The 72089-nt window shown below is 40.4% G+C and overlaps 1 long non-coding RNA gene across 1 annotated transcript; it reads left to right on the plus strand.

The window, feature by feature from the left end:
* Positions 1-18628: 18628 nt before the first annotated feature.
* LOC103349545 (uncharacterized) lies at positions 18629-34164 on the plus strand. The gene is made up of 3 exons (XR_517712.4): positions 18629-18737; positions 25726-25779; positions 32838-34164. It is a non-coding gene; the product is annotated as an uncharacterized lncRNA (long non-coding RNA).
* The last annotated feature ends 37925 nt before the right edge of the window (positions 34165-72089 follow it).

Here is a 72089-nt window from a genome sequence, read left to right on the forward strand (position 1 = left end):
AGACCATGTGAAAGCAGACTTTTGTATAAAAATGACTTTTCAGTTGAACTTTGAAAATTACCATTTATGTTTTGAGAGTAATTGGTTATGTTTGAAGTTTTTATAACCCAGAAAAGTGCCACCACCATCCTCCCTACAATTTATATATATATGTAGATTCACCGCTTCGTACATGCTTACTGAACTCCTACTCAGTGCTATACCCAGCAGGCAAGATTTATAGTTCTTACGAAGACATGATCTTCGGAGGAGTATCATGGCAAGCTGTGGTAAAAGGTCTCATGATTGGAAGACAGGAAAACAGCAGGGCTAATCATCATATTATTCTACTTGGCAAAATAAGATGCGACAAATACTTGATAGAGTGCAGTATCGACAGCAACTCTCACATGACTAGGTCCTTAAGTATGTATTAAGTAGGGGAGTGAATGAATAACTATTGGAATTTTCATGTTCTAGAACCATGACATTGGCAAGTCTACAACTGAAATCTCTCTGGATGCTATTACTTGACTGACAGGAGAAACAATGAGGAATTGGGAGGGAAAGGTTGTAACTGGGAAAATTACATTAAGAAAATAAGAGATCCACAAGTGGAAAGAAAATTAGCATTTTTTCTCCTCTCTCCTTGAAACTATTTATTATTTCTACTTTATCTTTTAAACATCGTATCAAAAGGTGAGAAGCTTAACACTATTTAATGTAGAAGTATCTTAACTCCTTTTGTTCTTTTGATTAGTATCAAGAAAACAAATGTGAAGTCCTATTTTTGAAGTAGTTTATAGTGTGTCAGCCATTACTAACCTCTCAAGATTTCTTTCAAACTGAATAACCAAATAAATATAAGACATCTATTGCTAACTTTTTCATGTCTTTAAGTACTTGGTTTCGATACTTTCTAATTTTTGGATCATGAATGGTTTTATTTCATTTAGTTATGACCAGCAACCTGGAAACATTCACATTTAAATACAATTAAAATACAGTGAATATACTATGTTAATTATTAAAGTCCTTCTTACTGTGAAATAATGTAACATAGTATTTACTAATCATTTTTCTTTAAAAGGGGCCAGCAGAGAGCAAGAGCTCTCCCATCTGCTGGTTCACTCCCCAAATGGCTGCCTGCAACAGCCAGGCTCTGTGAACTCAGTCTCTCCCACATGGCTGTTAGGGACTGAGTACTTGAGCTTTCATGAGTGGCCTGCCAGGGTGCCCATCAGCAGGAAGCTGGAATTTAGAGTGGAGCTGGGACTTGAACACAGCACTCCTATATAGGATGTGGAAGTCCCACTTGCCCACTGCACCAGACACTGACCACTTAACCATTCTTAAGTGTAAAATTCTATAAAATTAAAGTATACCCACAGTGTTACGCAACTATCCCCAGCATCCATCTCCAGAAATTTAACTTCAACTGGAATTTTGTACTTCTAAGATTTTATTTATTTGAAAGGCAGATATAGAGATTAGATTTGTCTGATTTTTTTATCACTAATAGACTAGAGTTGAAAGCTTTCTAAAGAGATTTATGGAAGTGAGGGGCCCTTCTCATTATATCATATTTGATTCTATGATAGCCAGATGACATCTCCAATGATGTCAATCTTCATTGATTATTCAATGTTTGCTTGGTGTCTTCACTGCAAAGGTAGGATTTTTCCCACTCTACAGTCTGTCAGAAATGAGTCATTGACTCCATCCCATACTCAAGAGGAGAAAGTGGCCTCATTTATTGGAGGCAAGAACTTAAATACATTATTTGGAATTCTTCTTGAAGGATTTGTTACTGTGTCCTATTTTTGCGATCTCCTATTTCCATCAATATGGGCACATGGGTATATTATATTTTGTACTTTGGGTTGTGATCCAATTCTCCTTTATTTCTTGCTTCGTTTGTTCTACCTTTGGCCTTTGGGAGTTTTAATATTGACTCCTGTGACCCTTTGGCACACCTTATAATCCTTTAGTTTTCATTCTAGTATTGAAAGATGCTCCCAGTATATGTTGTGCTTTGTCTACCTAAGCTGTGCGGTCAACCATTTCTCCAAGGACACCTGGTTCTTTAAATGGGTGTGTGTGTATTTAAAAGCCAATCTGACACAAATTAATTTTTAATGCTATCAATTGCTTTTTATTTCAACGCTTGTCAATTTCTATTTTTGATAGGGTTAATGCTTTGTTAGACATAATTTAGCAATGTGTTTGTTGTTAAGGCTTATTTATATCCTTTTCCATACCCAAAACTGATACTACCAGTGTGGGATTCACATGGAATGTGCCTCACAGGACTTCTCCAGTAGTAGTGATGAATTGTTAGTGATTCATCCAAATTCTTTGGCTGAAGAAATTGAAGTGGAAACATTGAATTCATCCCACTGGTTTCTCCCCAAGCAGTATGATCCACATACATGTCATGTGGTTTTGTTCAACAAAAAGTTTACCTTTAAGATTTATACCCATCACAGAAGCTATCCTAAGTTGTTTACGGTTCTTGGGAAAATCACTGTTTAAGGAATCCCAAGTTTTCCAGAAAAGTTTACTCTGAGGACAGATTCATGGAGAATTGTTGACTGGAGACTGTTTTACAAACTCTTTGATTGGAAGGCTTTCAGTCAGGTAACTCTATATTTGCAGAAGTTGGAAGTATATTTTTAAAAATTCCTTTCCATGGGGTATGTTTAAAAAGTCTTTGAAATGCAGAAAGCAGTTAAGTGTTTGTTCATGTCCTTGAACTTTAAGAAAATTAAACAATCATCATTATCCAATTTAACTCAAGTTATTCAGGGATTACAATGATTTTCTTTTAATGAAAGTGGTAATATACTGTTTAACAGATTTATCAGTCTGTATTAATAGAGAAAGGATTAAGATGCACATGAATCTTTAATCAAAAATATTGCGCCCTTTTTTTTGTTGGTACATGAGATCCATTCTAGGAATTTATGAAACTTAGCATTAAAAATTTTTAGAACAAAAAAAACCCAATGGGGTTACTGAAAATAATGCTGAACTAGGTGAACATCTGTGGGTCTTCCTGCATCCTGTATAAGACCCAATCTCCTGCCTCCTCCAGATGGTGAATGAATGCAGACTTATACCTTGTCTTCTCCAACTTTCAGTGGTTTAAAGACACCAAATATTTATACAACCCATTGGACATTTTTTCTACTTGATTCTGCAAACTGAGAATTCTAGCCAACTGATTTTGACTAATTGAGACTGTCTGAAAATAAAAATCTGCCCTGGTTATCATGAGTTGATCATTTCTCTTGTGGGCCACATTCAGTTTTATTCTGTGCAGACAATTTTCATTATTGTTGCCCAATCTTCTGTTTTTGCATTCAATTTAAAAAAAAAAAACAGTGGCTCTGATTATTGTGATTGTTACAGGTCTATGTGTGTTTTTGTAGTATAGGAGTGTCCTTTAGGATTGGATTCCATGTAAGTAAAAGCCGCACCACAGGCCGGCGCCGTGGCTCAATAGGCTAATCCTCCACCTGTGGCACCGGCACACCGGGTTTTAGTCCCAGTTGGGGCGCCGGTTCTGTCCCGGTTGCTCCTCTTCCAGTCCAGCTCTCTGCTGTGGTCTGAGAGTGCAGTGGAGGATGGCCCAAGTGCTTGGGCCCCGCACCCGCATGGGAGACCAGGAGAAGCACCGGCTCCTGGCTTTGAATCAGCGTGCCAGCCGCAGTGGCCATTGGGGGGTGAACCAATGGAAAAGAAAGACCTTTCTCTGTCTCTCACTGTCCACTCTGCCTGTCCAAAAAAAAAAAAAAAAAAAAAAAAAAACACACACCAACAAGTCTTGTTCTTCCCAGACTCTTGTTGATTCACTATTTCTATAAATTCTGTCCTATAGGTACCTTGAATTTTTATTAAAGATATAAATGTACTTAAATGCTTATGAAAAATGGAGTAAAAAGATGTTTATTGTGGTACAAAACATTTTGAAATCCATGCATCCATTTTTCATAATACACATTGTCCTTAAACTTTTAGAAGCCCCTTCCTAGTTTAGCAACATCCCCCTCTCATTCAGTTCTAGGCTCCAATATGCATATAAATTTTGTCTTAAACCCAACCAAATCAAACCCAAGCTAAACCTTCATTTAAGATTTTGAAAAATGCAATCAAAATGTATCTCACCAAGCCAGTCCCTGTACTTCTAAGTGCCTTTTGATATCAGGAACAGTGGATGACCTCATTGACTATATTATAAATTGAGTTCAGTTGCAATATAATTTTAGAGCAACTTTAAGCTTTATTTCTTTTCCTTTAGATAACCACCTGAAATACTTCACCTGATGCACACAGTCAAGTGTAAGCTGTAAAAATGAATTGAGATCATATTTGTGTTAAACTCCCCTGTGAGCTCTTCATTTTATTACTCTGTGTAGTTTTTAGCTTCGGTGTTCTTTTGAAATGTAGTTGTGGTCAAAAAGATTGGCCAGCAAGCTCTGAACAACTTGGACAAACCACTCAGGTAATTTTCCAATTAAGAAGAATCTGATCCCCAAATCCCATTTTAATTGAGAAACTGCCAGGGTAAGTAAAATCTTCCCTGTCCCATGAAAAACCCAGGGTAAATGGGCAAAATATTAATGAGGTGTTAGTTTTGTTTTTATACAACTATCCCCCACACTAAGTCAAAGAGATAAATATAGAAATGTACGGTCAATAGTATGTTGTACTCAATCTCAACCAGCATTGTAACGACTTGGTGTAATCACCAAGGCAATCGGCTCTACAGAGAGGGTATGGGGTCCATCAGTTTCAGATAAAGCCGATGGAGAAAGGTTCTTCAGGTTTGCTATTAATCCATGCGGTCGATAGTACTATGAAATGGCAGATGAAGAGCTCTTCAACTTTCCTCCTGTTCACCTGTGGTGGATATTAGTATCCAAGGGAACTTTATTTGCACTAAAAAGTAACAATCACAGTTTCAGTGCTGGTCTTCACATGATCATATTGTAATCAGCGGGGTTTTAGAAATGGTCTCAAAGGTTAATCTTATGCTCTTCACAGCGCACTCACTCTTATTCTTATCGGTTATATTTAGTGGCAGATTGCAAGCTTTCCTTATTATCTTGTTAAATCAAGAGGTGAAAGCCTTTCAAGGCTTCTCTTTTTAAACATCTTTTATTAATGCTAATATGCCAGATGGGAGAAATTAAAATGGTTCTGTTCTTCATGCTGCTGCTACCCACAATTTTACCACATCATTTGCTGGTTAAGGAAGCATATGAAAATGATAGGTACAGCACACAGTTGTAAAAGTTCAGAAATGATGGAATTCCTTGTCTAAGAAAAACCTTTATTTGGGCGAAAATGCAATCACTCCCCAAACACATGGAGGAAACATCGAAGATGGCATCAGTATACTTGGAACTCACGTGCAGCATCATTTTTCCCAGTTACTTACATGTACCTTCATGTTAGATTCCCGCCAATAGCCAGCAGGATGATTACACAAGAATAATCTTGATTCAAACGGCTAATTGTCCAGAGCAACCAAGTTCATTTAAATGTTGCTTCTTTCTCATTGCCTTGTCCTTTGGGAAATCAGTGGTTCTTGTGAATACTTATTTTCTTTTTTAATGGGTCTTGGGAAATATGTACACAGTATTTTGGCCCGTTACAGGTCCCTTTCCTACCCATCTGTCTAGGAGCATCTTAAACTTTTCCTCCCTGAGAGCAACCCTGGTAAACTGAATCCTAAGCATTTTCCACAATCTCTTCAGTTCCTCTAACTGATCTCTTGAGTCTTGAGAGGTAATATTCAGAGGTTTGCAAAGGGTGGTTTTATTCGAAAGATAAGCTTGAACTGACTTTTACCAGAATTAAACCATCTGTTAACTTAAATGTAGAATATTAAATGATCATTGAGTTTAATTAGTTCTACACCTCCTAACTCATGGGGTCTTTCTGGTTGAGGTCCACACTTTTCTTTTCTTTGGAAATTTATATTTATTAAATAAAAGTAAAGTACAGCTTTTGGATTACAGTGGCTCCCCCCCCCCCATAACCTCCCTCCACCCACAACCCTCCCAACTCCCGCTCCCTCTCCCTTTCCCATTCCATTCACATCAAGATTCATTTTCAATTATCTTTGTATACAAAAGATCAATTTAGTATATTAAGATTTCAACAGTTTGCACCCACACACAAAGTGTAAAGCACTGTTTGAGTGCTAGTTATAGCATTAATTCACATAGTACACATTAAGGACAGAGATCCTACATGGGGAGTAAGTGCACAGTGACTCCTGTTGTTGATTTAACAATGGACACTCTTGTTTATGGCGTCAGTAATCACCCAAGGCTCTTGTCATGAGTTGCCAAGGCTATGGAAGCTTTTTCAGTTTGCCATCTCTGATCTTATTTAGACAAGGTCATGGTCAAAGTGGAAGTTCTCTCCTCCCTTCAGAGAAACGTACCTCCTTCTTCAGCCTGTTGTTTCTGCTGGGCTCTCGCTCACAGAGATCTTTCATTTAGGTCTTTTTTTCTTCTTCTTCTTCTTTCTTGACAGAGTGCCTTGGCTTTCCATGCCAAAAATACTCTCATGGGCTCTTCAGCCAGATCCGAATGCTGTAAGGGCTGATTCTGAGGCCAGAGTGCTATTTAGGACATCTGCCATTCTATGAGTCTGCTGTGTATCACACATCCCATGTTGAATCGTTCTCTCCTTTTTAATTCTCTCAGTTAGTATTAGCAGACACTAGTCTTGTTTGTGTGATCCCTTTGACTCTTAGTCCTATCATTATGATCAATTGTGAACAGAAATTGATCACTTGGACTAGTGAGATGGCATTGGCACATGCAATCTTGATGGGATTGTATTGGAATCCCCTGGCACATTTCCAGCTCTACCATTTGGGGCAAGTCCGATTGAGCATTTCCCAAATTGTACATCTCCCTCTCATTCCCACACTTATATTTAGCAGGTGTTTAAATTTAACTGAAAAAAGTGATCCCTAAGAATAATTGTCTGTTAATACTATTGGTTGAACTCTTCAATTATGTAGAATAAAAAAAATACTAAAAGGGATAAAGTATTAAGTTGTTCCTAGACAGTCAGGACAAGAGCTGATCAAGTCACTGTTTCTCATAGTGTCCATTTCACTTCAACAGGTTTCCCCTTTGGTGCTTGGTTAGTTGTCACCAATCAGGGAGAACATATGATATTTGTCCCTTTGGGACTGGCTTATTTCACTCAGCATGATGTTTTCCAAATTCCTCCATTGTGTTGCAAATGACCAGATTTTGTCGTTTTTGACTGCTGTAGAGTATTCTATAGAGTACATGTCCCATAATTTCTTTATCCAGTCCACTGTTGATGGGCATTTAGGTTGATTCCAGGTCTTAGTTATTGTGAATTGAGCTGAAATAAACATTAAGGTGCAGACAGCTCTTTTATTTGCCAATTTAATTCTCTTTGGGTAAATTCCAAGGAGTGGGATGGCTGGGTTGTATGGTAGGGTTATATTCAGGTTTCTGAGGAATCTCCAGACTGACTTCCATAGTGGCTTGACCAGTTTGCATTCCCACCAACAGTGGGTTAGTGTCCCTTTTGCCCCACATCCTCGCCAGCATCTGTTGGTAGATATCTGCCTGTGAGCCATTCTAACTGGGGTGAGGTGAAACCTCGTTGTGGTTTTGATTTGCATTTCCCTGATTGCTAGTGATCTTGAACATTTTTTCATGTGTCTGTTGGCCATTTGGATTTCCTCTTTTGAAAAATGTCTATTGAGGTCCTTGGCCCATCTCTTAAGTGGGTTGTTGGTTTTGTTTTTGTGGAGTTTCTTGATCTCTTTGTAGATTCTGGTTATTAACCCTTTATCGGTTGCATAGTTTGGAAATATTTTTTCCCATTCTGTCGGTTGCCTCTTCACTTTCCTGACTGTTTCTTTTGCAGTACAGAAACTTCTCAATTTGATGCAATCCCAATAGTTAATTTTGGCTTTGACTGCCTGTGCCTCCAGAGTCTTTTCCAAGAAGTCTTTTCCGGTGCCAATATCTTGCAGGGTTTCTCCAATTTGATGGTGTTGGGTCGTAAATTTAATCCATATTGAGTGCATTTTTATGTAAGGTGAAAGGTAGGGGTCTTGATTCATGCTTCTGCACATGGAAATCCAGTTTTCCCAGCACCATTTGTTGAATAGACTGTCCTTGCTCCAGGAATTAGTTTTAGATCCTTGATCAAATATAAATTGGCTGTAGATGTTTGGGTTGATTTCTGTTGTTTCTATTTTGTTCCATTGGTCTATCCATCTGTTTCTGTACCAGTACCATGCTGTTTTGATTACAATTGCCCTGTAGAATGTCCTGAAATCTGGTATTGTGATGCCTCCAGCTTTCTTTTTGTTGTACAAGATTGCTTTAGCTATTCGAGGTCTCCTGTGCCTCCATATGAATTTCAGCATCATTTTTTCCAGATCTGAGAAGAATGTCTTTGGTATTTTGATTGGTGTTGCATTAAACCTGCAAATTGCTTTTGGGAGAATGGACATTTTGATGTTGATTCTTCTAATCCATGAGCACAGAAGATTTTTCCATTTTTTGGTATCCTCCTCTATTTCTTTAAAATTTTGTACTTCTCATCGTAGAGATCTTTAACGTCCTTGGTTAAGTTTATTCCAAGGTATTTGATTGTTTTTGTAGCCATTGTGAATGGGATTGATCTTAGAAGTTCTTCCTCAGCCATGGCATTGCCTGTGTATACAAAGGCTGTTGATTTTTGTGCATTGATTTTATATCCTGCCACTTTGCCAAACTCTGAGTTCCAATAGTCTCTTAGTAGAGTTCTTTGGGTCCCCTAAATAAAGAATCATATCATCTGCAAAGAGGCATAATTTGACTTCTTGCTTCCTAATTTGTATCCCTTTAATTTATTTTCCTTGCCTAATGGCTCTGGCTAAAACTAGTGGGCATCCGTGTCTCAGTGGAAATGCTTCCAACTTTTCCCCATTCAGTAGGATGCTGGCAGTGGGTTTTTCATAAATTCCTTTGATTGTATTAAGGAATGTTCCTTCTATACCCAATTTTCTTAGAGTTTATCATGAAAGGGTGTTGAATTTTATCAAATGCTTTCTCAGCATCTATTGAGATAATCATATGGATTTTCTTCTGCAGTCTGTTAATGTGGTATATCACATTGATTGTTTTGCGAACATTGAGCCATCCCACTTGGTCTGGGTGGATGATTTTTCTGATGTGTTGTTGCATTCTATTGGCCAGAATTTTATTGAGGATTTTTGCATCTATGTTCATCAGGGATATTGGTCTGTAATTTTCTTTCAATGCTGCATCTTTCTCTGGCTTAGGGATTAAGGAGATGCTGGCTTCATAGAAAGAATTTGGGAGGATTCCCTCTTTTTCGATTGTTCTGAATAGTTTGAGAAGAATTGGAGTTAGTTCTTCTTTAAATGTCTGGTAGAGTTTAGCAGTGAATCTATCCTGTCCTGGGCTTTTCTTTGTTGGGAGGGCCTTTATTACTGGTTCAATTTCTGTCTCAGTTATGGGTCTGTTTAGGTTTTCTATGTCTTCCTGGTTCAATTTAGGTAGGTTGCATGTGTCCAGGAATCTATCCATTTCTGATAGATTTCCCTGTTTGCTGGCATAAAGTCCTTGTAGTAATTTCTGATATTTTTTATTTCTGTGGTGTCTGTTGTTATATTTCCTTTTTCATCTGATTTTGATTTGGGTCTTTTTTTTTAGTTAGCTGGGCCAATGCTGTGTCAATTTTGTTTATTTTTTATTTTTTTCAAAAAACCAGCTCTTCATTTGGCTGATCTTTTTTAATATTTTTGCATTCAATTCTGTTGCTTTATTCTCTAATTTTAATTATTTCTCTTCTACTAGATTTGGGTCTGGTTTGCTGCAGATTTTCTAGATCCTTGAGGTGAATTGAAAGCTCATTTATTTGGTGCCTTTCCAATTTCTTGATATAGGCACCTATTGCTATAAACTTTCCCTTAACACTGCTTTTGCTGTATCCCATAAGTTTTGATATGTTGTGGTGTTATCCTCATTTACTTCCATAAAGTTTTATTGCTCTTTTGATTTCTTCTATGACCCACTGTTCATTCAGGAGCAGGTTGTTCAGTCTCCATGTGTTTGTATATGCTCTAGGGATTCCTGAGTTGCTAATTTCCAACTTCATTCCTCTCTGGCCTGAGAAGCTGCATCGTATGATTCTAGTGCTTTTGAATTTGCTGAGACTTGCTTTATGGCCTAGTATGTGGTCAATCCTAGAGTAGGTTCCATGTACTGCTGAGAAGAATGTAAATTCTTTAAGTGTAGGAGGAAAAGTTCTGTAGATATCTGTTAGATGCATTTGGGCTATAGTGTCGATTAAATCTGCTGTTTCCTTGTTGAACTTCTTTTCTGGTTGATCTGTATTTCTGAGAGTGGGGTATTGAAGTCCCCCAGTACTATTATATTGGGGTCTGAGTCTCCCTTTAAGTCCCTTAACATATTTTTTAAATAAACCAGTGCCCTGTAATTAGGTGCATATACATTTATTATAGTTACATCTTGTTGAATTGATCCCTTAATCATTATAGAGTGCCCCTCTTTGTCTCTCTTAACAGTTTTTGTGGTAAAGTTTATGTTGTCTGATATTAAGATGGCTACGCCTGCCCTTTTTTCATTTCTGTTGGCATGGAACATCTTTTTCCAACCTTTCACTTTCAGTCTGCATGCATCTTTGTTGGAAAGATGTGTTTCTTATAAGCAGCAAATAGATGGGTTTTGTTCCTTAATCCATTCAGCCAGTCTGTCTTTTTACTGGAGAGGTGAGGCCACTTGCATTCAGTGTGACTATTGATAAGTAGTAACTTTGCCCTGCCATTTTCCCAAATATATTTACTAGTATATGCTTTGAGCTTCCTGTGATGTTTTACTGGGAGGTTTTCTTCCTTTACCTTCTTTCGTACTGATGGCCGTGTTTGTGTTTCTCTGTGTTGTAACACATCTTTAAGCATCTTTTGCAGGGCTGGACGAGTGGCGACAAATTCTTTCAATTTTTGTTTGCTATGAAAAGTCTTTATTTCACCTTCATTCACTAATGAGAGCTTTGCAGGACATAACATTCTGGGCTGGCAGTTTTTTTCTTAGTACCTGGGCTGTATCTCGCCATTCCCTCTAAACCCTACAGGCTAGGAGGCCCAGGCTTTTCTGTCCTTAAAAGCACAGTTACCAGGGATGTCATTGCTTTTAGTGAATTCCTCAATGTGAACTGAAGACGAGTATAGCATTTTTCCTAGATCCTACTCTTAAACCACAAAGTATTCCCTTTCCCAGTATGTCTGCCACAGTCCAGCATTGACTAGAGAACAATATGCTGTCAATCAGTGTTGACACTTGGTTCATAAGCTTGAAAATTGCATTTCATTGGCTCATACGTCTTAGGATCCACAGCAGAGGACCAGAGTGGATGGAAGTCAGCATCACTTGTTGGAAGGGAACAATGATGAAGACAAAGGTAAAGTAAAACTAGCATCAAAATACCTGTGTCCTAGGCCAGGACCTTAAAAGTTGTTCACGTGCCATCTCTAGTAAGTTACTTAATTCCTGTGAGCTTCCTTTCCTTCACTGGTAATCAGTCACTTATGCATCTTGCCATCTCATGACTTAATAATGACCTTTTAAGGACAAATTGTTTCTGAAACTTTAAAAAAAGATTTACTTATTTGAAAGCCTTAGAGAAGGAGAGGGAAACAGAAAGGTGAGGGAGGAGAGAGGGGAAGGTCTTTCATCCACTGGCTCACTCCCCCAGATAGCTGCAACAGCCAGGGCTGAGCCAGGCTGAAACCAGGAGCTTCTTCTGGGTCTTCCACGTGGGTGCCTTAGCCATCCTCTGCTGCTTTCCCAGGCCTTTAGCAGGGAGCTGGATTGGAAGTGGAGCATCCAGGATCTGAACTGGTGCCCTTTGGGATGCCAGCATCCCAAGTAGTGGCTCTCTGCTATGTCACAATACAGGCCCCTGAAAAAAAAATTTTTATAGTTTTTTTGATGTTATGTATGAACTGCAAGACAAATACAGCATGTATGATCTAAAGGATGATCACATTTTCTGGAAAGAAAGATTTTAAATATTTTTTGTGAGCATAGTTTAACCATTGTATTGAACTTACTACTTAGTTCATTTTTCAGATTACTGAAAATATCAATGGTATGTTTATATACGTATACATTTCAAAGATGACTGAGAAGCTGTCAGTCTGCAGAGAGGTGAGTTTTACATCTAATTTTGCTATACATTGAGATTATTTCTTCCTCCTCTGATCATTTGATATGAAGATCAAGTTTGTCTATCATTAAACTGTTATTACAGTTGCAGAATCTCCTTGGATTTTTTTTTTTTCAAGATTTATTTGAAAGTCAGTTACACAGAGAGAGAAAGTGGCAGAGCGAGGTCTTCCATCCCATGGTTCACTCCCCAATTGGCCGCAATGGCTGGATCTGCACCAATCTGAAGCCAGGAGCTTCTTCTGAGTCTCCCACATGGGTGCAGGGCCCCAAGGACATGGGCCATCTTCCACTGATTTCCAAGGCCACAGCAGAGAGCTGGATCAGAAGTGGAGCAGCTGGGTCTTTAACCAGCACCCATATGGGATGCTGGCGCTTCAGGCCAGGGCATTAACCCGCTGTACCACAACGCCGGCCCAATTTTGTTATTTCTTAATTTGATACAAATCCTGATGGGGATCAAGCAGGTTTCTCTCCCTCTCCCCTCAGTAGTTCAAATGGGGATATGCACTCTGCACATTCACTTGTTAATGAAAACCAAGACAGAAACCAGAAGTTGAACTGCCTCACCATTACCACCAACATGGAAAACAATGCAACAACAGTAACAACATACTGCCCTATTTCTTGCCAGCAGCTTCCTAATAGAGGTATTCATATTCATTTTTCACATTTATAGGGCTTTCCAACTACATATGGAATTTAATGACTGTGGAAATCACTTACCATTAATATCATGGAATGCTAACATCATGAACTATGTGAAACTGCCAATATTTAGGACTGCAATGGTAGGATTTGCCTATTTATGATATATCTGGATTTTATAAATTGTTTTCGGCAATTTGTATTTTTATAAAAACAACATATAGTGTTGTTCAACTTCTGCCCTTGTCATTCCAGGCTGTTTTCCCATTGCCACAGAAATTCGGCAGTTTCTGAGAAAGAAATTCACACAACTGCTAGAACCAGGGAGGAGGGAGCTGTGTGGGAGAGACTAATGAGGGCAGGGGGTTAGGATATCACTGTGGCAGGACAGTTGATTTTGCTTCTACATAGGAGAAAGGCACCATTCACACACCAGACTGAGTAAGAAGCACCCAAGAAATGAGGGCAAAGCAGCAGACCCAGGAACTGGCATTAAGAGGAAAATTCCGTATGTCAGATAACTATTTTTTGGTCCTCTATTTAAAAATGTCTTTTCTAAGTCCATTAGACTTACAGAAATTTCCTAAAAAGGAATTGCTTTCCAGTTTCTGCAATTCATTTTCAAAGACAGAAAAAGAATATTTGCTCCATAAAATTGTATTAGTTGGCATCCGCTAGTGCCAACTCTGGTCTTCAGCTATCCCAGTCATCTTCTGTGGATTTTCCAATTTTATTTTAGGAGAATTCCAGAATATGTTTGGAGAAAACATGATCAAACATGTCTCTCACAAACGTTCTTTCACGTGATGGTAAACAGCATGCTTGAAACAGTTAGGGGAGTGTAAGCAGGTTTCTAGAAGTGCCACTACATGTAGACACACAGACTAGTCAGAGGAAAATCTGACCCATAACAATTAACTGTACTGCAGAGCGTGGCTTGGTGTGAGGCTCATAGACATGGGTGTAGAACACTTCCCTTATTTATCAGAAAGTTATCAGGGAAATTGGATTAAAAATGAACTTGGAGAAACAATTGACCTGATAAATTGTCTTCTTTTGAAAGCCTTGACCAAAAAGGCTTTCATTTTTTCCATGGAGAAAGTTCATGCAACCTTGTGTTGAGGGCCTGCGAGACACTCGGCAAGGCAAGGCTGCTTTAATTCTGTTCCGATTTTGTTCAAGTGCATTTGTCTTCTGTACGCTTTGGCAACCAGGAATTTGTCAATGTCAAGGAAAATACTCAGGATGCGGAATCTATGCAATATGACTTTGTTTAGATCGGGGTGCAGATAACCTAACAGCAGATTTCAGAGCTTGTCAAAGACACCTTGTTTGAGACTGGAAGATTTAAGGCATTTTCTACAATAGAAAAGAATTTTAAGGATTACAGGTACATAATGATGAACATTTATATAATACTACACATAGCTCCTTTACTATTTTCACAGCAAACAGTTGATGTTATTCCAGTGTGTGTATTATTATCCCTGTGTCCTCACAAAGAAAAAAGCCTGAGGTTCAGGGAGAGGAAATGGGTGTTTGAAGATTATACAGGTTGTAATTAATGAGTTCAAGCCCAGTAGACAGTAGTATGGTATATTGTGAATCAGAATTCCTAACTTTCCTTCCCAGTGTAGGAATTCCAAGGAGCTGGGTGCATACACATTTGCTCTCAGGAAATAAAAAGTATCCTATGGATCTTAGAAGGCTGGACTTGCTTTCAGAACCCAAAAATGGAATGAGCTAGACATGCATGGTTCTGTTCGGATGAATCCTAAGGCCTCTGGCAATGATATTGACTGTGAGGTTACAAAGCTTACTGTTATTTAAAAATTGAATGCTTTGTGATATGTTTTGTGCCACAAATATATTATGTTGGTAGACAAATAGTGTAGTTCACCTTACTCTAAATTGACAGGGAATGCTTAGGAGGTCATTTAGCTTAGTGGTTAAGATGTCCGTGTCCCACACTGGTGTACCTACGTTCAATTCCTAGCTCCGGCTCCTGACTCCAGTTTCCTGATAATGCAGACCATGTGAGACAAAGATGAGGACTCGTAATTGTTTGCAGCCACCCTTGGGCGAGGCCCAGACAGGTTTGCATCCTGCGTTCATCCTGGTCCAGTTCTAGGTAGCCATCGTGGACATTTGGGGAGTGAACCAATACATGAGAAAGCTCTGTTTCAGTGAGTACTCATTAAATTTAAGGATGAGGATGTCAAATAGGTATTTATTTTTTGAGACATGTCAGTTACTTGTTTTCACTTAATCCATTTTAAAACTGAAAGTGATTATATTAAGGAAGTCTCTGGTTTGCTAACTAGCAACGCCCTTGTAGATATGAATTTAAAACTGCCATAGCCCATTTTGTGTTGTCTGAGGAAACACTGTAGTTGTGCAACTCATGTTCTTTCCAAAAAATGATCTAACTGAATGTCAGGATGGTCCCCTTGTTGACAGAGGACAAATCAGGCTGTTTTGTGCATAGCACAGTTCAGTTACATGGGATGACCTTGTTCCAGTGCAAAACAAAGGACTGAAATACTCCCCAGGTAGAACTGAAGTGTCCACCTGTGACTCAAGTATGAAATATATGGCTAATTTCAAGTAAGTCACCAGCTATATTTATATTTTCAAGTGCCTTCAGCAATGAAGGTCATTACACTAAGGACCCTCTGGGTCACAAAATGAAGTGTAGGATACAGAGTTCTTCTATGACAATACATGTGATTTAGCTTGCTGCAACTTAACAAAGACAAATCTTAATTGAGATGAAAATACCAAGTTGCCTAAATATTGAACACATGTATGAGAATATATTAAATCAATGACTAATGCATGCTTTGGAAATCTTGATCAATGCTTAAAATGTTTCTTCAATTACAGCCTGCAAAAGATGTAACCTATAAATACAACTGTTGGAACTGGCTTTGTTTTTTTTTTTTTTTGCTGCTATGAATAAGACATATTTGATGTGCTGCTAATCATCTCCTTTGCCAAATACCTTAGCTTGATGAACCATATCCAGATTTCGAGTGGTGGGCAGCAGAGTAGACTGATCTCCTCACTGCTGAGGGAGGAAGGGATGCATGAATGCCAATACCCCCATCTCTCCATCTTCACTTCTTCCTTTCTATAACCACTTATTGTCTCCTTCCAGGGTGTAGGTAACTTACGGGCCCTGAGGATAAAGTGGTGAGGAAGTATCCACAAGTGTGTATCCCTGGAACATCAAGACCTGGAAGATAGGAAGCTGGCAGTTACAACTCACTGTAACAGATTCCCTGGTGAGGAAGCCAAGGGGTGACATAGTGGGTGAAGCTTATTGGATGGAATTACATCTAAGCAAAGGGGTATTTTAGGAGTTTTGCATTTTATGCAGAATTAAGATGCCACTGAAGTCTCACCCCCCCTTTGAATTTCCTTGTCATTATGTCCCCCCACATGTCTTGGACTGAAGCCAACCTTCAAAATAGCTCTCGTTCCCTTATACTGCTTCTCATGCCTCTGTGGCATTTCTCTCACTCAGTCTTCTCTCATAGTCTGCAGTTCTCATGGATTCCTCCAGTGGGAAAGCAAGGGTTGATGGTCACTTTGGGCTTAGTCCCTCACTTCTAGACTCTGCTCCCTGTAAAATCCCACCAGGTACCACTGTGTCACACACAGAAGCTTATGATGGAGCTAAAATGATGTGTGGCCTTGTTCATTTATTCACTCAAGGGCCTGATGATCTGTTATGCTCAAGGAAAAGTGAATAAAGATGAACATACAGGAGGAGGAAGCACATCCAAGAGACGATCAAACTTCCCAAATGGGTTCAATGAAAAATTGGCTGATAACATCTCACCATCTGTTCAACATGTATTTACAGAATACCTACTGTGTGCCAGTCCCCATCGTGAGAGAGCTTACTCCATTTGAGATATATGGACAAGTGAGTAAGTGAGAGAATAGTGAGAAGGAGCCAACCTTGGGTTTTCTTTTCTTTTTTTTAAGACTATTCGAAAGTCAGCTAGAGAGAGGAGCGGCAGAGAGAGAGGTCTTCCATCCTCTGGTTCACTCTCCAATTGGCTGCAAGGGCCGGAGATGGGCCAATCCAGAGCCAGGAGCCCAAGGACTTGGGCCATCTTCTACTGCTTTCCCAGGCCCTAGCAGAGAGCTGGATTGGAAGTGGAGCAGCCGAAACTCAAACTGGAACCCAGATGGGATGCTGGCACTGCAGATGGCACCTCTACCTGCTATACCACAGCACTGGCCCCCACCTCTTTTTCCTACTCCTGTCTTGCTTACCAGTTGCTTTTATCTACTCAGTAACAGCAAATGCAAATGTTGAGTTTTTCAAAGTCTCAAGCAAATATCTTTTATAAATTTCTTCATCTACAATCTACTCTCCCTTAGTTCAACATTAATGCTAAACATTTCCTTTAAAAGTCCTTTAGTAAAGAAGCAAAAGTATTTATGAATTATAACTGAAACTTATTTTTCCAGCCAAAATTAGTGTATTAACACTAAAGTCTTTTCTACGTGTATATTTTTAGTGGGATAAGAATAGGAGGCTAATTAAAACAACACTGTGGTCTTCGAGGGTCACAATTCTAGCACTGAGTTCTAACACCTTAACAACCCTGCTGCAAAGTTGCTATTTGATCCCAATCAAGTCGTGGGAATTTTTCAATTTCTCACTTGCAAAATAGTACAGCAAAGGATTTCTAATGAAACACGAAGGTATTGCAGCACAGCAAAAGGAGGAAAATTACTTACAATTATATTTTAGGACTTTCTATTGAAAATTAAGAAGTGGAACTGGGGGAAAAGTATTTTCTATAGTTTTTACATTTGTTGAGTTCTTCATATGGCACTGATACAATGAAAGTTATTTTATTCAACTTTAGATAGAGAATGTTCATGTTTTCTTAAGAATTTTTTTGTTAATGAAATAATTCTCCACACATCCATTTACTTTTTATTTTGTCTTGTAGGGCTTGTTCCACTTTGATGGTCTCCTGTATTCTATTTGAGTGGTTCTAGAAAAGTGTCAGTCCTGTTGTATGGCTTTTGGAGTCTATCCAGCTAAAAATCACCATTTATATCATTCTAAAGCAAAGTAGTAATTATTAATACATTTGTGATGCTAGAATACTGACAGCCATTTGTCTTTAAAAACCTTTTGTACATTAAAGACTAATATTTGTCACAGTTCTTGTTGGAAACATGTTCAGTTTAAGAATAAAGAGCCCATTGAAAATGTTTACACAAACTGTCTTTTAAATGCAGTGATCTTGTGGATGTATTTGGGAACCTTATTAAGTAAGGGCACAGCTTAATAGTTACTTTTATTTGGTTTCAATTACTTTGAACACATAATTCCACCATGGAATGCATTTCATTCGCTGTGAGATAGGAAATACAAAGTAAAGCAATACAATACAAAACAAAAACACAAAAACAAAACACTTGTTTTTATAAGGCAGCAGGGGCTTAGTAGTGATGGCCTTGGTCCTAGCACTGAGTTCAGAGAGAAATGTGGATCCCCTCACTTCAACACACAATGCCCTTCAGAGTGAATGGCTATCTGGTAAAGGGGTTTTTATTTAATATTGACTCTAAGTGTCCATACGGCTGTGAAATCATAAGTGTCACCTTGTATTTATATGTGGTACTGTCCTTTCTAAGAGCAATTGCATTCATTTGATGTTTCATTTCCAATATGTATTGTGATCTCACAGTAAGTGGCACACCAGGAAAAACCGGCACAGTGACTGCATTGAGGAATCTGATCTGGTGGGCACCATAGATGTGTAAGTGGACACACATGAAATCCCCTGTGATAGTCTGGTAAGTAGCTCTAAAGAGGAGAGGAAAGAGGAGGCGGCCACTGTTTTTGCTACCTTACTGGAGCCTTTTGTACTCCTTTGAGATAAGCAAGGAGGGCGTCACTCTTTGCATCTGATGCAGGAGGAACGACTTTCTGGTGGGTGATGTGCCCTGCCCAAGGTTGGTATAGATGAAAAGACTTCTGACCCCTCAGCTAATGCTCTGAAGCCCAGATCGAACTCTCAGCTTGGCCTTCTGTCCTCAGAGTTCTCCCCAGTCTTGATGGATGCTCAGTTGGAGCTAAGATGATGTTCATTGAAAAAGTTGTCCTGTGATGAGCTTCCTCGGGTGCGCATTCACATCACATTTCAGGGGGTACATTTCAGGCAGTCTCTAAATAAGGCATCCTTGGGTTTTTGCATTTTCATTAAAAAAGGACTATGGTTTTCTATACAGATATGTAAAAGATTTTTATTCATATTTAAATATTTGAATAATTTGTTTTTATGGTTAAAAGCAAATGTGAGGCAAGCGACTTTTCAGCCAGAAACAGAACAATAAAAATTCTGGTTCAATCAAATCGTGGTTGGATTCAGTAAAGAAGCAAACCCACTGGCACGTCTAGTTTCTAATTTTCTAGAGGAGGAGTGCAGGGATATTTTAATCATTTTGTAATGTTTTTCATCGTTCTTGTTGCCTCAAAAGTTGGAAGTGTGAATATTCTCATTTAGTATTCTTACAAGAGCAGTGTGGCTTGGATTTCCGTTCCCTGAAACACTGGGACGAACATGAATGACCTTAAACTTCACAATGACAACGATTGTATGGTCTGTGTTGGAAACCTGCTGGGCACTGGCAGCCCATACAATCTGATCAAGACCACAGATCTCTAAGCTGCCCTCGGACCAACTTTGAGAGTGAAAAGGAAGCTAACTGTTTTAATCTTTTCTGTATTGATTATTTTGCAAGTTAATGGACTCAGACATGTTATATACATTAGGTGCTGAGCCACTGGGATAATGCTGTTGGACCTGTTGCAAGCAGTGATATAATTAAGGATTTGTTAATGGTTGTATAATAAACCTCTATTATCAAGGACTTTTAACTAAGTATTAAAAATTCATTCTCAGCTGTAACTTGCCATTCATGGGCTCAGTTAGGAAGCAATTTTCTTTTACAAATTTTCTATTAAAGAATGAATGAAAAAGTTTCCCTGTACATAGCATTGTAACTGATTTTCCCTTTAATGAAAAGTTTTAGGCATGAGTCATTTCTGAAATGGAAAATTCCTGAAATGTGAGAAGTATAAGAGCAAGCAGTTCTTTTCTACATCTAATATCTTTATGTCAGGTAGAGAGCTCCTTTTAGGGTATTTGTTTAATGGTCCACTAGGTCATGAAAACAAAGGAGGAGATCTGCGTGTATAAAGATGCCAATATAGACATTTTTAAAAGCCTATTTGCATTTTTAATAAAAAGTAACCCATGCTTCCTTGAAGAGGTCAAGACACAAATGCGTGTAAGAAAAGGAATATTGTGTTTTTAGAGTTGTCCCTACAAATCACATTCAATCATTAAATTAAAGCCACCCCTTTTTTATTTAATCCTACTTTTCTGATATCTACTTTTATTGTATATTCCTCTCTACATTTCCATTTATACAAATGTATACATCTCTACCCAGCACATTTTAGAAAGTCAAATATGAATGTAATTCTTCTAAATCCCTCCTAGTAGTTGATTGAGAATTTGTCTGCCAAGAAGTATTCATCCTTATTAAAAAAAAATAAACACCTTCCTTTGATAAATCACTGAAATTTATATAAGTCAAGCTTATACTTAAGTAACCCAAATAATCAAAATAATCATCTGTGCTCTTGAATTATGGACCCTCAAATCCTTTCCCTGAAACTCATTCACACTCTTATCCCCTTCTCCATGTCCTGCCTCCCTTAGGGCAGTACTTGCTCTAAGAGGGGTGCACAGTGTCCCACCAGCAGTGACCAGAGTCTGGATACTCCTTTATCCTGCAGAGAAAACCAGCTGGGACTCGCTAGCTCTACTGTCGTGACTTCAGTGGTTTCTGCTGAAAGCCCGAAGTCAAAAATAACAGTTGCTGGGGCTGACGTTGTGGCTCAGCTGATAAGGCCACTGCCTGCCATGTGGCTTCAGACAACACACTTATAATCTCATAGTTTCTGTGGCTCGCAATCTGGACGCTACATGGCCAGTCCTTTGCTTTGGGTCCCACAAGGCTGCAGTCAACATGCTGGCCAGGGTAGTATCTTCATTCGGGGGGAGACAGCCTCTTCCCATCTCCCTGCTGCTTGATAGAGTTATAGCTCCCACAGGTTTTAACACCCAGGCTTTCAGCTCTCGAAGGTCTCAGTCCCATTGCCCTCTTGACTGTCGTGTGTCCCTCTGTCCAGTTGCTGGGACGGGGTCTTATCTAACGCGACAAAATGTTGAGGATGAAATCACATCACCTCTGTCATGTTCTATGGCTTAGAAGCAAGTGACAGTTTCTACGTGAAGTCTAGGGCAGAGGGTTTTACAAGACTATGTATCAGGGGTGTCACTTTGGCTGTATCAGCCTAATAGGTATTACAGTTTTTTCATTAAATGAACAAATGAGAATTATTTAGCTGGCATTTGGGAAGTCTTTACTTACAAATCCTTTACCCGTCTCACAGCTTACTAATTATATGGCCAGAAACTTTACATTGGGATATTCTTAATTTTTCACCAGAATGAATTTTGTAGGCCTTTGCCTTACAATGAAGAGGTCTGTAGTGCAATTTTACTTTTCTGATTTGAGCCCTTGTCTAGGAATGAATCACTTAATGTGCTTCTCAGTGATATCCTGATTCCTTAAAAGATAAATATTATTTGAAAGGCAGTGTGTGATAGAGAAAGAGGTCTTCTGTCTGCTGGTTCAATTCCTCGAGTGACCTCCACAGCAGGTGCTGAGTGTGGCCAGAGCCAGGAGCCCAGAACTCCGTGAGGGCAGCACTGGCCCCAGGCACTTGTGCCAGCGTTGGCTGCCTTCCCAACACATTAGCAGGGAGATGGATTGGAAGTTTAACAACTGGGATTCAAACAAGTGCTCCAAGAGGGGATACTGGAGGCAGCGGCTCAACCCACTGCACCACAACGCAAATTCTTAAAAAGAATGTTTAATGTATCTGTTCAGTGTTTACAGTCGTTTCCCCTGTGTTAGCCGCACTATTGAATGCGTTCTCCACTGAAGAGCATGGGTGGATTATGGACGAAGATGCCCAAAATAAAAAACTTCCAGGGTTAAAGGAGTTAAATAGATGGGGGTGCGGTGGGGGTGGGTAGAGAACTGGTAATACTCAGCGAAATCAAAAATGCACATCTCTGACTTGGCTTTACCAACACAGGTATTCCAGAGAAACCTTCACAGAAACGTTCATAAATCATCGTTTCATAGAGCAAAAACAACTCCAATGTAACAGGATGAAGGATACAGTTTGCACTACTCATACGAGAGGATATCACACCACGGTGAAAATTGTAGGGCCTGCATCAATATGGAAGAAGTGCAGAAACATGGTCAGGCAGAAAAAAAAATGTTATAGAGACAGATCAATATGCAAAGAAAGTTTTTAGTTTAAACCCATGCCAAATACGGTAATATTCAGATATTAAGTGATTGAAAAGGACAAGGAAAAAAATGAATTGAAACCAAAAATTGGGGTGGGAGGATAGTTTGAGAAGGGAAGAGGGATAATTGTGCTTACAAACTATTAGTATGTTCTATACTTAGGTGAGTGGTACATACACAAATGTTTGCTTTATTATATTTTGTGTACTTTGTGTGCCAGTTTTGATATATATTAAACTAATTTCACAATTAAAAGAAGATGCCAGCAAGTTATACAATTTGTAGGCCTTGGGTTTTAAAATCCAAATGGATTGAGGAGGCGGCACTCGGTGGCAGAAGCGAAGAGCTTCCCCGAGTAGAACCACCTCACAGGGTTAGAGTGCGTAGGATGAGGCCCCCACATACAATGCTGGCATCCCATAGAGTGCTGGTTCGAGTCCTGTCTGTACCATATCTGATCCAGCTTCTGGCTAGTGTGTGAGGGAAAGCAGCACAAGATAACCCAAGTGCTTGTGCCCCTGCTACCCACATGGGTGACCTGAATGGCATTCCAGGCTCTTGACTTTAGCCTGGCCTCTTCCTGACCATTGCAACCATTTGGAGAGTCAGTCAACGGATGGCAGATGGATCTCCCTGTCACACCCCCTGTCTAACTTTGTCTTTCAGATAAATTTAGATCTTTTAAAAAGTAATACGTAGGAAGGAATAGCCGCAAGAGAAAAGGCCAATGTGGGAAGGACAGGTCCAGGAAGCGCTGCACGTGGGTGAGGGGTCATCACGCACTACTGCACGGGAGAAGGCAGCTATGGTAGCAAGCACAGGATGCCAGGGTCTGTACCTGTCCTCACGTTGATGTATGCCAGGAACACTCTCCCCTGGGCCTTCCTGCAGTCTTGTCCCTGAACTTGTCTCTAGTGAACTGGGTACGTGGGACGATTTAGCCCAGACCATCTAACGATGGTGAGCAGTCAGCAGCCACAGTCAACATTCGGGTGTCAGATCGAAGTTTAAAATGTTTGCTTTTCTGTGTGTGTTGGGTAACTTCTACAAAGGTACTTGGCTCCTCTCCAAGGCTTAGTTTCTTCGTGAAGACAATCACACACTGATTTGTCAAATGTTGACGGAGCACCAAGTGTTTGCCAGGCACCGTGTTGGAAACAAGGGAGTTCCTGATAGATCAGCAAACTTCCCATTTTTAGTGACAAAATCTAATTCACATGGGCTTAAACACGTGAGGCATGCATTGGCTTTTATGGTGGAGAAAGTCTGTTGTGTGGGTAGTTCTAGATTTAGGTATAGGCTCAAACACTTACTAGAGTCCATTTCTTCAAACTTTTTCTTCTGAATTTACTTCCTTCTAAGCTCATCCTTTTAAGGTATCATTGTGTTCAAATCTTAATACTCAAAATGTCCCTTAGGATGTTGTTCATACAAGCCTTGGTGTCTATTCTCGCTCCTTTCTGGTCAAGGGAATGGGGTAGTTTGACCAGCATAAGCCTAGGTCACATGTACCATCCCTGCAGTTTGGTAAAAATTCTCATACATGTACTGAGAATGGTCAAGTTTTCCCTAAACATAATTGGGATACTATCTTGTAAAGGAGAGAGAAAAAAATCCTAGGGATCAAAAATAACAAAAGTCCCCCTCAAATATTGGCCAAAGCTTCCCCAGTTGCTGACCTCATTGAACATACAGTTCAGTGGGAAGATGGAAGCAGATAAAATAATCACAGAACTATACAATTAAAATTGAATAGACTGCAAGGAAGAGAAACATGATGCTATGAGTGTTAAAAACAAGGAAATTTGGTCTAGTCTAGACGGTTACAGAAGGCTTCCCCAGGGAAAGACTCTGTGAGCTGGGTTTTAGTGATCAGTGGAAGTCAACCAGGTGAACAGAGAGACAAGAACACTTCTGGTAATATGCTACAGTGCTCCATGTCGGCAGAGAGTTCAGCAAATTTCAGAATCTGACCAGTTCTGCGTAGCATGGAGAGGCAAAGTGTTGTTGGTGCCGAGCTGAAACAACAGGTACGACTCAGACTTGTCACGGCCTCCTAGGATATTTTAGAGTTTGGCCTCTGCTATAAAGGCAATGAGAAAGCACTCGGGTTTAAACACAGAGAGGATTTACTCACTTTTGAATTTGGATAGGATTATTCTCTGGCCACTGCTGAAAAAGATTAGAGGAGTAAGTATGGCTCTACCCCTGACAATGCCATTACACTAGTTCAGAGCCACAGTTCTTCCCTGGAGGCGACTTTGCCCCACAAGGGCCGTCTGGCAATGTCTGGACCATTTCTGATGGTGACCATTCATGGGAAATGTTCCTGGCATCTTAGGGTGGTAGGGAGAGGTCATGAATGTTGCTAAGCATGCTATAATGTACAGATCAGCACCCTCAATAAAGAGTCACTTAATTCAGGATGTCAACCATGTCAAGGTTGAAAAAAAAAAAAAACACTGGCCCAGGGATTAGCATCGGTAGATCCACACCTGTCCTCAGCATGCCATACTGGTGCCTTTTTGTGTCCCACTTGGTCCAATTCTGACGCAGCTCCCTTCTATCAGTCACATTTCTAGACGATGACACGTAAGCCATTTTCTGCAGAAAATTACCAAGTTGATACTCAAAGAGAACGTCTAAGGGCTGGCGCTGTGACAGAAGGAAAAGCCGCGGAAGACATCCCAAGTGTTTGGGGCTCCGCCACCCAGGTAGGAGACCTGGATGAAGTTCCTGGTTCTGGCCTGGCCCAGCTCTGGCTGCTGTGGCCCTCTGGGCGCATTGAAACAGCAAATTGAAGATCTGACTCTCTCTCCCTCTGTCTATAGCTCTTTCAAATAAATAAACCTGAAAATATTGGCTCAAGTGAGGATGATCATGACTTGAAGCAGGCAGTGGTGGGGCAGATGGAGAGAAGGCAGTAGGTGGGATGGGTATCATGAGGGTCTGTTGGAGGGAAGGACCTCATGGTAGATGTGGCAGCAGAGTCACTGAGCTGGAGACGAGCAGAAGGAAAGCATGTTTGGATAGCTGCAGTCTCACTTTGAGGCAGCGTTGAGGTCTCCATACTGAGTTACCAAGTTACAGGTAGGTTTGGAGATAAGATGACAAGTGGTGGATGTAGAAGATTGTCTAAGACACTGTAGGTTTAAGAGAAAAGAACTTACAGGGTTGAGCCCTGAGGCGCTCCAAGATTCAATACCTCATAAAAGAGAATGGTTGAGAAAAGCATACACTGCAGGTTTCTGAGTGATATGAGGAAAATTACTGAACTCTAAGATGTGCTGGTGCTTTTGTGTAGAGATTACCAAGGTCATAAATGTTAAGTGTCTAGTAGAGTCATTACTACTACTAATCTTGTTCTTCTCTGTTTTTACAGTTGTCAGCGTATCTTTCTCTGGCTACCTTTAGGCTGCAGTTGGCTAGAACATAGGTAAGCCATGGCCATGAAGTTAGTTGTCTTGTTTTAAATCCAATTCTAAATCCATAGGTTCTGGCCCAAAGACCCAGGGTGGCTCCCATCGTTCCTGGTGAGTAAATCCATCTACATATAGCTTCTCGCATTGAAATTCCTCTATTGACCATTATTTGACAGCCTTGTGTCAGGTGGTGATGTTTCTTAGTACTCATTCTTTACCATTTCTGAACCCTATGGTCACCCTACACTGTGATTTTTACGGACTGTTCGGTAGATTTCTCTACTCAATAGCTGAGTAAGACATCCTTCTGTCACATTCCTAGAAGATGACATTTAAGTCATTCTCTCCACAAAACTACAGAGTTGAAACTCAAAGACGAAGTCCAGGGGCCTGCTCTGTGGCATAGCAGGTAAAGCCACCACTTGTGATGCCAGCATCCCATATGGGCACCAGATCAAATCCCAGCTGCTACACTTTCCATCCAGCTCCCTGCTAATACACCTGGGAAAGCATCAGATGTCCCAAGTGCTTGGACCCCTGTACCCACGTCAGAGATATGGAAGAAGTTCCGGGCTTCAGACAGGCTCTGCCCCGATCATTTGCAACCGTTTGAGGAGTGTACCAGTAGACAGAAGCGCGCTCTCTGTGACCCTGCCTTTCAAATAAATTTTTTTAAAGTCTACACTCTTTGCATGGTTTTTATCCCCCTACCTTTATTTCCTGGATTTGTATCCATAATTTTTTTTTCTCAAATTCTAATTCATTTGAGAGATGACAGCATATCTTATTCATCTCAACATTCTTCCCAGAACTTAGCAAATAATCATTAAAAGAATAGAAAGCTATGGCAGGAAATATGTAAGAGGATCCCGTAACACCATATAGAGCCAGAAATTCAGGTAATGTTCACCTCCCTCGCAAATACACACTCAGAAGGTGCACAGAGACACACAGGAGCTGACCAAAGAAGATCCCAGTGGTCAAAGCTGAAGAAACTTGTGGAACAACAAAACAGAATAATGGATTGTGATTCAAAGTATAAGATAATTACCTGCAAGTACACACAAAATAAATGATTCAATTAGTAGATCAGGGAGAAGTGACAATTGTCCCATTCTCTAGGGAAGAATCCCAGGTAATTTATGGAGGTAATCTGCCTTCAAGGAAATGAATAATCCTCTACTATTTTAATGTGGCTTATGTATACTGGTTTATTTCCCTGGAGTATTGCTTAGAAAGGGGGAAGATAATTATATACAGGAAGACCTTGACAAACCACCTTAGCCTGGAGATCAGAGATAAGTCAGGTAGAGATGATGCAATCAGAACATCTGACCTTTAGACAAATTCTGGTATGGGGCTTCCTACAACATATCTACCTGCAGTATTCCTGGAAACTTTCCATGTTATCAGAAATAAGAAACTAGTCAGTGCCAAGAGGAGCTTGCAGAGACACGATGACAACATGTAAAATGGTATCCAGGATGGAGGACTGGAGAAGAAATAGGGTATTAGGGGGGAAAAAGTAGCGAGAGTGGTTACCTTTATCTGCAGGGCACACATTTTGGGAGGCCCCCCGAAATCAGCAGATAAACTTAAGTCTCTTATACAAAAAGCAATTCTGTTTGTATGAAGTCCATGTACATCCTCTGGTATACTTTATATCACCTCTAGATTACTTATATTACCCATACTATGTGAATGCTATGCAAGTAATCATATACTGTATTGTTCAGAGAATGAGAACAAATGTCTATCCATTTTCAGCACACTTTTTTCAAATATTTTCCATCCTCGGTTGAAGTAGATTTGGTTTTAATGGCTCTGGAAGTTAATTGATACAATTAATACACTGACACTGATATGTTAACACAAAAAGCATACCAATGTAAGATGTTAATGGTAAGACAAACTGGGTGCAGGAATATGGGAACACCCTATACCATCTTAAAGTTTTCTGCAAGTCTAAGGCTGTTCTAAAATCAGTCTCTTAAAATAATTAAAAGGCACAGTATCCAGGCATGAACAGGTCAGTGGACACACCCAAAGGAATATTTTGATTTTTATTTCATTTTTGTTAAAGTGAACTTTGCTTCTGTCATATTTTGTAGTTCTCCCTCAGCAATTAGTGAATACATAAAAGCCCTTTAAAACTATCTTGGTCTAACACCCTTTAATGAAATTGTGTTTTTGAAAAAACAAAGACCTGAGTTTGCAGGCCACATGTGTTATTTATGTGCTGGGCGACAATTTGGGATCATACAACCTCTGACTCCATTTCGTCATCACCTATGATGGCAATGCTGCCTACATCACAAGATTGTTTTACAGAGAGTAGCTAGGACACTTCTCCTAGAGTTGGATTTTACAAATTATTAACTGTATTTAACCTCATTATTTTTCCAAACATTAGATGACACGAGAATAGTTTTACCAAATAATGGCTCTCAGAAAGATGAACAGTAATGCATCAATCATCCCAGGCTTAGGGGAAAGTTAAAACTAGCATATTGGGTAGCACAGAAAAGCCCCAGCGGCTCAACTCCTCCTTTGCCTACTTAATACTCATTTTAATTTTAGATAGAAAAATCTAGACAAGGAAATTGTGTTGGGACAATCTGATGACATTTTATTGAAGTAATTCATGTAGCTACAGGACCCCAGCTGTCTTTCTCACCACCTTAGTTCCTCATTTTCCTTTCCCTGACTTTCAAGATGCCGAGTAGGTAAACATCTCCATCTCTACCATCCTTGGGGCAGCTCTGGAACTTCCAGCATTATTGATTTGAGCCAGGGCTTGGGACTGAAGTGACTATGTTTAAACATACTTGGATTAAACATTAATTTACATTGGTGGATTATGAACAACACTACCTGCTTTGGTGAGCTAAAAGTAAGGGCTTTTCTCACCCTATCAATGAGTGACTTAGACAAAACTCAACAGAACCTCTTCAAGTTCTAGCAGCTTGGGGAAATACTTGTGATACATTTTTGTCAGAAGTTTCTGGAACTATCTCACCCACATAGTGTGTATCAACCAAAACTTCTGTACCTATTCAGGACATGCCCCACCAGTAGGCTTCATTTAGAGAGATTTGTATGTTTAGTGTTGGTGGTAGATCCACAGAAACTTGAGTCAGCCATCCGTAAGTTTAATTAGTATCTTGCTCATCTAGAGTAGATACAAATGGCAAAGATGGTGCAGTGATGGGCACTGGGGAGAGGCATTCTGGCAAGGGTCACAGTGTCTGTGCCCCACAGTGACACCCCCTTCATCCTTCAGCAGGTTCCAGTTGGAGAATGGATGACTACGATAGTGACAAGTTGCAACAATAAGCTGAAAATAATCAAATTACATGCATCTTTTCCTTTCTGACTTTGCCGATGAGGACATATTGAAAGAGGGCTATCAAGACATTGCTTTTCACATACATTCATTAGTAATTCAAAGATTTAGTAGCTGATGGTGATGCTTGTGTAATTAGCAGGGAAAAAAATGGAAGAAATGCATGTTGCTATAGCAATATGTTCATCATGAATGATCTACAGCATAAACACCCAGATTAATTTGCAAGATGCCAGGTAGAAAGCTGCATGGCTGACTAGGCTACTCTCAGATGCCACAGTATTTGTTTTTATGAAGTATAAACATTAGAGTGGAGCTTTCAAGGCGGGTGTGCTTGTCACTGTCAATCACCCAGGGGTTGCATTCCCAAAGAGTTTTCAATTCACTATAAAATTTTTTTTTAGCAGATGAAGAGAAACATGCCCCCCACCCCGAGAATTAAATATATATACCAGTATGGGTGACATTTTGACACTGAAACAAGCTTAACAATTCCTCATTCATGGGCAGAGTGTTTCTGTTTTATCTTCACACTTGCTTTTAATACCAGAGGGATAGGGCTTTTAATGTGCAAGTGGATTAAAAAATATCAAAATTGGAAGCCCCGGTGTCAGGAAACCTCTCATGAAAGCACGTATGGATATGACCATAAGCCGGGTGGCATTTTAGGCCACCATAGTTTAGGTTATTACTAGAAACTTGAGGCAAAAAAAGGCATCCTTACCTCACTGGGCAGGGAAATGTGATCTGTGGGTATATATAGGTGTGTGTTTATGAGCATGTCTGAAAGCTGTAGCTGCCAACTGGGTGTTTGTTGCTGATGGTATTTTGAGGCCTGGAGCCAGACACATGGGATGGTACCAGGGATTCACATTCCTTGGCTTGGTCACTGGGATGGCTCTGTAGCCTTGGCGAAAAACACAGAGCAAGTTTGTGACCTGACCTTCTCATGCCACAGTCTGAGCAGACCAACATCAGAATTGGATAAGAGCTGGAAGGGGCTAGAGAGAAGTGGATAGGTTAAAAGAAAGGCTCAAGAATTTTAGAGATGGTGATGCTCACAATATCTCATTTTCATCTTTGACAGTCATGACTTGTGGACTAATGTTAGAGGCTGTATGAGGGGCCTTCCCAAGTTTGCGATGCACAGAATTTTGAAATCCATGCATCATTTTTTATAATGCATTTTCCATTAACTTTTGGAATATACTTGTATGTGACCCATGTGGATGGTGTACAGACGGGATTTACCAATTTACTCAGCATGTGAGAATAAAGCTGTGTGATGTAAAGGCATCGAATGTTATGCAAATATTTTCTCAGAAGACTCAAGTGGGGATGACAAACTCTAGGGGACACTAATGTGTGGTGTCCTGTGGGAGCGGAAGTCAAGTCACCATCTGCTATCCAACACCTGCTCTATGGCCAAATCATTGCTGTTGGACGGTACACAACTTGTCAGGCTCCCTGGCGCAGAATTCGCCATCGTGTGCCAGTGTCACCGAGGGTAGGATCTTCAAGGACATGAGGACCAGTCAGAGTTGTGGCTGTGTTTTTCCTCTCGTCTAGGGAAGTACTGGGTCTCTGGAAATAACTCCTGACATCTGCTTAAACCATGTCTGCTATGAGGTTGGCCAAGGGAATTCTGAAGTTTTAGGCCAGGCCTGGCATTCACCAGTACTACCCCTCTGGGATTGAGCCTGGAGGCTAGAGGTTGCCAAACCCAAGTTGGACTCTGCACTGCTTAGGCTGGATTGACAGGCACTGTGTAGAGGAAATGAACAATAAACATTGTGTCCTTTGGGGTCCCACAAAGGAAAACAATAACTTGCATTAATTATGGTTCCAAGAAAGGATTGGTTGCTTCAGGCTACTGCCCAAAGAAAGGCAGTTACAGACAGTCAGCCCCGAAGGAGACGGGGAACTTTCTTCCCTTGCCCCACCCTGGTAGGGAGTCAGTTCTGGCCACCGGGGAAGTTGGCGCTAATCTAATCAGGATGTTTTTGCTTTAGCTTCTGGTGTGGCTTTTTGTCTGGATTGGGGAAGAAGAAAGGATGCTTGGAAATGCTACGTTTCCAAGTTGCTTGTACAAGTGTCCGTTTTCCCAGTCTGAATTCTGCATGAGTAAACTAGTTAAGGCATTTAGACTTTTTGCAATAGTACTTAAAGTACAATACGGTGGTCCTCAACCTCCAGCAATTTTTGTCCACATTTTTTGAGACATTTTCAATTGTCATGACTAAGTTCATAGTGTGCGCATGCCCCTGGTATCCAGTAGGAATGACCAGGATGTGGCTAATGTCCTACAATGCATAGGAAAGCCCTTTATAACAAAAGCTGATCTGGTCCAAAATATCAGTGGTGCCTTCGAGAAACCCTGGTGTAATGTAACAGTATGACAGCTTTCTAGTATTTATCTGGGTGCAGTAAGACACATCCAAAGATGTTCTATAGTTTTAAGTAATGATTTCATTGCTATCACTCAAGCTGTATCAGACCATGAACAAATGAGTTCTGGCAGAGACAACTAGAAGTATAATACCTTAGACTTTTCAGATCTGAGTGGATGGACAGGCATTGTGGTGCAGGTTAAACTGCCGCTTACGATGTTCATATCCTATATTGGAATGGCAATTTGAGTCCTGGCTACTCTGCTTCCCAGACACCTCTCTAGTAATGTGCCCAGGAAGCAATGGATGGTGGCCCTGGTACTTGGGCCCCTGCCTCCCTTGTGGGAGAGCTACATGGAGTTCCTGGATCCTGGCTTTAGAGTGGCCAAGCCACAGCTCTTGTAGCCATTTGGAGAGTGAAACAGCAGATGAAAGATCATGCATGCTCTCTGCTTTTCAAACAAATCTCTTAAAAAAAATCTAGAGTGGAATGGAGGAAAATAGCTTTAGTGAAAAGATGGTATTTTTAATTTCTAGCCTACAATATGGGCAAATGAGCCTACTAAAAATTCAGAATGTTATAAATGCCCACTTGTCTGTGTATTACTTGGAAACCAGAATAATATTAAAAACCTTAGTGGGGTAGAACAGTATCTTAAGTTTAATACATACATATGTTATAAGCATTGTGTGTTACATAAAATGTTATTTGAACTTCATAACATGCGTATCAGACAGGAACCATTACCCTGTTTCATAGCTAAGAAACTCGGTGAGGCTGGAGTTGAACCTGGGTCTCATCCACTTGGTAGCCCGAGTGTTTCGTATCCCACTAAACTGCCTTTGACTCTGAACTACGCTTACTGTCATACAAACACTGCTGGGTAGATTTCTGGGTTGAGAAGCACACAATCTCACGAGGCAGAAAAAGGCTAGGCAAGGAGCGTTCCCTCCTCTTGCTCTCTGACTTGCTTTTGTTTGCAATTTCGAAGTTGGCAAATGTCATCATCTTGTGCTGTAACTTCAGTTCTAATCCTATCCTCTCACACTCATGCCACAGTCCCAGAACCTAAACATCCTCCTCCCTGTTTCACTGTGGCGCCAGCAACTTGAGATTTCTCCTTCTCCTCTTGCTCCAATCATCTCTCCTTCCTGCTATAGTGTGACTGGATTTTAACAATTTTTTAAACTTTTAGTTTTTAACACTCGATGTGCTTTGTCGAGACAATTCTAAGAATATAATGTTATTCCCCTCCCTTTCCTCCTTCCCCCTCCCTCCCACCTTCCTTCCCCTACCGTTTAATGTTTGAAATAACATTTTACATTTACATTACAGGAAAAAGGCTTAATACCTCACAGACTAAGAGGCTTAACAAGTAAAAAAGCAAAACTACCCTAGTTTCGTGCGAATATAGACAATGGCTATAAGTAATCATTGAATCGAAAAATGAGCACTTCATCTATCCACAGTACATTTTAAAGTGATCATGGATCATTCAACCTGCAGTAGAAGAACATTCTCAACCATTGGTTTCACTAAGGTATAAAACAAAGTTTTACAAGACTGGGTTGGCGGCAATGACAGTGTGACTGGATTCAACGGATCATCATGTTCACTGCCTCAAAAATGCTTGTATTTCTGTGGAGGTTGATGATATTTAGTCATTCAGAAAGATTTGCAGGAAAACCCATGGTTTGAGGAAGCCTTGCAGAGGCCTGCCCTAGGCACCTCGACAGCGTTCTAGACATCTACACAGCAGAGCTGTGTGCTTTTTCATAAGGCCATGGGATTCTCAGGACTTTTGTTTTGCACTCTAAGAATTGAGATGGGAAGCAATATGGATGATTTAGCTAAAGACACTAATAACAAAGAAACACAGATCTACAAGTACCTTAAAATGTCCAGAAGAATCTCCAGCAAAATGAAAGTCTAGAAGTATTTTGGAGCATGTATGACTTACAGTTCCACGTGTACCAGCAACTTTGGGGGTGTTGGTATTGGTGCCTGCTTCATCAGCTCCTCGTACAATAAATGACTGGTTTGCTCTGCCATCATCAGTCCTTCCAAAGCCATGTCAGACAACAGTATGCCTCACTGTTGCTCTAAAGTCAGGAACGACTCCTGTTTTTGGCTTGTAGTAAGTGCTGAAGTCTGGGTAAGTAGCCCACGAGGCCCTACCTCATCTCTGCACACTCCCCAGCCCCTGTGCACCTGCTGATCTTTGCCCCACCTTCATCCTACTCCATGCCAGCCTTGGTGTCCTCCTTTGCCCTGGGATGCATTAGGCATTTTCTGCCTCAGACATTTTCACATGCTCTTCCTTCTGTGTAAACTATTTTCCTAGATCCGCATGTGTTCAATGCACTCAACGTGCTTCTGAGGTTTATAGAAGCATCAACTTCTCCAGTCTACTTAGTATAAAAAACTGAAGGTGGTCAGGCTATCTGTTGAATTCCTTACTGTAGAGTTAATCTTATGTGTAGAAAGTTAATTGCAAATAGCGCTTAGTAAAAAATAATGGGAATAGGAGAGGGAGGAGGAAGATGGGTGGGAGTGCAGATGGGAGAGTGGGTATGTTGGGAACGATTACTATGTTCCTAAAGTTGTATGTATGAAATGTATCGTTTGTATACCTTAAATAAAAGGGTTTCTAGGAAAAAAAGTTGCTCCCTACTGCTGCTCTTCTGATCACACTCCTTCTGCTCTGCTTGTTTTTCTCCCCGTGACTTATATAGTGTTTTCATTTCTTATCTGTATTCTACTTAGCATATATATGACCCCTGAACTTCAACCATCTACAACTATATCCCACACATAACAGGCATTCAATCGGTCAATTCCTACTGGATATACAAATACTCTATATACACCTTCTGTTGGGCCAAATTCGCAATATGTTTTTCTTATTTGGCCTCACTCAGATAAAAAGTATGGAAAAGATAACAATATTTTACATATTTTCAATTAATTAGAAAAGTTTTACTTCAATAAGCCTTATATTTTGAATAATAGCCCCAGTCTTGTCTTATTTTATCTGAAAATTAACAGAGAACAAAAATAGAGCATGAATAATTACCTGACATTATTGTACGTTTGAAATCATTTTGGATTATAACTTTCAGAAGCTTTCTAGTTTTTCTGGAATATACTAACTTAACAGTCACTACGTATTAATGAAAAAACCAGCACATTTGCATCTACCAATAAAAATAGTTAACTCAGCCATTGTCATCTAAGAATAATTATTTTACAGTTATCCATGGTTTGTTTCTGTTGAGAATTAAAAAATGAGAATGTTACTAGAGAAAAGCAACATTAAGTCTAAACTGTAAGAATTCATAATTAGACGTCACAGGATTTTTTTAAAGAACGTAGTATTTTACTGAGATCTTGGTTTCTACATAACCATACCTAGCGCATTATCCATTGGACATGGACACACATTTAAGGGAAAAAAAAGAAAGCTTCTGATTCTTTATTCTGTGTGTGTGTGTGTGTATGTGTGTAACTAAAATTGTGTCAGTGCCAGAATGTGTCCTCCTACACAAGCACCCGAATTCTTAGGGAAGATAAAACCTAAGAAGTAAACTGTGCTTCAGATATTGACATAGGCAACTTAAGCACCTGTTCATCCTCAAGGAGGTAAAAATAATAGTCAAGTTCATCCACTCCCTTATTCAGTGAAAACCTTAGTATTCATGATGGCTGTATGTGTCTAAATCCAAAACCAAATTCTTTCCCCTGGAATATTCTTTTTGACTATGTTAGTGATCTTGTGATAGAATCAAAATTTTTGATAGCACCGGGTGGACAGGTAACCGAATCTGAGGAATCATGGGAAAAATGCATGGTTAGATTTCACAGTATTTGCTCCTGAGAACATAATCACACCATGAAGCCTTGTCTCAGGCTAGTCTTTGTATGTTACTCTGGTGGGTAAATGAATTGAAAGATTCGGATACAATAGCAACTGTAGATGAACTTTTCAATTGGCTGACCATATCACACCGTAGAGCAGTGTTAGTGCATAGCTTTACTTCTCATTCTCTGTTGCCTTCCCAAAAAAAGGTCTTGACAGATAATTGTAGGAGATGGGTATGAAGGAGGAGCCAAGCGTGCTATTTAGGGCCCAGTGGAATGGCAACATTTAAGTTCTGCAGTGAGGAAAGGGAGATAATTAAAGAGGCAGAACAAATGCATCCAGGAAACTGGAAGGCAAACCTTAAAAGCACACAGGAATGCTGTCATGGAAACCAAGGAAAATGGGTGCATCAAGAAGAAAGGTGTGGTCAAGATATCAAATGCCACAGAAGCCCTTGGATCAAATACTCTTTAGGCAGCTGTCTCAGCTGCCATTTCATCTGTACAAGTTGATATTGAGACAATGGTATCATTTGGGAGCATTCTGAAAATGTACCGGGGCTTGAAACCTCTGTATTTCTCTATAGGTCAAGAGACTATGCAGACCAACTTAACTAGACAGATATTAGGCCAGTAATACTAAGGAAGCCTAGAAAACATGAACATTTCTGTGATCTACAACTAATGTATACATAGCTTTTGATATAGTTTTTGATGTAATGGAGATATTTTAGAAGTGAACTATGACTCACATACATAAATATATACACACATATATTTATGTATACATGTTTCTCTTTAATTTTATGGGAACCAGAATTTTAAAACTTTGAAAAACATTTTGAAGGGACCCTTAAATAGAGACAATTTTGTGGGTTTTATTGTGATGAGAATTACACATCAATCTGCATCTTTTTTTTAGATGATGTTGAAATCGATCAGGCTGATTCTCCCTAAATATACTCGTTAAGCCCTGATAAGTTTTATTTTTTATAATCAATACATTTGAATACGACAAGTGCATAATGCATGGACATGTCCTCTTCACTGTAGTGGTCCTATCTAGCTGAGCTCATAGGTCTTAGCTGTTTGACCAACCTCAGGTTCTTTGGTTCACTTGCAAGTAGAAACTGACATGAGGTCAACGTGAAATCCAGATTAGGTTTACTGGGGCTTACACTCAAAGCACAAGAGAGATGGGGGTGATGAAAGTCTGTCAGCTTGCTCCCCAGTGGGGGCTCAACAGTTGTTTGTGTGGGTTTGGGGTGTATGGTGCTTTCGCCTTGTCATGTGGCACTTAGATCTGCACCTGTCTGCAGTTCTAGCTTGTATCCCTGCACATAACACTTTGGTGTGCACCTGACTCAACGTTCTACATGGCTTCTGTTTACTTTGCACACAGCAGTCTCAGAATGGTGGTGCTGCTCACTACCGCCATCCCTGAGGGTTGCTTATGTGTCACGTCGGACTATTCAAGGCATGTATTCAGGTTGGAAAAGTCCCTAACAACACAGTTGGGGATCTTTTGCACTTAGGGTCTAAACCCTCCTTTCTCCAAATTGGTTTAGAGCTGGAGCTGGATATGCAGGTTGAGAGGGTCTTGATTGACAAAATCTTGTTTCTATCCTCTCTCATTTTTAACAAAAGGTAGTAATTCAAAAGGTGCTTTAAAGATTGGTAATGAACACAGGTCAGGTGCTATTAGATTCCAAAGTAAAATAAATCATGTTTTAAATCCACATTCTATTTTTCCCCACAACCCAAAATGTGTAGCCTTCCTTAAACAGCAAAGGAAACATTGAACTTCAAAAAGTAAGACTTCTCTATTTGGTTGAAACCTTAATATTCTGTAAAGTTGACATGTGTTTCTGATTTCCAAGGCAATCTAACTTAATTTTGAACTGATTCATAGTTTCTTAATGTTAAGCAACAGTCTAGTTAACTGGATTCTGGAAAAAAAAAATCAAACCAATATTTTCTTAACTTTATTCATAGGATTTGTGTAAAAGGGAGATTAGCTGTTATTTTTGTTAATTAGATGCAAAAATGAGGGAGAATCTGACCTATGCATCTATGGTAGACATCAACAGAGAATCAGTGAGGAGCCTGCCACCAGCATCCCATCTAAAACAGAGCCCACGAGGCAGGAGTTTGGCACAGTGGTAAGCTACCATGTGGGCATCCCATGTTGGAGTGCCTTGTGTCTTGGCTACTCCACTTCTCATTCTAGCCTCCTAATGCAGACCCTGGAGAGCAGCAAGTGATGATTCAAGCAGTTGGGCCCTGCCATCTATGTGGGAGATGGAGATTGAGTTGTTGGCATTTGAGGAATGTCTGTCTCTGCCTTTACATAAAAGTTAAAAATAATCTTCTAATGCCACTCCTTAAAATGCTGTTTCCTAGGTGTTCACTGAGTCTGATTCTTCATGATACTTAACACTATCTGAAGATATATGCTTATTTGTCTGTTTGTGAGTTGTGCTGTTTATGAGTTGTGTGTTTATTGTAAACTTCATGAAGGCAAGAGATCTGGGCTGCCACTGTTGTGTCCCACTGCCTGATGTACCTAACACATATGAGAGAACGTCAAGAAGTTCACGGAAAATGCAATTAAAAGGTAAGTTTATTTTGGTGCCAAAAAATTTGGAATCTATATATTTGGTAGACATTCAAAAAAGTTCATAGAAAAATATCTACGATGGAGAAGTTATGCCTGTATTTCAATCATTTTGCAGCCAAATAAGTTCATCTTTTTATAAGATTTATTTGATAGGCAGAGTTAGAGCTATCTTCTATCCATTGATTCACTCCTCCAATGGCCACCATGTCAGGAGCTGGGCTGATCCAAAGTCAGGAGCCAGGAGGTTCTTCTGGGTCTCCCACGTGGGTACAGGGGCCCAAGCACTTGGATCATCTTCCACTGCTTTCCCAGGTGCATTAGCAGGGGAAGCTGGATCAGAAGCAGAGTGGCCAGGACACAAACCAGTATGCTACAGTTAAAAAAAAAAAGTGCGATTGAAAGTTTTAAAAGATTTTATCTGAGAGGTAGAGTTACAGACAGGGAGAGACAGAAAGGTCTTCCTTCCATTGGTTCACTCCCCAAATGACCACAACGGCTGGAGCTGCGCTGATCCGAAGCCAGGAGCCAGGTGCTTCCTCCTGGTCTCCCATGCAGGTGCAGGGACCCAAGCACTTGGCCATCTTCTACTGCCTTCCTGGGCCACAGCAGAGAGCTGGACTGGAAGAGGAGCAGCCGGGACAGAACCCAGTGCCCATATGGGATGCCGACGCCACAGACAGAGGATTAACCAAGTGAGCCACAGCGCCGGTCCTGCACTATTCTTGTATTAAGTACTCAATAAGTCTTTTTAAGTAAACAGATGAAGAAATGTGTACTCTTTCCACTTTTAATCATGTTAGGCAGAGCAATCATTTATCTAGCTTTTATATTAATTTCTTAGTGCTCTCACTGATACTTTTTAATGCCACAAAGCAAAGGGTACTCAAGTGCACACATAGTGATGGTCCCTGCTCTCTTCTGACAGAGATTACTCACATCAGAGGCAGGCTGATTTTCCAGCTCATGGATACTCCAAGTCAAGCTGGTTAATTAAGACCATGGGCAGGAGCAGGATTCAAACTTTTCAAAGCTTCGTTAAATTTCATTCTATTAGAAAGTTAGAGGGTCATAGACATATGGCTAGAAATCTTCCATCTGCTGATTTACTACCCAAATGTTTGCAATAGCCAGGGCTGGACCAGACCAAAGCCAAGACCCAGGAACTCAATCAGGGTCTCCTATATGGATAGCTTGCACTGGAGTTCTTGAGCCATCGTCTGCTGCCCACTAGGATACACGTTAGCAAGAAGCAGGAGTCAGAAGCAAAGCCAGGACTAAAACCTAGGAGCTCTGATAGTTGTGCCTATCACTGTACCAAATGACTGGCCTAAAGCTTCACTTCCCTTTTTAGAACTCCTGATTGAATAAATAATGAAGCTAACCAGCCCTATTCTTACCCAAATCTCCTGTACACTGGATAAAGTAGGGGTTTATGGCAATCACAGTATTTTGAGTAGCTATTTCATGCATCTGTAAACTGGACAATGGCTCAGGCTGTCCTAGAGCTCATTCCTTACCCAGATTTTACACATCTCCTACACCATTAACAAAAGCCATCTAAGATGTCTTTAAAAGCTTCAAAACTTAGGTTATCAACTACAGAAGTTTCCACTAAATTTTTACTTTATATATTGTATCACAAAAATAACTTAGTTTATTGTATAACCAGTAAAAGAATACAAGCAGAATAGGCTCTTTATCTTACTATCACATGGGAGGTTTATTCTCATAAATCATGTGTTACAGGCTCCATTTTACTGATAATGACACTGATACCTGGAGATGTCAGCAACATAGCTGAGATCCCTAGGAGCCTATGGTGAGCCAATCACATGGCTGGGCTTTGACCCATTTGGCTAATCTCATGTGTTTCCCTGTTGAGTACTCTGCACGCTAGCTTACAAAGCACCAAGTGAACAAATAGGCTTGAGTCTTGTTAACCAATGAATTGCATTTAATACTGTATTGGTAAATTGATGCAACCATCGCTAACAATTAACAGAGCAGCTAATCTCTATTTTTACTTATACTATGTGATTACAAATCTATACATGTCATTTATACATATTATAAGCACATTAATGTATTTTTGCAATAGTAAATTCATTAGTATGTATCCTTGATTAGTCTAATTCCAATATAAATCTGCAAGTTGAAAACCTACAGAAATAATTTAAGATAATAGAAAATTTATCTTCTAGCCTCTCTATTGGATACATATTAAGGAATTCTTTAAAAAAAATAGAGGTTGTTAGCATTTATTCCTAAATAGGAACAGTGTACCCATGAGTAGGGGGAAATGGAGACTTTACCCAGGTTAAGATATTCTCTAGTTGATGTTCCAAGTATCATTTTTAGACATTACAACTCTAAATAGGAGTCTTTGCCTGTGTCAGGTAAGAGCCTGTCGTTACCGAGTCTTGTGATTTGGCAGGAACAGGAAGAGAGTAAAGCAGTTTGTCCTTCAGCCTGGATGTGTGCTCACAGAAATCAGTCTTGACCACACGCCCACAGTGTAATCTGTATACACAATGGTTTTTCTCAGCATGTTGGTGAGTGATTCAGGGTTTCCCCTACCTGTACCCTACCCTGGCCTCAGTCCTGTAACAGACACTTTTCCAGTAGACTTGAGCAGGTTCTCAGCCCCAGAAATGGGAAAAGTCTAAATGAATTCAGAGAAATCCATCTCCCTTGCCTTCATGACTACATCTGGAAACCTGGCCAGTTAGCAGATGCTATTCTCAGTCCCACAAATATTTATTCAGAGTGTACAAAAGAGTGAAGCCCGTCCAGTCATCACCAAGGCAGGTTGCTATCAGAGATGCTCAATACCAAGATCAGAGATGCTATCTCCCTCTGCTGAGTATTAACCAAAAGCAGGCACAGGTAGGACTATGAGCTGTTTTCATTGTCATCAGGATGCCAGCCATGTAGAAGGCCTAGCAGGTGGAAGTCAGAGAAGCAGAGATGCCCTGATGAGTCCCTGTTGGCATCTCCTCCAACCTCTACACGCTGACTTGCATGAGAGCGCTATGAGGCCACTCTGAGTTGGGTGTTCCATTGTTCACCACTATCAGCCTCCTAAAAGGTCCTTGCAAAGAGCCTCCTCAAGGAAACAGGTGCCCAAGCTTCTGGATTCTTTTTCTTCGTTACTCCTGCTGGTCCCCCTGTGTTGCCACCTATCCTGCTGAACTACCTCGTTAGCAGTACTCTAATTCTTACTTAATAGGTCAGAGTTATTCCATGTCTCTTTATTGCTTCCAGGATAAAGCTCTCTCAGAAGCCATTAGGAAACTTTTCTACTGTTAAGATTTATACTATTTTTGAACTGTTTCTGGATTTTCAAAATGTAATGTATGGTTTATTTATGTATTTGTTTGGTTCTCAGCCTGTTTACCTTCTGAAATCCTTTGATCCACTTTGCTAAAACTCAAAATATTCTCATTTTGGCAAAAAGTTTCGTAGTTGCTTCTCCTTGGTCCCTCTGCACAGTAAGTTGCTCATTTCCCAGTGTTCCCACAGCACTGTCCACATACACTCAGTAACGTTTCCACGCCGGGTTGTAAAGATTGGTCGCCTATAGACTATGACTCACTGATGGGCAAACCTGGACTAATACATTATTTTCCCCAACTCGGCCTAGAGCCCTACATGTAGTACACATTGAATGTGTGTCGATTACGTGAAGAAAGGACTGCAATAGTCCTCATGGTTGTTGCTTCCAAACACGCTGTCAGAACACACACCCACAGGTTCTTTGCTAAGAAGAAAGCAGTTCCAGAGGACATGGTACCTATGTCCCTCATTTTACAGGCTGTTAGGTGTGGAATTGAAAACCACTATATGTATTGCTTGAAAGGTCCTCTAAATTTAGACTTGCTTTAGGAATTATAATTTTCTTTTTTCCAGAAAGACTTCTCCTACTTCGAGCTGAAACAGGGCCAAAAGGCAGGAGGAGGTCTAAGGTCTACTTGTGTGTATTTACTTGGTCTAAAATAGCACTGCACTTTTGTTATATGAGGTTTTCATATGATTTAGAAAAAAAGTGTTTTAACCTGTTGCTTTGTTTGAACAGTGATGGCAAAAACTAAAAATACAGGATTCCAAATGTGTGTATGGAAATTAAAACACAATTTTGGGCAATTGCTGTAAAAACTTCCACTCTTTGTACACCTTTAGACTTAGCCGGAGCCAGATCTGCCCACAAAGGAGACGTTTAACTGATGGGTCCTCTTTATGAAAGGCCTTTTCCAGGGGCCACATCTTGGGGGGTTTGGGGAAGGGAAGTGTGTGGTTCTGTCTAAATTTCATCCAGGACGTCTCTCCCCATCTGACCCTGGAAATTGCTGCAATTTTGGCTTCCTGTGGTATGCAATAAAAAAAACTAAATCAGAAATGGTAGAAATACACTTCACCAAGTAAAGGGAGTTTCTAAGCCTCCTCTGTTGGTGCCAATTATGTATTGACAAGCAACACTACATAATTCTAACTTGAACCAGCCTTCTGTTATTCCAAAGTGTCTCTGGATGAGCCTTGGATGTAGCTCACCTTTAGGAGCCACCATTAGTGAGATATTTTTACTGTGCATTTTCAACAACAGGAGAAGGAACTGCATTTGCTTTAGAACGTTATACAGAAAATATGTCTCACCAGGAGACATCTGAACGAAGGAGGGGGAGAACAGCAGTGAGAATGGGCGGTCCCCGGCAAGTGAAGCAATTTGAATAGGTTGCCATAAAAAGAAAGGTCACAGAGAGTCTGCCAGCTAAGTAGGCCGGAGCGAGGAAGACCACAGACCTGCCTGTTGGTCTAAGACAGCTTTGATGGAAAATGGCAAGTGAGATTGACAGGGGCAACTGAACCCTTGCAGCTGTTTCATTTCCAACATTCTTCTCCAGCATGGCTACCACATGGATTTAAGAAGCTGCAGACAGCAGTCATTTAAGGAAACGGACACCATGTCGAAACCATGTTAGAATGCCACTTGGAGCCGAGGGTCAGTGCGCTTGGAATACGCAGATCCCGGTGACCTTGTCATCAGAGTTGATCCCTATTATCTCCACTGGTTTCCCCTAATAGCCTTTGCTTCTCTGGTTCACCCCTTACCTGCATCATCTAACAGTGGTTTCCTAAATCCAGGCTGCTTCAATGTCTTACCTGCTTAAAATCCTGCTGTGAAGCTAGGTAGTTTAAAACCCATCGGTGTTGGAGTCCGAGTGCTTTATTTCAAGTTGACAGGTAAAAATTGTGTATGTTTATCATGTGCAACACGTTTTGAAATATGTATGTGTTATGAAATGGCTAGATGAAGCTAATTAGCATACATATTACCTCACATACTTAGTATTGTGGTGGTGAGAATGCCTAAAATCCATTCACTTAGCAATTCTCATGTGCTATAGTTTGAATGCTTTTGTCCCCTCCAAACTCCAGTGCTGGAGACTCCGTCCCCACTGCAGCAGTGCTGTGTTGTGGGGCCAATGGCCAGCATTAGGTCCTGAGTGCTGTCTTCATGAATGGATTCACTCCACGCTAACAGGGCTGGCAGAAGTGGGTTCACTTTCTTCTGCTCTTGGGTCAAGGTGCATCTTGGAAGCAGTGTCCAAGCCCTTCCCAGGCAGTAAACCCTGCAGGCTCCAGAGCTATGAGACATAAACAGCTGTTGTTTATAAATGGCCTACAGCTATTCTGCTGTAGCTGTGTCCAATGGACGTGGCTCTTCCCTGTGGTCACCATGTTGTACGATAGATCGTTTGATGTAGTTCCTCCTCACTCAAGTTTCATGTTCTTTGACGAACCTCTCCCCAGTCCTCGCTGCTCCTAGCCCCGAGTGACCACCACTGTACATTATTCTATGAATTGACCTTATCCTGCTCTGTATGAGGGCATGAGGTATTTGTCTTTCTGTGCCTGTTTTCTTTCACTTAACCTAATGGCCTCCAGATACGTCCATGTTGTCCAAAAAAGGATTCCCTTCATAATTGAGACAGAATACAGCTTAAATGTTCCATTTCCTCCACATCCTTGCCAATAGTTTCTTTTAGTTTGATAATAGCCATTGCATATAAAAACCCATTCATCCATTAACCCCATTAACCAAGTTTCATTCCATATACTGGCTATTGTGAATAGTGCTGCAGCGAACGTGAGAGTGTGATATCTCTTCTCTCTCATTCATTACCTTTGGATTCATACTCAGTAGTGAGCTGGTTGGATCATATAGTAGTTCTTCAAAAAACTAAGAATTGTCATACTGTTTTCCATAGTGGTTGTACCAAGTCATATTCCCTCCAACAATGGTCAAGAGGAGTTCTTCATATTCTTTTGTCTTTTTGATAAGTCATTCTAATAGGTGTGAATGATATTCGTGGTATTAATTTGCATTGCTCTAATGATTAGTAATAGAGCATTTTTTCATGTGTTCTTTTCATGTGCTCAGATCCTTTGCCCATTACTTAATTATGTAACTTGTTTTCTTACTACTGAGTTGTTTGGATATTAGCTCCTTGTGAGATGTATACTTTTCAATTTTTTTCCCCATTCTGTAGGTTGTCTCTCCACTCTCGTTATCTCCTCTATGTGTGCAGAAATTCCTTAAATTTGATGTTAATTTGCACAAGTTTGTTTTGTTGTCTGTGCCTTTGGGCTCATATCTGAAAAGCATTGCCTATACAAATCATGAAATTTTCCCCTTGAGTTTTTTACTACTATTACTTTTCGGTCTTAAACAATTAAGTGTAAGTCATTTTGAGTTAATTTTTGTACATGGTGCAAGATAAAAGTTTAATTTCATTTTTCTGCATGTGAGTATCCAGTTGTCTTATCACTATTTAAGAGACTATCCTTTCCCTGTTTTGTGTTCTTAGCATCTTTGCTGAAAAAAATTAGATGTAAGTGCATGGATATCTGTACTCTATTCTTTCATTGATTTGTTTTATGCCAATACCATGCTATTTTGATCAACATAATTTGAAAGTATAGTTTGATGTCAGCTAGTGTGGTGCCTACAGCTTTATTATTTCTGCTCAAGATTGCTTTGAATATTCGGGGTCTTTCATGGTTCCATATGAATTTTAGATTTCCTATTTCTGTGAAAACGTTGTTGAAATGTCCATAGAAATTGCCTTGATTTTGTGGATCACTTTGAGAATTATGAACATTTTAATAATTTTTTTTATTTGACAGGTAGAGGCACAGAGACACAGAGAGAAAGGTCTTCCTTCTATTGGTTCATCCCCCAATGGCTGCTATGGCTGGCACTGCACCAATCCAAAGCCAGGAGTTCCTCCTGGTCTCCCATGCGGGTGCAGGGTCTCAAGCACTTGGGCTATCCTCCATTGCCTTCCGGGGCCACAGCAGAGAGCTGGACCGGAAGAGGAGCAACTGGGACTAGAATTGGCACCCATATGGGATGCCAACACCGCAGGTGGAGGATTAACCAAGTGAGCCACGGTGCCGGCCCCTTAATAATGTTAATTCTCCCAATCAATGAACACTGGATATATTCCAATTTATGTTTTCAGTTTCTTTTATCAATGTTTTGTACTTTTTAGTGTAATACATTTTTACCTCTTGGTCAAGTTCATTCCTAGCTATTTCATTTTTTGGCAGCTATTAAGAGCAAGTTTTAAAAATGTTTTAGCTGATTGTTAGTGTAACGAAATATTACTGTTTTATGTATACAAATATTATAAACATTGCTGTATTTATTAGTTATACAGTATTTTGGAGCAGGCTTTAGGATTTTTCTATATACAGGATCAGTCATTTGCAAACAGTAAGAATTCAACTTCTTTCTTTCTAATTTAGATGTTATTTCTTTATCTTGTCCAAATGCTCTGGCTAGGACTTCCATTACTATGGTGAAGACGAACATCGAGTGTGGCATCTTTCCTTTATTCCTGATCTAAGAGGAAAATTTTTCAGGTTTTTTACTATTAACTATGATGTTAGCTGTATGTTTCTCACATATGGTTTTTGTTACGTTGAGGTACATTCCTTTTGTACCTGATTTGTTCAGTTTCTGTCACAAACTGATGTTGAATTTTGTCAAATGCTTTTTCTGCATCTATTGAAGTGTGAACCATATGGAATTTCTTTCATTTTGTTAATATGATCTGTCACATTTATAGATGTTCATACATATACCTTTCTTATACCCCAGGGATGCTTTATGTGATTATGAGTGATCATTTTAATGTATTGCCAAGTTTGCTAGTATTTTGTCGAGTTTTGCATTTGTCATCAATGTGGAAAGTATTTAAGTATTTGCATTTTAAGTATTTGCATTTCATTTGAACAGTAGAGAGACAGAGATCTCCCATCTTCTGGTTTACTTGGCAATTGTCTATAATAGCCAGGGCTGGGCCAGGAATCTGGAACTCCACCTGGTTCTCCTATGTGGGTGGCAGGCACTCAAATAATTGATCCTTCATCTTCTGCCTCCCAGGATGTGCATTTGCAGGAAGATGGGTGGGAAAGCAGAGTAACTGGGACTTGAACCCTACACTCCAGTAAGGGCTATGGGCATCTCAGCCAGCAACTTAAGCTGATTCAACAAATGCACACTACAGTTTTCTCATAGTGTTCCTTGTCTGATTTTGCTATCAAGGTAATGCTGGCTTCCTGACTTAAGTTTGGAAGTATTTCTTTGAAATTTTTGTAAGAACATGTAGATGTTTCAAGTAAATTTGTTTTATAAATGTTTGATAGAATTTGGTAGGCACTCATCAAGTCCTAAGCTTTTCTTTGGTGGGAATTGTTTTTACTACTGATTATATACTTTTATAGATTTATACATCTAAAAGGCATAAGCAAAAAGGGGAAGAGAGAGAGAGAAAGATCTTCCATCTGCTCTGCTCCTCCCCTCACTCCCCAAATGGCCACAATTGTTGGGGCTGGGCCGGAAGGAAGGAGCCCAGAATTCCATTGAAGTCTCCCATGTGGATACAGGGGCTCAAAGACTTTGGCCATCTTCTGTTTTCCCAGGCCCATTAGTGGGGAGCTGGATCAGAAGTGGAGCAGCTAGGATCTGAACCAGTGCTCATGTAAGATGCCAGCATCACAGGCACTAGCTCAATCCCACTGTGTTACATTGTGGGCCCCACAACTGACTTAATTTCCTTACTTATTGATTGTTCCTTTTTAAATTTCTCCTTCATTAAGTTTCAGTAGGTTATATGCATCTAGAAATATATCCATTTCTTATAGGTTATACAACTTATTGGTGTATTTGTATCTAACTGTTAAGTAATACAAAAAAATGGTGAGAGACTATTACTATTTCTGTTTGCATTTTTGTTTCTTAATCTAGCTAAAGAATTGTCAAATTTGTCTTTTCAAAATATCAACTGTTTCACTGTATCATTTTTTCTAGTATCTACCTCATTTATCTGCTCTAATCTTTATTATTTTCCCTTTTATGCTATCCCGTAAGTTTGTTAAATTTATTATTCCATCAAATTGTTTTTCTAACTGTATTTTCAAATAACCTGTCTTTGGTCTACAGATTGTTCTGCTTCATCAACTCTGTTGATGTACTCTATTGCATTTTTCCTTTCACTCATGGTCTTTTTGAGATTCATAATTTAAGAAACATGGTTTCAATGTCTTTGTTAAATTTGTCAGTTTTGTCATTTGTCCTGCTCCTATTTCACTGAATTGTCATTTTTTTGAAGGTCATTGTAATTCTTTTAAAAATTATTTTGGATTTTGTCAGATGAGTCATATATTACCCATTCTGTGTGGTCAGCTATTGGGAGATTTTTGTGTTATTGCAGTGGTGTTATGTCTCCTTGGGTTTTCATGTTTCTTGTTGCCTTATGTTTATGTCTGCACATTTGAAGAACTTGAGATTTATTCTATTCTTTGAAGACTGGTTTTGTCTAGGAAATCCCTATACCAGTCAGCTCATCCAGAGATTGTGGGCAGTCTTTGTGGTACGGTCCGTGGATGTGCTTGCTTGTGGAGTGCTTGTACATGATGGCTTTTTGCTTGGGGTAGCTCAAGGCCATTGGAGCTAGCCTGGTGGGAGACAGGAACTAAGCCCACGGATGTGGAGGCCTGCTGCCACTGGGAGAAGCCCAAGTTCTGATGATCCTGGGAATGGCTTAGCACTGGGCAGGCCCAGCCCTTGAAGCTGTTGAGCAGAGTTTAGTTAAGTCAGGCTTGGGGTCCACAGGGATTCTCCAGAGCTTAGGCTGCACTATCTAGCCTGGAACTAGGGCGAGTTTGGCTTGGAACACCAGGATTTGGTCTGGAGAGTAGGGTAATGGGAACTTGCTCAAGACTGTTTCTGGGAGCCGACAGTGTTGGGATTCAAGGCAAACTCTGGAACTCACTCATATTTCCTTCTCCCAAGTGAACAGTACCCCTTTCCGAGCTATGCTATTGAGGGTTCGGAGGGGAGTGACTTTGGATAATGGAAAACTGTGCTTCTCATTCTCAGTGTTCTGCCCAGGTCCTGTGCTCTCACCTCGTTTTCTTAGTCTTTATCAAAGTATTTTCATGCTGCTAAGATTGATGTTTCTATAGGGGAGTGAACACTGGAGACTTACTCTGCCATCTTCTCAAAACGTTTAACTGTAACTGTCACTTTGTACCTTTGTAGCTATGGACAAACATTTTGACTTCTTTAAGGCTTACTTAGCTCATCTGTAAGCTGAGAATACAAATAATAATGCATATTTACAGAATTATCATAAGACATACTGGATAATATATACAAATGTTAGGCACACTTTGAATTTTTATTTATGGTAAATAATATTACATTGGCTTTCAAACTTTATTTAGTACTCATCTTTTCATTCAAAAGATAATCATTCACTGAAATACCAATTTAAAGCAGTAGATTACTAAGAATATTATGTAAATTCAATATAATTTTTGAAGTTAAGCAATGAGAAAATTAATAAGCTTGTTTCCTAACCGTATGTGCAAAATAAAAGCCATAGTTTTATTGCTAATATTCCATATAAGTCTCTGTCTGGCGCCACGGCTCAATAGGCTAATCCTCCACCTAGCGGCGCCAGCACACTGGGTTCTAGTCCCAGTCGGGGCGCCGGATTCTGTCCTGGTTGCCCCTCGTCCAGGCCAGCTCTCTGCTATGGCCGGGGAGTGCAGTGGAGGATGGCCCAAAAGTGCTTGGGCCCTGCACCCACATGGGAGACCAGGAGAAGCACCTGGCTCCTGCCTTCGGATCAGTGCAGCGCGCCAGCCGTGGCAGCCACTGGAGGGTGAACCAACGGCAAAAGGAAGACCTTTCTCTCTGTCTCTCTCTCTCACTGTCCACTCTGCCTGTCAAAAAAAAAAATATTCTATATAAGCTCAACAGATATATTGTGATCACAACTTAGATGAACTCATTAAGCTCATTTGGAAGATGCTTAGCTTTTAGATTTTCAGATCAGGATATTTTAAATTCTTGTTTTCTCATTTCACTTCATATATTTAAGCCATCACCTAACTATGGGGCAGTCAATGAATCTCCGTATTTAAAACCTAAGTTTAGAGTTCAGTGCCCAACTCATTGAAAAATAACAATCATTAAATAATACAGCAAAGTTTACCTTAATAAAACTAACAGTATTTGTGATCAAGTCTCACGGTATCTTTCAAGATACTGGACATAATAAAGGAAAATAATGTGCACACCTAGGAAGTCATTAAGGAGGATTGCATCCCCGTTTATGAAAACAAACTTCTAGCCTCAACTCATCAAGACACTCTGTGCATATCCATCCCTCCATCGACCTTTGTCATCTTCTGTCACTTCTCTGAACCTGAGGTCTACATCTTTCAGTCTTGCTTCATGATCTCTCTACTGCTTTGAAGTGCTTCTAGATACACTTTCCTGTTCGATCTATTAACAAAATTAGCGTTTGTTCTTTCCATTTCCTCCTGATCAATGGTCCCAGAATGTCTGTTCTAAGTATTTCTCAAAGTGAGGCAGCCACAATAATCATCTGGTCAACTTGGAACATACCCAGCTTTCTAGATCCCTTTTGCAAGGGTCTTAGTCTAGAGGTTTGGGCTGCATCCCAGAATATGCTTCTGCAAAATGTGCAAAATGTTAACAATGTTCACTAACTACCTTGATTCTCTCAATGAGGAGCCATTTCTCTTGAGATAATTTAGATGTAGGTGGTCCTCTGATCACGCTTCTTGGAAAATCCTCGAATGAATGTGTAACAATGGCATGAAAACATAGGTTGTCATGTTTGAAACATGGTTAAGATGAATTTCCAACACTGGGAATATATTAGCAGGTTGTCATTTCAAATTCTTAGAGATAAAATGGAATGGTTTCTTTTATGGGGGCAAATTTATTCTCCTTGAGGAAAGGAAGAGAGGCAGGAAAGTGTATATAAAATATAGGGTATATAGGCTATTTGCTATAAATTAGTTATAAATGCCAATGTATATTGCTGTTCCTCTGTATCTGCCGTTTCATACCCATTCATCCAACTAGAGACAAATATTTTAAAAACTGGCATCTGCCCTGAATGCGTACAGGCTATTTTTGGGTCATTATTGCCAAAACAAGACACTATGACAACCATTTGCATAGCGTTTATATTGTATTAGGCATTTTTGGCTTATTATAAGTAATATAGGGATGATTTGAATTACACAGAGTATGTGCATATGATCCATGTAAATACTGCATCCTTTTGTGTAAGGTACTTGAGCACCCACACATTTTGGTACCCACAGGGGCCTGGACCCAACTCCCCAGGGATAGTAGTGAGACAACTGTATAGGACAGTACTTCAGAGAGATTGGGGAGAAGTATTTAAAATACAACTTTGTTTATAGTCAAAAGATCTAAAAAGCCAGAGTTTTTCATAACACACATTTCCACAAATTTTTGAAGACCCCTTATATACAACTGTTATATCTAAATAGTTTCATCACACGATCTGTTTGTAGTAAAAAAAACTATGAGAAGATTTTGGAATATGAATTAGGGGTAAAATTTTAGGCACACACCAAACCACCATCTCTAACGATTTTTAAAGTGACTGTACACTCTTCCTCTCTGACAGAGAAATGTTAACAATGTTCACTAACTACCTTGATTCTCTCAATGAGGAGCCATTTCTCTTGAGATAATTTAGTTCAAATCATTTTTATGGAGACTGGATTTTCTTCACAACCACAATGTCTTTTTTATGTTGCCTCTTGGCTTTTATTCTGAGGCAGACCCTTTTTGATTTAAACATGATCTGTTGTATTTACTCTGAATGCCAATATATTGTGTATTACCCACCAAGTGACTCTCTTTCTCTGCTATTCAAAATTAAATAAACCAAGACGCAACACATGTCTTAAAACCACAATAGTTTATTTATAAGAAGAAAGACAGCCCATCAAACTTTCCACAAGAATTTCAAAAATCCATCAGGGACCCAAAGCCTTTACTTTCTTTCCATTCATATAATTTTGGTTTTGGCTTAACACTTAGCACAATATTCACTTCAAAAGAATATCCCTTGCATTCAAAGTAAACAATCATTGTTCTACACAGACTTTTAATTGTTCCCTTTCTGCCCTCGCCACTTTTCCGCTTTGATTCCAGGACTTGGCTTGCCCTGGATCTGGAACAGGCCAGATAGAACATCCCTTTTTAGTTTATATTTTGATATGAAGACTAACTCATGAAAGATCAAATTGTTACATTTTGTCCCATTTCCAATTACTTTTGACATCCATAGTTTCTTAACATTTTAAAATGATACTTTGATTATAGGGGATGGGATAGGACCAAATAACTGCAATTAGAATGAAATAGATTCTGGCTTTAGAAGGGAAAATTCAGTTTGAACATGATGCGAGGCAAGGCGGTTTCATTTTGGGTTCAAATTCTGTGGGGACTGCATAAGCCAAAACATATGATCGAACGTGGCCTTAGTCTCATCCAAAGTGGAACTCAGAGTAACTTCAAATTTCGCTGCAGAAGACATGGGTACTGATGACCAAGCGAGGGTCAACAAGTTGGTTGCTAAGTCCTCTCTCTGGCACTATCTCAAGAATAAGTTCATCAGTTGTGTATATAGCTATCCTTTGGTAGCTAAGTCTAGAATATATAAAGGTTCTTTTCCTGGCCCATTGGCATTATAAGCAACTGAAGATATACTTTCATCTCATAGATACACTGGAAATCCTGCTATTTTTCATTTCACATGGGGTAATCCAGTCAGCCCATACTCAACATATGTGATGTACATGATAGCTTCTTTTTACCAAAACAGACATATTTACCAAACGAACAAAGAACCCCTTTATGATGAAAGTGTAGAGAGTCATAGATTTGTCTGAAATGCATAAAAACCCAGAACTTCTATGTGGAAGGTCCTGTGCTAAGTACTAGACCCTATACAGTGGTTGGCCCTTAGCTCATACTCTTTCCTGAATTTCACGGCCCATGTCACTGGGACATATATAGCTGCTCCCTAGCTTAACACCCTCTTCCCAAAGGGCTTAGAAGACAGAATCTTGTCTGTATTAAAATATTCAATTTAAAAATTTATAGCTTATTATAGAGTGTAAGCGTATAACTATATACCTTGTCACTGAATGTTACCAGCTTTTTAGTCTTTTTATATGCATTTTTTTTGCAATGGAGAATTGTCGTCTGTATGTTACTTATTCATGTTTTCCCAGTGTGTTCTACATTAACACATACTGCTGGACTGGCCCTGCCCTGCTGCTCTCGCTTGGGTTCTCTCAGGTCATTATAATGCAGTAAAAACAGGTATGAAAAACTCAAATACTGAAATAACAGGAGCTTGGACAGAAATAATTCAGAAAGCACAGGAAGCAACAGACTTCTTCATGGCAGCTACTCACTTCCTGCAACTTGGCTTCCTGCTGTGTGGATCAGCAACCAACACCTTTGACTTTCCTGGGAAGTCCAACACGTTACACCCGATTTTCTATCCTATGCAGAGGAACTCTATGTTTATGATTGTGGACTCTGGTCAGACTCACCATATTGCCACTTTTTATGTCAATTAATTTTAGACAGGACCATTTACCTATTTGTCCCCTGCTTTCATCACCTGAAAAGTGAATCTCATCAGTGCAAATGTTCACAGCTCACATCTCTGGAGCAGGTGGAGGGAGAGGGAGTAATGTAATTGGTTATACGTCTTTTTGTTTCTTTGTGGAACATGGCATGATGGCATATCCTAGGACCTATACTGTCTTTGACGTGATGAAGTAGGATAATCCTGACTCTTCTAGGGTGTTGCCAGGGATTAAATAAGGTCATGTGAATAAATTCGAGTAATGCCCAGGAAATAACTTGGCACAGTGGCTTGCAGTATGTATCAATTATACTCGCCTGATGGAACCTACAGTGTAAAATTGAGCCTGTGTAAGGGGTGTGTTGGGTGTCCCCAGCAACAGCAGAAAGCAAGACTTTGATGTCTGTACAGCTCAGTGGGAAGAGGAGATCAAAATCTTCTAGCTTGTTCAGTATATTCCAAGCTTCTTAGTAGGAATTTAGTTTATGTTTACCAAATATTAGACTCTTAAGATGGTTGATATTCAGCCCATGTTTGTGAAGCATATACTTCCTTGTTTTCTTAATCTCTTTTGTGTTGGCAAAATTATTAAAGGGTCTTACAATTAGTAGCTATAAAATAAATCACTGACTTAATTCTGTATCCACAAATAAGTAGACATTAGTTCTACTTACTCATGTTCGCCTAGCTTCTGAAAATTATGCTCCCCTTAACCCATTTCAAATTTCATTCCACCAGTTCGAAACCTGTAAAACCACCACCTAAAGAAAAAAAAGATTTTTGCAGAAAATTTGCTGCAACTTTTCATTAGATCTCATGATTGGAACTGGATCCAACCTGATGACTAATAGTTTTTTACATTCACTATAAATCTTTAGTATCAACATCTATTCATATTCTGCTTTTACCTTCAAAGACCAGCAAGTGTTCCAGGATTGCATACTTTCTGTTTTACTATTCGTATGGTACAGCATTACCCTTACCAGAAGAGTTCCTTCTAGGGAATTGCTGAGGTACAAACTCTCCTGCAGGAGAAGTCAGCATGCGAGAATGGCCTTTCTGTAGACTCCTACTAAAGCCAATGAATGATGAATTTCAGCAACCGAGGGTCTGCCAGAAGACCAGAGGGACTTGAATGCAACTAAGGTTGCCAACCAGATTGGGCAGAGAGGGGACATCCTAATATGTTTGGCCAGGAGGATTAGAGTTCTTCAAATGTCAGGAGTTAATAAAATTTAATTTTTACAAGTCCAGTTAGCAACTCTTTTAGGCTTTGCCGATCAATATAGTTTTAGAGATTGATTTTTATTTATTCGAAAGGTAGAGAGGGAGAGGGAGAGATGTCTTCCATCCATTAGTTCACTCCTCAACTGGCCACACTGCTGGAGCTGGGCTGATCCAAAGCCAGAAGCTTTTCCAGGTTTCCCACATGGGTGCAGGGCCCCAAAGGTTTGGGCCTTGCTCTGCTGCTTTCCCAGGCACTTTAGCAGGGAGCTAGACAGGAAGTGAAACAGCTGGGACTCAGTCTCCCAGATGGGATTCTGGCACAGCAGGTGGTGCCTTTACCTGCTATGCCACAGTGCTGGCGCCCGATATGGTTTCTGTTGCCAGAGTTCAGCACTCTGTTATACCCAGGGCAACTACAGACAAATGAGTGTGTCCATGTTCTAATAAAACTTCATTAAGATAACTTATGGGAGGCAAAACCAGACTTGGCCTTGAGGTTCCAGTTTGCTGACACCTGTTCTGCAGAAATACATTGTCAACATATTTTAATGTACTTTTTACAAGACACTGAACATTAAAGAAAATCCAAAATGCTGTCTGTTGTCACACAAACAGGACTCCCGCTTTTGTTTGCTTTAGCCCTTGCCCATAGTCGAATGTCTTACCTTGCCCTCATGGTTATTACCCCAGGACAAGCATTACTGAGAAAAGCTAGATCCCATTATCTCATGGATAGGTTCCAGTGTTAGGTCAGTCTTAGGAGAGCAGTGTGTATATGTGATGTACTCTGGGGAAAAGGAGGACTTTACAGAAATAAGGGGAGAGGACAAAAGATGCCACAGGGAGCAAGCACTGCTTCCCTAAGAGCTTTGGATTTCCTTTCCCTCCATCTGTACAGTTCCTGCTAGAAGACCAAGGACTTGTGTCTGGCAAGCTCTGTGCAGGCTGAAACTTTTTTTTTTTTTTTTTAAGATTTATTTGAAGGGCAGAGTTAGAGAGGCAGAGAAAGAGGCAAAGAGAGAGAGAGGTCTTCCATCCGCTGGTTCACTCCCCAAATGACCATACTGGCTGGAGTTGTGCTGATCTGAAGCCAGGAACTTCCTCCAGGTCTCCCACATGGGTGCAGGGGCCCAAGGACTTGGGCCATCTTCTACTGCTTTCCCAGGCCATAGCATATAGCTGAATCAGAAGCACAGCAGCTGAGACTGGAACCTGCACCCATTTGGGATGCCAGCACTGCAGGCGGCAGCTTCACCTGCCATGCCACAGTGTCAGCCCCAGTAGCTACTCCTTAAATTATGATCCTCACTTTGTTGTTCTCTTTTCTCTTGGGCAGAGTTCCTTATTCCCCCAAGGAAATAAAATTAGAGTTTCCATTCTTTTCTCAGATTCTTTAGTTTGCTTCAGAATCCATAGCATCTAACATGTAGTCCAGAAAAGGTAGCCATCAAATGTTGAAGTAATTAACAATTGTGTTATGCAAGCCTGAGGTTTGTCCTTGCCTCTTATTTGGACCTAACATCACACCATAACATTGGACATCAATTCCATTTTTTTTCCCTCTAATTATCTTCAACACACTTGCTGCATTCTATTGTTCTTCCAAATAGAAAACTGTAGGCAAATGTCCTGGGGTATGTTTTATTGAACCCCTAGAGAATGCACAAGTGCTTATGACTAAATTATGACTAAATTTTCAGCTGATTTATATATCACAATTTCCTTCAGTTAGCTATTGGCATGCTTGCAAACTGCTGAGACAATGTAAAATTCTATAGAAGTCAAAAGTATCTATTTTTGTTCATGTAGTACATAGTTAAGTATTATGTATATTTTTGTTCTATCCTGCTACTATTTACACATTAGATACTAGTATTGTTTCTATGATTAGATGCTTTTCAGGCATTTGTTTTAAATTAAATTTCCATATGTTTAAGGCAGTGACTTACTAATGCAGAATTTTGGCATTTGCATGTATTTTATTCCATTACAAAATTCTATAGCATCTGTAATTATTTAATGATCAAAACAGTTACTTGATCTTGTCAATATTGCTATTTCTAACTAACATATGAAAATAGAGATGTCCTTTTTTCTGTTTCACATATTAATTATCACATGAAATTGAAAAACAGTTTAAAAAAGTTTTCACTCTTAAGTAATTATTGCTTGTCATCTCAACCTTAGAAGCATGAGCCGAGTGGAGAAGTGCTACTTTCCCAAAGACAAAAAACTCAATTTAGAGTGAACATTTGTAATCCTTATGCTAAGAGATTAACCTGTTTGTTAAGAATGGTTGTCTCCAGCGCCAAGGCTCAACAGGCTAATCCTCCACCTAGCAGTGCCGGCACACCAGGTTCTAGTCCCGGTCGGGGGGCCGGATTCTGTCCCGGTGCCCCTCTTCCAGGCCAGCTCTCTGCTGTGGCCAGGGAGTGCAGTGGAGGGTAGCCCAAGTACTTGGGCCCTGCACCCCATGGGAGACCAGGATAAGTACCTGGCTCCCACCATCAGATCAGCGCGGTGCGCCGACTGCAGCGCGTCAGCCGTGGCGGTCATTGGAGGGTGAACCAACGAAAAAAGGAAGACCTTTCTCTCTGTCTCTCTCTCACTGTCCACTCTGCCTGTCAAAAAAAAAAATGGTTGTCATTTCTACATCTCTGGTGGGAGAGAAGGATGATCCCCTATAGATGTGACAGTCAAGGTACACCGCTGTCAATCGGAAGGAGTTTCCTGGAATGAGTGATTGTTACAGTATTGAATGGAAAGATACATCTGAAGTTGTGGAATCACAAATTCAGTGTGAAAGATGTTCTTTTTCACATGTTTAAAAACGCACAAGATTTACAGGTTTGTGTTTCGTTACTTTGTGACAAGCAGTCTCCCAGCCCCATTCCCAATTCTTGTGTTGAAAGCCCCAAAAGTGATGGAGGGTAGGGGCTTTGGCAAGTGAGTAGCTTATGAGAATGGAGCCCTCATGAATGGGATTAGTGCCCTTATGAAACAGGCCAGGAGACCCCTCACCTGCCCCTTTCGCCATCCGAGGACAATGAGAAGGCACCATCCCTATCACACGCTGAGCCTAGTGCACTTCCTAGCCTCCAGAAGCACTGAGAAATGTTTTTGTTTGTAAGCCACTCAGTTTATGGCATTTTGTTACAACAGACTGAACAGATGAAGACAAGTGCTATTTGATACGCAGCTAACTTGTGGTTCCAGTAGTCCTGAATGAACTCCGTGACTTGGATATGCACACAGGGTCTCTTTCCATTATCGTAAGTCATTTAGATAACTGGTGCTATCTATTTAGAGGAAGCAGGTATGAAGTTAAGGGTCCTTCGTAAGTCATGTGAAACTTAACCCAAGCCCTGAAAGGTGTATAGAGTACAGAAAACAGGGACACTAGACACAGTGAAGTCCACCTCATGGCTTAAAGAGGACATAAATAGCTTGGGCAGAGCCAGGGGGAAAGTGATTAGATTAGGTGGGCTATGTTTTAAGGCTTGAAAATTGTGAGGAAGTTAGCTTGTAACAGAATGTGTAACTGTGAAAAAGGTTGCATGGTTCATCAATAAATTTGTTTCCTTTTGCTCTTGGGAACAAGAGTAGAATCGCATTCCCTAACTCCTTTGCACAGGGCTTTACGTTATTACTGATACTGGTCAATAAAACGTGCACGAGAAGCCTGGTTCACAAAAACCCACTGTGTGTAATCCTCCACTCTCGCACTTACTTTGGATGCTCAAGCTGAAGGAGCCAGACTTCCCTTTGAACATGTTGCTGGAGGACTGTATCGAACAGAAGGCTTTCCCTACTATCTGCTGGAATTTCGTGGAGTCTGAAATGTATTTCCTTGGGAATAAACTACCGAAGTGTACATCATGGCAGCTGTGTATCCAAGAAATATAATGGTGGAGGTTAAGGTGTTCAATGTTGATCTCATGAAGTGACAAATTTCATACCTAAGAGGCCAGTAGGATGACAGTGTTTTTTCCCCCTCCTAACCATAGAAACCGTGTGAGGTAGTAAATCACTACATTTGAGGGTTGTTTCACAACAATAGATAACAGGGTGATAAAAGCATTTTTTTCCAGAACGTACCAAAAGTGCTTCTTTTCAATGAGGTAAGTCACTGAATATATTTTTTTTCACTGAATATATTTTTATAGTTTGAAATATTTGACATTACACATGGGTTTCATACTTTTTTGATTAGCTTGCAATAACTACATATATTTATGATATATAGTGCAGTATTTCAAGACATTCAACTGATACTCATCAAATCAAGATAACTAGCATGTCTACTAATACATGTTTGGAGTTTTGGTGCTTTTCCTTTCTAGTTTTTCAAAAGGCAAATGTAGATAGAAGGAAAGTATTCCAGTGTTTACCAGTACAGTAGGGTGACTGTAGTGGGCTCCATGTGTCTTTTTTGCAGTCAGATCTTTAATTTTTTAAATTTTAATTTATACCAGTTTTATGTAATTCATATATACAGATGTAGGAACTTCCCGCTGTACCCTCCCTCCCACCTTTCTTCCTCTCCCTCTCCTATTCCCACCCTTAGTTTTTAACAAGATCTATTTTCAGTTTATAGTGTAGGGTGAAGCTTATGACTAAGTACCGAGTTCAACAAGTAGTATGAAGAGACTGTTCCTCGACAATCCAGACAAGGGCTATAAAACAATCTTGAATCTCCAAATGTCCATTTCACTCTGCAATATTACATTTAGGTGCTCTATTAGTTATCTCACATCAGGGAGGACATATGGTATCTGTCCTTTTGGGACTGGCTTATTTCATTAAGTATAATGGTTTCCACTTGCATCTATTTTGTTGCAAGCAGGATTTTTTCCGATTAGTACTACATAGTGTATGGATGTGTGCGTATGTATATATAAATTTCTTTATCTGCTCAACAGTTGACAGCATCTGGGTTGATTCCATGTATTAGTTATTGTGAATTGAGCTGCAGTGAACATGGGGGTATGGTTATCTTTTTTGTAAGCCAATTTCTTTTCGTTTGGGCAAATTCTCAGGAGTGGGATGGCTGGATCATACGGTAGGTGTATATTCAGATTTGTGAGGTATCTCCATGCTGTCTTCCATAGTGGCTGCACCAGTTTATATTCCCACCAACAGTGGATTAGGATGCCTTTTCCCCCACATCCTCAAGTATTTGTTGTTTGATTTCTGTATGAGAACCGTTGTAACATTATGGCTTTGATTTGCATTCCCCTGATGGTTGGTGATCCTAAATATTTTTTTAAAGTGTCCATTGGCCATTTTAATTTCTTCTCTTGAAAAATGCCTGTTCAATTCCATTGCCCATTAAGCTAAATCCAATGGAAGGGGAAAGGCAGAGTCAGGCATAGAATGAGATGGTAGCTCAACCTGCTGGATTACAAGACAATTACCATAAATCTCAGAGAGAACCAAGGGATTAAACTACAAAAGAACAAAAGGAGCAAAAGTTCTATATAGTAGATGTTAAAGCTACCAAAATTTCAGTGACCTTAAGAGGCTAAATCTCAGAACAGGCAACACAATGTGGTGGCATGGAGACCGGAGATGATCTTTGAAATGCTAATGTCTGTAGAACAATAGAGGTCGCACATAGATTGCAGTCGACTAAGGTGGAGATATACAATACCGATGCGAAAAAATGTAAACAGGAAAGAAGATCTGTTAATATTGAAATCACAGTTTTGTAATATTTTGGAATCGATTTGTATCTAAAACATACATCTCATGGTTTCCACAAGGCCCTCTCATCTCAGGGCTGAATGCTGTAAGGTGTTCTCCTTACATGATAACCAACGTTAACAGGCCACAGTCCTCCTGTTCCCACTAGGAGGACCTCAGAGTTGTATTGCCACACCATGCTCCAGGTAGCAAGTCCTTAGTCATCTATTCAAGTTGGCAGTTGAGCTAATACTTTTATGCAATCCTAGTGCTTTATCTCGTTCTGAAAACTTTGCTGTTTTGAGGGTTAGAGATGGGAAACCCAAAAGCAACATAAGCATTACTTAGTTTTCCGTGGTTAGGTTTTGCGACAAGCTCCCAAGATCCAAGGTGATAACCATTGATGGTAACTATGCACCATTTCTTATATGCCTATCAAGCCATTTTTTTTTACATCTGTTTTCTCCCCGACTGGTATCATTATTATGCCATTGTCTTTCCCAATTAGGCTTCAGGTTTGCTCAGTTCTTTATGATTGTCACTGTTGCTTACTGATAACATTTGCATCAAATATTTTCCTCAATGAAGCCTTAAGAATGCTGCCCTTCATGTAGTTTAATGGATTAAAGAAAAGCTATGAACTCTTCTGTCAGTTTTTCCTCTCAGGGGTTTCTCTATCTGGGACTTGGTTTGAGTTGTAGGCTCTGTGCCAGCTGGAAGCTAGACTGATTGCTGTGACTGGAGCCACAGCCCTGGTAAGTTAGTGTAGCATTACAGTGGTTTTCTGTTTCCCATTAGGCATTGAAGCAGCAGCACTCCAATGTGATCAGCGTTTTGCAACCCAAGTTCTGTGTAACACTGGTAGCCCTAGGACCAGTAATAGCAAGATAGGAAGCACAATTAACGGCGTTGTCTATAGATGCACATGTCTATGTGAAGGTTTTGACAAAGTGACGTCCTTGATTCCTATTTAAATGCGCATATGCAAAGTGATAAGGGTATAGTCTTCACTATTACCACCAGTGAAAACTATAGCAGTAATTATTTCAGGATTAACTGGTCATTTGGTAAGGAAAAAACAGATGAGAGAAGATAGCAAACTGGGAATTTTATCAACCAAGAATCATGATGCCCGATGACCAGTATATTAAAGCTCAATATATGTATATACTTATTTACTTCATTTTGATTGGGCCAAGAAGTAAGAAATTTCCTTTTAATAGCTTTTCAAAAAATTTTTTCTCAACAGAGAGGCAGACAGAGGGAGGTGGGGGGAACTCCTATCCACTGGTTCACTCTCCAAATGCCCACAGTGGTTGGGGTTTGGCTTGGTTGAAACTGGGATCTCAGACCAGCTCTCCCACACAGGTGGCAGGGCCCTAGCTATATGAGCCATCACCTGCTTCCTCCAAAGGTATGCATTAGCAGAAAGCTGGAGTCAGAAGTCTGAGCAGGGCATTAAAATCCGTCACTTTGATTTGAGATGTGGGTATCTTCATCTCAGCTGAATGCCTGCACCCCTCAGTAAAGTCTTGACAGTGCGGGATGTCTTGAAGATATTTAAAGATTGCATGAAAGACAGGTGTACCTCTATTGCTGGTAGAGTTGACCACTCCTAGCTAAACTATAATGACAGGGCTGGGATTGTGGCTCAGCAAGTTAAGCTGCCACCTGCCATGCCAGCTTCCCATACGGGTGTAGGTTCAGGTCCTGGATGCTCCACTGCTTATCCAGCTCCCTGCTATTTTGCCTAGGAAAGCAGCAGAAGATGGACCACACATGGGGGCCCTTGACAACCATCTGGGAGATCAGGACAGGGTTCCAGGTTCTTGGATGTTGTGGCTGTTTATAGAGCGAGCCAGTGGATGGGAAGATCTTTGCTTTTCAAATACATCAATTTTAGAAAAACAATGATGAACTGAAAAGGTAATAGCTAACATTTGTTGAGTGTTATTGTTATTAAATTTTAAAGGTTCACAAATCTCATGTATTTCTCATATACAGATTCAGGAACATAGTGATACTTCCCATGCTACCCTCCCTCTCACCCACGCTCCCCTCCTTCTTCCTCCTCCCGCTCCTAATCCCTCTCGTAATTCTTACAATGATCTTTCAGTTTACATTATACTTATAAGGTTAACCCTACACTAAATGAAGAGTTGCATGTGTCCGGCATAGTTCTAAGAGTGTTTACTGAGCATAGAACCTTTCTGGGGAAGAAATCTTAGAAGTTATTAAAGCGGCTATCTTAAGAAAATACTTTAAAAATATTTATGCTTAATAATATGCACTGACTTTAAGACCGCTGGCTCTCACTTGAACCTAGCCCTACATGGCCATGAATTATTTGCTCTGGCTCACTAAAGCCACTGAATTCTGAAGACGTCTTCCTCCCCCATTATCCTGTCTATAATGTTTATTTTCTTTGTGTGCTTTTCTCATGCTAAATGTGGGAATTAGGGAATGACAACTGCCTTAAAGAAAATATTATCTTCATTACTGAAATGTTACTAATTTCATGAGAAATATTGCATGAGACTTAAAGGTACTCTGATCCTATATAGATTCTTATTTGAGCAATACACATTAGAATACATTGATTCTTATGCTTCCAAGGTGCCTTTAAAGAAAGGTACAGATTTTCTTAAATGACTTCTTGGTGTTAATATTTTTATCCCTCACATAGAAAAACTAGGCTGGATTTTTCAATATACTACATTTTCTTTAACAACCTCAGTTAGAAGAATGACAAGTTATCTTTTATTTTTCTGGTGCTGCGTTTTATGTAGATTTTTATCCTGGAATTAATGGAAATTACAGTTTTGTAGCTCTTCTGAGCATAGATGTGTCTTTTTTTCTGTTTCACATAACTATATGAACTTCCTTACTTTTAACATTCTATAAAAAAAGATACTGGTTCCTGGAAGAGTTGGCCTTTAAAATAACATTGAAATGGCATATTAACCTTAAGAGAATAACACTCTGTTTTAAATACACTTGAGAAATCTGGATGAGTTGTACAGGTGAACGCTGCGTTGGATTTCAACTTTCTGGGGCAGGGAAGGCCCATTCCTCCCTCACCACCTTGGTCCAAGTCAAGATGACCTTTTCTTTCTGGGAAGTCGTCAGTTTTCATTCTAACTTGGTATCCATCACATGCACTGCCCCTGGGAGTCGGATCTGCCAAAAAAAGGCTTCACAGCACCCTAGAACTGTGGTGGGCTTCTTGTGTGGGTCAAGTGTAGCAAAGACAGCTCTGCTAGCAACTCCTATTTGTGGGGAGCAATCCGGACTAGACTGAGTTACTGGAATTAAGACTTATTCTATGCATCTGCTCTCCCACAATATGGCGCTGGGAGAGAAGTAAACAGCTTCTGCACAGCTGCCTCCAGTTCAACCAATAAACTGTAGGACTTGCTCCTGATTGGAGGAGAGCAGCGTACTCGGCGTGTGGGCAGCCGAGTTGGGATTGGCGGAGGAGGACTATAAAGGAGGAGAGAGACGGCATGCACCAGGAACATCTAAGGGGAACATCTAGCTGAAGGAACACCTGTGCAGCCCCCCGAGAAAGCCGGCCGGCAGTGTGCCGCTCCCCTGCGGAAGTGGGGAATGCGGCCAGGGGGAACTGCCCTTCCACGGAGGTGGAAGGGATAGTAGCCAACCCGGGAAGAACCAGCAGCAAACCCGGGGAGGGCCGAGCAGATGAAAGAACAGCGCAGGGTCCTGTGTCGTTCCTCCACGAAGAGGGGGAGCGACACTATTCATGTCGGAGCCTTAGGGGAACGTAGGTTGCAGACCCGTGCTTCTCAGACTTTCTCACCTATGTGGGTCACTGGGAGGAACTTCCCAAAATGCTGACTCTGATTCAGAGTGGAGAGGGTCACAAGAGTCCCCTTTGCTAATAAGCTTCCCCTGCTCTGTTTTTACACACTTTGATGAGCCAGGTCGTGGAGAATAGCAAACAAGCAGGAAGATCTGCCTTAATTTGATTCTTCCCATGTGGCTGTCTTCCTTGATTGGATTTCCATTGATTCTGGACATCCGTTTCTGGTACATATCCTCAGTGCCCTCATCATGCTCTCTGGGAGGAAACACACACCCCAAGTCCACAGTCATCACCCCAGGTCCCAACCATGCTGGCATCTCAGTCTACCCACATTTTCCAGTGAGGAAGCATTCCTTCCCTTCAACCTGAAGTTAGAGAGTACCATACCATATTCATGTCACTGTTAATAGTCATTTCACTCACTTGTACTTGGGGAATGTCTGCTTGTGCCCTTGAGTGGTAAGGTTCATGCTATGATATGCTGCTCGACATTGGTTCTTATGGCTACCCTCAGATCTTTACGTGGGCCCTGGCAAACAAGGCCCTGCCCTAACAGTAACCTCAGCACTCTGCCACCATTGTGTCTTCTCTAATATTTGTCTAGTTCCTGTCCAGCCTCAAGCCCAGACTAGAAACTGCATGAATCCTGTCCCCACTTCACCCTTTTGGGCATTCTTCCACCCTAGATCATCCTATTCATCTCTCAATCAGGTGGATGCTGGGGTAGCTCTGGAATTGCATCTGCAGGGTGATCCTAGGGTCCTAGTCAAGCAGGTTCCAGGAGGGAAGGCTGACAAGTGGATTGCTCCCACTGGCCAGAGTGGACCTTCTGTTCCTGCATCTTGCAAGTTGAGGCTGCCAGTGGAGCTGACGTAGCTCTTCTGGAACCTTTCAATGTTTCTTTAAACAAAGGCTTGCAAAAACTTATCTGGGGGTTTTGACCACATTCAGAGCATTCCTGTCCCTCTTATGTATTCTTAGGTACTTAGCAATGAAATAGCCAATGCACTTCATAGTACAACTAGATCTAACCTCTGAGAAATTAGAATGGCGGCATGGGGCGGCTCTGCACATGATCTTGCACCGTCCAGGTATTCCTGGCCACCAGGTGAGATACCCAAAGTCCTGGTAGAAACCACAAATATGGAAAGCTTCAAGATGCTAGTTCAGGTGGTACTTTCAACTTTGACCACAATAGGGCCCAGCCTCATGTTTCTCCGGGGGTTTCAGTGTTTTCCTAACTCTTTTTCTATTACACTAATACCACAATGTGTGCTCCATATGTGAAAGAAAAAAAGTTAAATCAAAAGGCTGCCTTTTCCTTCCAGAAATATGTCTTTACAATATTGAGCTGTAACTGTGATATCAGAAGGTAAAACTACATGAGTAATACAATCTGACATGCTGAATTGTAATTGGGTATAAAACAAACACACTGCTTCTGAAAGCGACGCCCAAAAGAACATCATTCTTAACCAGCAAGTTATGCTATTAATGTTACATTGGAAATCCTTTCACTGCTAATCTAACTTTAAACACTGTGCTTTCCTTTCTTCTTCTGGCCTAGTGGGACCGAAGCCCAAAAGGAGACTATCGTGTTTAGATTCACCTGTGAAACAGAGAGGTCTTCTGCCTCATTCTCTTTTGCTATTCGTGTTCTACGTGCATGACAACTCTTGAAAGTGTCCCATGAGTTTTGGCTGTTCTGGGGCCCATGGTACGGCATAGTGGGTAAAGCCACAACCTACAGCACCATCCCTTATAGGTGCTGGTTTGAGCCCCGGCTGTTCCACTTCCAATCCAGCTCTCTGGTAGTATGCCTTGGAAAGCAGCAGAGGATGGCCCCTGCACCCATGTGGGAGACTCAGGAGAAGCTCCTGGCCTTTATCAGCCCAGCTCCAGCCATTGTTATTTTTCTACTTTATTCTTTTTTTCCCTTTGTAGCTTAGTTCTGGAAGGTTCCACTGACCTATCATAAAGTTCAGATTATTTTGTTGGCCATGTGTGGCCTATTGATGAATTCAAAGACATCCTTCATTGCTTGTTGTCACTCCAAGTAAAAAGTCTGGTTGACAAGTATAAATTATGTATATTTAATGTATACAGTGTAATATTTTGATATACATATGCGTTGTGAGGTGATTACCATAATCAAGATAAGTAACATAACCATAACCTTACAAAGTTACTTTTAGTCAAACAGTTAAGATCTACTCCCAGCAAATTTCAAGAATATGATATTAGTAACTATGGTCACCATGCTGTGTATTCTCTTGAACTCTGTCATCCTCCATAACAGACTTTGTGCCTTTCCATCAACACCTCACCCTTTCCTCCAACCCCAGGCCCTCCCTGGCAATGACCACAATACCCTGGGCTTTGACATGTCTGACTCTGATTCTACGCATACGTGAGATCATGTAGATTGGTCTTCCTGTGCTCGACTTATTTTACTGGCATCAGGTGCTCTAGCTTCATCTTTGTTGTCACAAGTCAAGGTTTCTCTCCTTTGTAAGGATGAGCAATATTCCACTGTGGATGAGAGCATGCATCCACATTTATCTATCTGTTCTTCTATCACTGGGCACTTCAGTTGTTTCCTTATCTTGACCTTTGTGGATAATGCTGCAGGGACTAGAGGAAGAACAGCTCTGTAGATACTGACTTCATTTTCTTTGGGTATGTATCCTCAAGTGGGACTGTAAGATTCTGTGGTAGTTCTGTTGTTAGTTTTTTTTATTTTTTATTTTTGGCAGGTAGAGTTATAGACAGAGAGAGAGAAAGAGAGAGAGAGAGAGAAAGGTCTTTCTTCCGTTGCTTCACTCCCCAAATGGTTGCTATGGCTGGTGCTGTGCCAATCTGAAGCCAGGAGCCAGGAGCTTCTTCCTGGTCTCCATGTGGGTACAGGGCCCAAGGACTTGGGCCATCTTCCACTGCCTTCCCAGGCCACAGCAGAGAGCTGGACTGGAAGAGGAGCAACCGGGACTAGAACCAGCACCCATATGGGATGCCTGCGCTGCAGGCGGAGGATTAACCAAGTGAACCACGGCGCTGGCCCCAAATTGTCAGTTTTTTGAGGAGCAGCCGTGGAAGAATTCACATTCCCACTGGTAGTATGTATAGGTTCACTGTTATCCACACCAGCATTTGCTACTTTGGTAATTTTGATAGTATATTTAAGCAGGTGTAAGTGGATACATTTATTATAGTAGTGATCTCATTTAACTTTCCAGATAACTTGATATTTCGTACACTTGTCATTCATATGTTTTCTTTTGATAAACACCTTTTCAGATGCCTTGTTCATTTTAAATTGGGTTGCTTTGCTATCGAGTTTCACGTTAATTTGAATTAGCTCCTAATGAGTTGTACAATTATTTTGGTGATTCAATCTCCTACTTGTTACTGGTCTGTTTAGATTTTCAATGTTTCCATGATTCAGTGTTTGCAAGTTGTGTCAAGGAATTTGTTTCTGCCAGATTAAAATAGTTAAAAAAAGGATGAAAAATAGAATTGTTCTTATAAATTTAACAGTAGTCTCCTACTATCATTTGTATTTCTGTGATGTCACTTGCCATGTCTCTTCATTTCTAAGTCTTCTTTTATTCTTAGTCTAGCCAAAGGCTTGCCAATACTGTGTGCATCTACAACAAACTCTAGTGTCACTGATATTTGATTGTTTCTCATCTTTATTTCATCTCTAATCCTTACTGATTGTTTTTCTAACTTTGGCCTTAGTATTTTTTTTTAGTTTGAGATTTAACATTAGATTGCCTATTAAAGTTTCCTTTTCTTATTTATGTAAGAACATATACTATTTTGCCCTTCTAGCTGCTTTTAACTTATGTAAGTTTGCATATGTTTTGTTTCCATTTTTTGTTCATCTCATGATATATTTTGAAAGTCATTTTAATTACTTGATCCATTTGTTGTTCAGTAGTGTTTTCTAATCTCTACAAATTTGTGAACTTCCCAGTTTTCCTTTTATTGAATTCTGACTTGATATCATTGTTGCAGAGATACTTGATAGACTTGATAGAGATACTTTTAGACTTTAAGACTCAGAGTGCAGCCTACCGTATGATTTATCATGAAGAATGTTCCATATGCACTTAAGAAGAATTTGTGTTCTGCTATTGGGTGGAGGGTTCTGTATGTACCTGTATTCCATTTATACAGAGTGTTGAACAAGACTTTTCCTGTCTGGATGATCTAGCCATTGCTGAAAGCAGGGTATTAATTAAATACTATTATTAAATTGCTCTATGTTTCTCTCTTCATTCCTGTTAAAATTTGCCTTATATATTGAGATGCTCTGATGTTGGGTACATGTGTTTATAATTGTTCTTTCTCTTGATCTCTTGAAAATTGTATACTGACCTTTGTATCTTGCAACAGTTTCTGACTTACAGACTAGTTTGTCAATGGAACAGCCACCACATTCTGGTTTTTGGTGAACATTTGCACAAATTATTTTTTCTATCCCTTTACCTTCAGCCTATATTTCTTTACAGTTAAAGTGAGTCTCTTCTAGGAAGAAAATAGTTGTATCTTGGCTTTTCATCCGCTTAGTCACTTTCTCTTGATTTAATAATTTAATATATTTATACCTAAAGTCATTATTGTTAATTAAGTACCTACTATTGCCATGAGTTGTTTTTTTGGGATTGGATTGTTGCACAGTGTGTTAAGTCGCTGCCTGAGATGCTGGCATCCCAAATAGGTGCCCATTCATGTCCTAGTTGTTCCATTTCTGATTCAGCTCCCTGTTAATGTACCTGGGAAAGCAGTGGAAGATAGCCCAAGTACCTGGGCCCCCTGCACCCACAGGGGAGAGCTCCTGACTTTGGCCTGGCCCAGCTTCAGCCATTGACGCCACTTCAAGAATGAACCAGTGGATGGAAGATTTCTTTCTGTAACTCAGCCTGTCAGATAACAAACCCAAAACCTGTTTTATAGTTCCTTTATTCATTTTCTTCCTTCGATTTGATGGTTTTTATGGTGGTAGACTTTTGTTTTACTTCATTCTTTTTGTGTATCTACTTACAAAAATTCTGAGAAATCACAATCCCAAAATAAAACCCGTAATGTTGACCTTCTGAAAGCTGGTATCTTCAAACTGCAATCTCTATCAATAAAAAGCTGCATAAGAGCACACAAAGCTGAACTCTGGGAGTGGATTTACAATATAGCAACTATAAAACATGTGTCCTTTGTCTACAATGACTTTCTTTCCAGCTAATGAAATCCCAGGAACTTTAAGTGTGCATTATTATTTATGTATTAGAGAGAGTGAGCGAGAGATATCTCATCTATTGATTTGCTCCCCCAATTATTACAACAGCACAGGCTGGGCAACTCAATCCGTGTCTCCCAAATGTGTGGCAGGAATATAATTACTTGAGCTATCACTACTCTATCACTACTTCTTCCCTGGATCTGCATTGGCAGGAAGCTGGAATCAGGAGCTGGAGCCTGGTGTTGAACTCTCTCTGATGTGAGACACAGGCATATTCACCATTAGGCTAAATATCTGCTCCCCTCAGGGGTTTTTAATGGAGGGCAAAACACCCAGCATTGCCTGAAGCAGGCAGGGAACTTACTGAGTGCTTAAGAAGTAATTATGTACACAGTAGGGTTAGAAGACTTACACAGTGGTGCTGCTGTTCAATCACCAGTATTGTTTCTGCCAATTTGTGGCCTGTGTGTGAGTGCATACAACATAGATGTATGGCACACAAGGTGGGAAACTTTAATGGGGGATGCTGTGTCAGTATGTATTGAACCAGAGAGGAATTTCAACGGAACTCTGTCATGTAGAAAACCAAATCAATGTATTCTTCAAGAAGACTTGTGCTCTTTAAGGAAAAAAAAAAAGGAGCTATTTATTTCAATGCCATACTTCAAAACACTGTTAATAATCCTGGGAGTTGGCCAGCTTAGTGACTCTTTGTGCAAGTGCCCATAATGTATCCCTGCAATACGTATTTTCCTGTGTTGAATTTTTCTGGTTTTTAGGTTTTTTTTCCACCATTAAAATTAAAAAAAAAAAAAATTTGCTATATATTTCATTTTCACATCATTCCCAATACTGGAGGTATGTTGTATAAAGATTTTTAGATACTCATTTTATACTTTTTCTTCAAATTTGACACTACCAAAGTCTGTTATAATGTTGACTTTGCATGGAGGCTTTGAGCATGCTCAAACATGTCGAAACCGCCTCAGTGAGTGGGAAGTGTTCTTTTGTACATCTGCATTTTGGAAAAGTCAAATTCCAAGATCTGGCTCTTTGGATGATGACTTATGGTAGTACCCTATTGCAGTTTACAGGTGAGCTCAAGACAAGACCCAGGTATTTCAGATGACTATAGTTGTAAACTGGGTGCTCACAGTTACCAACCATAATGGTACTGCCTCGTACAATTAACTGAGCCATTTCTTTATGAATCCAATTTGTCTCTTCATAACTGTGATACTCATGCAGCGGCTATGAGTTTACCTGAGTGCTTTTGGTTGCGAAGTCTGAATGTTACTACTGCCTAGTTTATTGTGTCAAGTGGGCTATGAAATGTTCCTTCATGTTTCCGTATTTCTGAGATCTCCCTTTAAAAAGGCAAACAAATAAAATTTAAATAATCTTTCAAAATATGTTTTCAGGACTTTGATTCTGGGGATTTCAATGTCCTGATGATGGCATTTGGGATTGCATCTTTCAAGACAATGGTCCCCAGCCCCAGGGCAGGCTGCGTTCTGGTCAACAGGGACTGCTCTAGAACTTGGATCCAGGAAGTTCATCTTGGTGCTGAGGGGGTTGAAGTCTGTGTCTACAGGGGCTGATGTGGATTCTTAGCCTGTGGGGTCCAACCTAGCCAGGTAGGGCCTAGTGTTGGTCTCCTGGGACAAGCCTTGTACCGGGTACTGTGGGGCAGGGCCAGGATTGGCCTGGTGCTGAGTCTGGGAGAGAGGATCTGGGTGCTGGGTTTATGGGGACTCTCCTGGAACCTGAGGCAGAAAAGACCATCTGGCACTGGAATGGGCATGGAGTCTGGATCTGGAGATGCTGACTTGATACTTGGGTCTCTGGGGAGTGGCTTGGAGCTTGGGTCAGCAGTCAGCCTAGCACTATGGTAGGGTAGGAACATGAGTCAATGAAGGGAGGCCTAGGTCTTGGGTTCAGACTTCTCTGGCCCTGGGGCCAGCTTTTAGCCTGCTGCTAGGGCAGGCTCGTAGTCTGGAATCACAGGTGCCAGTCTGGCTCTAGGGTTCATGGTGACATTCACTTTTTTCCCCAGAGCTGAGAGGATCTGCCTCGGCACCATGCTGCCAGCCTAGGGCAGGAGTGATGAGGGGGATGGGAGATGAGATTTCTACCCTCTTCAGTGGACCTCTTGTCTACGCACTCTTCCCAGGTGCTGTAATCTCTCCCCTGGATGCCTCAGCTCTCATGAGTGTGTTCATACGTGGATGGTTGCTAATTTCATATGGAAGTGAGGGAACTACCCTGCTGACCTTACTCCCAAGGTCACTCATTCATCATTTTTGTTCTGCTGTTTCATGTTCGATGTTTTTCTTTGAGTTTTATCTTGGAATGACTCCTTATGCTTACGTCACCCATTACTTAGGCGTGTTGTCTAAGGTTTTCTCATTGAAGCCCTAACATTAATCATAGTTATTTTAAATTCCCAGTCCAATAATCCCAACATGTGCGATATCCAAGTCTTGCTTCGACTCTTCAGACCGTTCATTTTCTTGTTCAAAATGACTTAACTTTCTGTTGAAAACCAGACAACATGTAGTGGAATAAGACAAGAGATAAGAAAGGTTTCTAGGGCGCAGATTTGTTAATTTGGCTCAAGAGTTTGTGCTTATGTTTGGTGTAGCTGCAGGTGCTAGCTCTGAATTCTGAGTGTCCTTGCCTTTTCTTCCCTGTTGACTTAGGACTTCCCTAAGCCCTCCTCAGAGTGAGTGGGCATCTTGTAGCTGTTACCTGTAATCTGCAGTTGTTATACGAGAGCCCCATTGATCAAGTAAGGAATGCAGGGAGGTAAGCCTTCTACAATCTTACTATCTAATCTGTGTTTCAGTGTGCCAGTGCTTTGAAGCTGTGACCTTCAAGGGTATACTTCTCTCTTTCATAGCTTCAGCTTTCCTAATTCTATTCCCTTCAAGTTCTAGCCCCTATTTCCCCATGAGGAATTTCTCTCATATCTTCTCAGGAGGAATCTAGTGGAGTTTCTGGAGGTAAAACCGAGTGTGTAGAAGCCTTCCTAAGCTTCCCACTCTCACACAAGTCCACTCAGCCTCCAGCCATAGGGTAGAGTGACCAGTGAGGG

This window comes from Oryctolagus cuniculus, chromosome 14 (assembly GCF_964237555.1).
Source record: "Oryctolagus cuniculus chromosome 14, mOryCun1.1, whole genome shotgun sequence".
Taxonomy (NCBI): domain Eukaryota; kingdom Metazoa; phylum Chordata; class Mammalia; order Lagomorpha; family Leporidae; genus Oryctolagus; species Oryctolagus cuniculus.